The sequence below is a fragment of the Hemicordylus capensis genome, chromosome 3 (genome assembly GCF_027244095.1).
Source record: "Hemicordylus capensis ecotype Gifberg chromosome 3, rHemCap1.1.pri, whole genome shotgun sequence".
Lineage (NCBI taxonomy): Eukaryota > Metazoa > Chordata > Lepidosauria > Squamata > Cordylidae > Hemicordylus > Hemicordylus capensis.
This window is the reverse complement of record NC_069659.1, coordinates 116406226-116457708: the sequence shown is the minus strand read 5'-3', so window position 1 is coordinate 116457708 and position 51483 is coordinate 116406226. Positions and strand designations below refer to the sequence as shown.

Below are 51483 nucleotides of genomic sequence, written 5' to 3'. Positions count from 1 at the left end.
CCATGCCAGTTAAGAGTAGACAATATTCAGCTAGGTAGGCCATTGGTATACTATAAGGTAGTTTCTTATGCTATCAGCTGCTTGAATATGGTGGTTGTCAAACTGCTGTTGAGTAATATATTGCTCGTCTCTACAGTTTTGCAATTACTCAAAACCTGACTTATTCTTCAGAAGACCTTGATAGATGTTTCTTATAAATTGGGGGAAGTGGGGAGGGATAGGCTACTTATTACCTGTGCCTTTGATAAAAACTTTTGCCACCACATTTTAAAATCTATCTCTGCCCCCATGAAAACCAGAGAGTAGGAAGATTCTGACAGCTTGAAGACCAACCATGAGAGCCACCAAAAGTCTTTCATGGGCTGTACATGGGTCCATCCTACTGATACAAGGGCATTGACATTAGCTGGGCTATTTAGTCAGCATTACTATTTGCAACAACAAAAAAATTATTTTGAACTGAAGCTTTTTCTGGTATCTTAGATAATCTTCAGTTGAAGTTGTTAAAAGTAAGAGTATTTAGTGGGCACATAAATTAAAATTTCCATAAGAAATGGCAGGCTAGTAAACAGAACTTTTCCAGAAATATTCCATTGTCTGAATTTTTTAAAGTGACAAATCAATAAAATGCCATTGGAATGAAAAGACATTTTACCAAGAGATAGAAAAGGAAAGATGTCCAAGGCCTAAACTAGATGCAACAGAGATATATGGTGGGGAATGGGGTGGATATGTATTTTTCCAAGTGGGGCAAATAGGAGAGATCTGTGATCAGGGAGGAGGCAATTTTCATTAGGAAAACACCCATTTGTCATTGGGAGTGAAAGGCTGGTGAGTCTGTTTTAGACCCATTTCATTCAAAACAGGTGAATGGCCCTGCCAAACATCAAGTTCTGGCCATGAATTTCACATTTCAGTGTATAAAGACATTTATACACCACAGCAGTGATCTGGCATTCTCGTATGCACAGAAGCTTTCACGTTAATGTGACTGTCCGCATATTAAATGGTTGGCACTAGTATGCGGTGTTCAATAGGGGACATTAATTAGCCAGGGTTTTTTTGTTAAAGAGTTGTTGAGACATTTTCATCCTGTAGAAATGCTGGGTTCTTTTCTCCATAGACCTTAGATGTTGGGTTCTCTTCTTCACACATCTCATACGGGTTATCTTCACACTCGTCATAAGGATTATCTGACTCACTTTCTGGAGCCCTTCGTCTCCTGAACAGAAAAGTAATATATTGACTTAAAAAGTCCTGAGCACATTTACATGTAGCAAGGAAAAGCTCTGCTTTTCTCTAGTAATATTGGCTGACATACTGCACAAGGGGATGCAGGTGGCTTGAGCACTCCCACACCCCTGAGCAAGGCAGCAGCACTCAGTTTTAAGGGCTCCATGCATGGAGTTGTGCAATGTGACACCTACTGGAAATAATAATGGGTGTTGCATCATGCATGTCCATGCACAGAACCCTTACCACTGAGTGCTGCTGTCCTTCAGTATAGCCCCATTGCGGGTGTTTACACGTGTGCAGGGGCATGGGCAGTGCCCAGCCCATCCACGACCCCTTGCGTAGTATGTGAGCCACTGTACTGTACTAAGCTATGTATACATTGACAATACACCAACATTAATTTCTTGGGCTTGCTATCTTCAACAACATTACTCAATGCGCTAGCTGACATCCCACCTAAAGCTACACATGTGCAAGCAAAGAGGGCATACGTGTAGCAGAAGTGTTCTCACTTGCATATGGGGAGGCAATTTTCTTTCCCCTTCTGCCAGAAATGCTCTGTGCCACCAAAAATTATGTCTCTGAGTCACACAGCCCTTAGGGACATAATTTCAGATAGCACAGAGTGCTTCTGAGTGAAGACGTGATCGGTAAAAATTTGCACACACAAACACACAACCACCCAGGCTGCTGAAGCAGGAATGCTCCCACGTTCTTTGTTTGCCTCCATAGGCACAACTTGAGTCAGGATGTTGGCCATCAAATGGTATTACGGATACACATTCATACTGTACATATAATCCAAGAATAGCTAATATCCTCACCATGTACCTGCACAAAGGGAAGAAGCATCCCTGTTGTGGAGAGTCTCTGGAGCTCCACAGCACCCAAAAATATGTCCCTAAGGTTTGCACAGTCCTCAGGGATATATATTTTGGATGGTGCAGGGCACCTCCTGGGGAAGGAGATATTGAAGAAAATTCCTCCCCTGGAGCAATAGCCAGCGAATATGTTAGTTTTCTGTGTAGTGGAATTGAACCAAAACCATGTTGCCTTATATTTTTATACCTCTTACACTGTTCAGAATGACAGAATGGCATACTTGTTGAAGGAATGTTCTGTACATAAAATGTCACTTACTTTCTTCGGTCTCTCAACCCTGAGATGTTCAGGCCAATAGATGCAACCACTATAACACCCATAACAACTCCAAATACGATAAGCCAAACAGTAACTGGAGGTTCTTGAGGTGGCGCCAATGTTGGAGAAATGCCAATAAACTCCAAAGTTTGGTCATCTAGTCTGAAAGCGTCATTGATGCGTCCCCGAAACTTTCTGCCAAGAAAAGAGGAATCCAATTACATAGAAACAAGGATTTCCCTCCCAGATATTTCTCACCTTTCTACTATAAAGTTTAATGGAATTACACCAAGTAATGCTGGCCTGATATAATAAAGCACATCATGAGTCAAAAGAAAACGACAATTGTGATGACTTTATTATTTGTGGACTCCAGTACCATTCTAGCTCCTTTTTACTACTACTACTACTACTACTACTACTATGTTACTTTATTTTATTGCTCATTCAAGTTCCTTTGGTGTCTCTTTTTTATTTCTCAATCCTCTGCTATTTATCATTGACTTTTATACTTTCTAACCAAATATAAATTTTAAAATGATCAACATTAGTACTTATTTCTTCCATTCACATTTTAAAGCCTTATTGCTTATTCTCACTTTGCCTGGTATTTTCTGGCAAAGGAAGCCATTTTCTTATTTTCATTTGCCCTTTTTTTTAACCTTTCCAACATGTGAGAACAACTTCTTGCTTGGAGGTAATTGCTGTTCATTTCATTATGAGTACATGATTTGGACAGCTGCTGGCTGGCTGCCTGATTCTTGCACTCCAAACAAACAACACATGTTTATTAATGATGAATACTTTGCACATGCCATATTGAAGTGGCTTTGCTATTTCATATTCTTTTTATAGGTGTATTTCTACATGTGCTTCTTCTCATGCATTCTTCCAATTATTTTTCAATTGGATTTATTCAATAACATATGTGTGCTTTCCGTTGATATACATCAATTGCAAGTCAATTGCTTTATGAATATTACCAATATGCCAGCAGCTTCACTCCAATAATTCTCCCACTTAACTTGCATACTATCTCTTTGCAATCCAATATTTCACCTGATTGCTTCTTCCACTTCAGATTTAGGAACCAAGTCCGAGATGTTATTGGGCATGCTGACAACAAAATTAAAGGAGATCCTTGATGTCACATCACTTATATGAACATCGTTGGCTCTGATGGGGGAAAAACAAGATTTTATCTTTTCAGGGAGTATTATACTGGGCTTAAAACGATATGGATGAACACTATGAGTAATAGACTAATCAATATATCTCTGTGTGTAATGTTACTAGCCATGCTCGCTATGCCATTCCGGGGTGCTTCAGTGTACCTCTCAGTCTTAGTCTTCCAGCCATTTCCCCTTACTTTAGCCTGTTTGGAAGAGGAATGCTGGCTGCATTCCAGGTGCCAAAAGGTCATTCTGGCAAGGCATTTTCCTAAAATGTGCTTTTGGAAACAAATCCTCACAGATTCTGCACAGCAATAACCTACAGCAAAGATAAGTGAATGTACCCACTTACACAAATGGAACTGCTTCTTTCTTGACCTTCAGAAAGTACTCTCTCATGGTATAGGCGATAGTTGATCTGAATAAATACATTTCATTTTCATTCCATTCATACTGCAAATTCAAATAATACTCCGTCAGATTTATGATTACATCCTTAGATTCATCTGAGCAACCTCCAAGCAACTTTTAAAGGAACAGCATACATAAGGAAGAACACTAAGCCTTATCAGTGTTATGTGTAGTTTGTTTTTAACAAAGATATTTAACACACAGTTGATTGCATGTGCTGTATAAGGAAACGGATATGAGGCAAAATGAAGGACTGGAAGCTGAGTCAGTGGCATAGACATCACCTCAAACCAATCCAGTATACCTCATATATAGAGTAGGCTGGAATCCTTACCCGAGACAACACACCAAGTGACAACACACACACTTCAGAGTTTAGACTTTAGCATGTGGTTAAACGAGGGCTACACAACTTCATACCTCCTAGAGATGTTGGACTACAACTCCCAACATCCCTCACTATTGGCAATTGTGGCTGGCGGTGATCGAACTAGCTGTAGTCCAAAAACAGCTGGAGCACTGAAGTTCTGCAGTGCTGGGTTAGTCTAATAGTAAATAAATGATATGTACTGTAAAATAGGAACTGAGCCAGTAGTATTATGCCATATCTGTTTCTAGGACTGGAAAGTCAGGTTAATAAAAGAGCTAAGAGGTAGAGGTGTTCCTCTTTCTGCACATATACTATACATTGTAAACAAAGCAGGGGTGTAGCAAGTTTGGAGTGAGCCCAGAGACAAGATTTTTAAATGCCCCCACCCCTCACTGAAGCTCAGCTCATGAAGTAAAGAAATCTTAAATGAGGTTGAATAGTGGTAACAAAAAGCATAGTAAAATTTATTTATTTATTTATTTATTTATTTATTTATTTATTTCTGTCTGTCTGTCTGTCTGTCTGTCTATCTACTGTATCTATCTATCTATCTATAAAACCTATGCCACAATAGATCATCCTAAATTATTTTTTTAAAGGTTTTGTAAATTGTGGACGATGCAAGTCATTAAATGGTACCAGAGAAAGACATGCTGTTCTGGTTGCTCCAGGTCTTAATACTCACATCAGTTTTGGAGGATGACTAGAACTGAAGGAAGCCCTGGCAGGTGCGTGGCTGGGGGACTCAGTCATGTGACTTGCCTCTGGGGGTCCCCCCAAGGCAGTGGGCCCCCAGACAACTGTCTCCCCTTGCCCTATTATAGTTACGCCCCTGAAACAAAGTTACTATTATGTCATACTAGCCATATGGAATATTAAATTGGAAAAAGAGATGGACAAAGAATTGTTCTCTCCACTAGCTGGTGCTGCTGACTACCGCACATTGATTTTGGCACGTTTTATTATTTCTCTTCTCCATGTTACACATTCTATTTCTTCAGAATAAATCCATTAAACCAGGGGTTCCCAACCCGTGGTAGTACAGATGCTGCTGAACTACAACTTCCATCATCCCCTGCCACAATTAATTGTAGCTAGGAATGGCAGGAGTTGTAGTTCACCAATATCTGGAGTACCACAGGTTGGGAACCCCTGAATCATACCAATGGAGGGTGAAACCATTTTCCATTTATATGGCTTTTAAAGAATGTTTATTGTTCATAGGGTATCAATATTGTGAACATTTTCAAATCACATTCAACAATCTGTACCTGTGTGTAAAATCTAGTCTTCGCTTGAGCATTCACTAAGCAATTTCCGAATGGCATAGGATACTGATATGATTTGGTGGTCCTTGCTTTAGCTGAGGTCAGACTTTGCTCTCTCTCTGCACCACTTTTCAAAACTAGCAAATTTCGATACAGGTTGCATTTGTACTTTAAACTCTGGCAGTCCTATATATGTGTAGGTATTTACAGAGGGCAAAGGCCAGTCAAAGGTATGCATCTTAAGTTCCACTGATATCAATGGAAGGGGTTTGAGTGTATGCTTAACTCTTATAAAGTGCTTAACTTTGGCTGGGGCATGTGTGTAGGCCTCTCGATCCAGCAGTGCCTAAAGCAAGTAGACCACATTGCTACATATAATTTGCAATCCAATACAGAGTTAAGAGGAGTACCTGAACCCATTGTTTCAATTATAGGGATGTGTGTTTCGTTTTGGATAAAAAAACGTTTTGTGCATTTTGGCTGTTTTTTAGCCAAAACAAAACACCCAATGCTCAAAACAGAAAATTTTGTAGCCAAAACAAAACGTCCCTGTTTCGGATACAAAACATTTTGTCGTTTCAGCTGTTTTGGAACTCCATATTGCAATCGTAAAAAGTCTTTCTCCTTCAGTCTCCATTTTGAGTTTTGACATCTGTTTGAATTTCCAGCCCTTCCAGCCCGCAGATTGGCCAGCAAAAGCATGGGCTGATCTGCTGGCAATTGCCTCCTTATTCCTTTTAAGCAAATTTAAGGGTAAATTTTACCCTCATTGGCTAGTGGGGCAGTGTGCATTTACCCTCATTGGCCAGTGGAGCAGTGTGCATTTCATTGTTGTTTCACACTGTTGTGTGTAGATCAATTGAATTTCGGGCGGGGGGGATGTGGATGTGCATGACCTTTGGAAATCTGCCTGATTTTCTTCCAAAGCTCTGCTGTTGTTAATGTGTGATGTTGATGTTATTTGGGGTGGATTTGGGGCAGAAAGGAGGCTTTGGGGGCAGAAGAGTGGTTCAGGTGGTAGTGCCCCAATGGGTGCCTGCCGCCACCCAGATTCCAAAGGAATTGAGGAAAGGGCTTATTTTTAAAGAATTTTTGAAGTTGACATGTCTTTGGGGCAGATTTGGGGCAGAAAGGGGGCCTGAGGGGAAAAACAGTGGGTTGGATGGCAGTGCCCCAAGGGGTGCCTGCCACAACCCAGATTCCAAAGGAATAGGGCAAAGGGCTGATTTCTTAGGAATTGTTGAAGTTTATGCTTCTTTAAGGTTCCCCCCCCCCAAGGGAATAATGGAGGTTTCAGCAGACCTATAACTCCACCTGGGGGGCACTGGGGTGGCCGGGAGCAAGTGGTGGTGTAGTGCACATAGGGTGCCAACCACCTCCATGGGTTGCTAACCCATGGGGTGCTGGGTTCTGTTGTTTCTGAGGTGTTCTGAGTGTAGATTCTCTGGTAGCATAATAGATTTTCAATGACAAACCATGAATCCACTCTCATATGCTACCAGAGAATCTGAATCTACAATCAAAACATCTCAGAAACAACAGAACCCAGTACCCCATGGGCTAGCAACCCATGTGGGTGGTTGGCACTCTATGTGCTCTACACCACCACTCGCTCTGGGCCAACCTGGTGCCCCCCAAGTGCAGTTATGGGGCAGGTATTATGGAGGTCCATTCTTCCCTATGGGAAAAATCCTATACTTCAAAAATTCTCCAAAAATCAGCCCTTTGCCCAATTCCTCTGAAACTTGGGTGGTAGTTTTCACCCATCGGGCACTACCACCCCCACCTACTAGTTTTTCCTGGAGGCCATTTTTTAAAATCCAAAACATTTCGGATTCGGATTTTGCAATTTCGAGCAAAGAACAAAATTGGGGTATTTCAGATTTGAACCAAAAACAAAACAGAAAAAAATACAAAATGCACAACCCTGTTCAATTATTTGAATGGGTTTAACCATGCCTGTGTTGAATCGGCCATTTATGGACTCACCATACTCCATAAACTCAAAGGTCAATGAGGACTAGATAAGTGGCATACAGACTGTAGCAAACTGATCTAGAAAGTCTTGTTTATGATTTGGGTTTCTTCTTCCTCCTCCTCTTTTTAAAAACACAACATAATGTCATGTCTTTATACTCACTGCATTGATTCCCAGTGCTGCTTTCAGGCTGATCCTCACTTTGATTGATTCATTCATATCTGGATTTCAAGGATGAAAAGAAAATGCATTGTTATCATGGTTGTATGGGTGGTGCTGATCATAAATGCCTAATGGAGGTTTTTGACTAGTGATGTTTTATAAATCTTGCCCGGCTGTGGCCCAGATACAAGCTTTGTGGGCTCATAATACTCACCTGAAAGGAGCAGCAAGCATTATTTGGGCCCTGAATTCTTCTAGAACTTGGATTACAGTCTGAGCTGGAGAATAATTCCTGGCTCACCTGCTTCCTCACCCCTCCCCTCGTCTGTTAAACCACTCTTGGTGGCCATGCTGGGGATGAGAGCAGCAAAAACGTGTGGCATCACTGTAGTGAAAAGGAGGGAAGGAGGCCTCTTCCTCCCTTCTCTGGGTGGCACCTGATCCTGGGACACTGTATAGACCGCATGGGACCTGAGAACTGCCATTTTTTCAAGGGCTGCTGCAGTGTCAGTCGCCCTTGGGGGAAATCACTGGAGCTTATGCAGTGTACTAGGCATTGGCTGGAAAGGGAGGGATAGACCTCTCTCCTTTCCTTTCCTTATGACCAGAATGCCATGCTGCTGGTCTAACGTGAAAGTACAGTTTGGAGGGAAGGGACGGGGCTTGGGAAATAGGGGGTAAGATGGAAAGAAGTTAAGTGCAAGGAAGAAAAGGTGATTGGAGCTTACGGAGGGATTGGGCCAGGCTGAATTCAGGCTGGCTCAGAAACGAGGTGAGCCATTTCTGGACTTTTTGGGAAATGGCTTGGCTTATTTCTGACCTAAGCTGATGGGAGATAGGGATGGGAGATTTGGCACTAGTTTATGCTTCATCTATCAACAGTGACTATATGGCAACTGCTAGCTGTTTAAATCTCTGCTTATTTGTTATAGTAATTATGCTGTGAAATTTCAGGAAGGAAGATGAAGCTGTAAATAATTGGTTGCTAGCAACTCTACTTTCTGTGCATGATGATTTTCCAGCATTTGGAGCAATGGATCTAGCATATTTATTTATTTATTTATTAAAATATGTATACACCCCCCTCCAGTACACTACTGCTCAGGGTGGCTCACAACATCAACAAAACAGATACAATGTAAAGTAAAAGATTAATAAAGTTAAACAAGTAAAAAGACCAGGCTAAAACCGCATTTAACCAATTAAAACAGGAATTAAAACCTTAAAACAATTTAAAACTACAAATCTGGTTAAAAGCTTGGGTGAATAAAAAGAGACTTTTTAACAATTGTCAGTGATGGGGAGGGTCTTATTTCAGCAGGGAGCACACATTCCAGAGTGTCCGAGCAGCAACAGAGAAGGCCTGTCCTTGTGTAGCCCCCAGATGTGTTGGTGACAACTGCAGACAAACCTTTCCTGATGATCTCAATAGCAATGGGGCTCATAGCGAAGAAGATGTTGTCTTACTTACACTGGGCCTAAGCTGTATAGGGCTTAATAGGTTATCACCAGCACATTGTATTTTGCCCAGTCACTTATGTGACCGGGCCAGTGTAGTTCTTTTAATATAGGAGTAATATGATCTCTTTGAGATGACCCAGAGATCAACCTGGCTGTGCATTCTGTACCAATTGCAGTTTTCAGACCACATACAAAGGCAGCCTCACATAGAGTGCGTTGCAGTCATATCTGGAGGAGGTTATCAGCATATGTGGGTTGGAATCCCTGCTGGTATGTTTCCCAGACTATGGTAAACACCTATATCAGGCAGCAGCAATATAGGAAGATGCTGAAAGGCATCATATCATAATGTGTGGGAGGAGGCAATGGTAAACCCCTCCTGTATTCTACCAAACAAAACCAAGGGCTCTGTAGACACCAGGAGCTGAAATCGACTTGATGGCACACTTTACCTTTACCACTGTTCTGAGGTCATTTATCTCAAGAAACAGACACAGGTGGTGTATCAGCCAAAGCTGATAGAAAGCACCTCTGGCCACTGTCTCAACCTGAGACACCAGGGAGAGGTTTGAATCCAGAAGCACTCTCAGACTGTGAACCTGTTCCTTTTGGGTGTGTGACCCCATCCAAAACCAGCAGATCAAAATTGTCTCCGGAGTTCCGACCCCACACAATAAGTATCTCCATCTTATTTGGATTCAGCCTCAGTTTGTTATCCCACATCCAGCCCATTACTGCCTCCAGGCACACATTTAGGGAGATTATTTAGGGAGATTATGCCTTCTCCAGATGATGATGTCATGGAGAAATAGATTTGGGTGTCATCAGCATACTGATAGCACCCTGAACCAGTTCTGCAGGTGATCTCTCCCAGTGGTTAAGTTAGATGTTAAAGAGCACTGGGGACAGTATGGAGACATAGGGGGCGGCATATAAAAGCTCACATTTTGAATAGTCTCCATGCGCAACACCATCTAGAACCTGCACAAGAGGTAGAAGCAGAACCACAGCAAAGCAGTGCCTCCCATTCCCAACCCTCTCAAATGGCCCAGAAGGATACTATGGTTGATAGCATTGAAAGCTGCCAAGAGATCCAAAAGGACCAACAGAGTCACACTCCCTCTGCCAATTCCCCATTGGAGATAATCCATCAGGCTGACAATGGTAGGCTCCACCACATAGCCCACCCAAAAACCAGTTAGAAATAGGTCTAGATAATGAGCTCCCTCCAAGACTGCCTGGAGCTGAGAAGCCACTACCCTCTCAATCAAATCTTTCAAAACCATCTTTATTCTCGAGTCAAGTTTTTACTATAACTAGCTGGGCCAGACGCAGAGTATCTGTGTCTGCTTATCCCACCCCCCCCATGCCCGCTTTCCCCCACCACCACGCTTGGCTCACTTCTCCCCCCCCCACCGCCCCTCCAAGGTTTCTGGCCGGCTTTCTGGCCAGCCCACCACCTCCTCCCACCCGCCAATTCCGGGCAATGAGGCCAGCTCACCACCGCCTGCTGCTCCCGATCGGCTGGCCCACCACCGCCTGCTGATCCCGCTGGCTGGCCACCCGTTGGCAGGAGCAGCCCGCTTCTTTCCCTGCCCACCCACCCGTGGCTTCTGCCTGGCCTGGAAAGCTGGCCCGCCACCTCCTCCCGCCTGCTCGCTCGCCAATTCCTGGCAGCCGGGCTGGCCCACTGCCACCTGCTCCTGCTGGCCGGGCAGCCCACTACCGCCTTCTCCCACTGGCCAGCCGCCCACTGGTGGCCAGCATCCCTATTTTCTTCTCATCCCCCGTAGCTAATTGACAGCTGCTCGTGAACTCTCGTGAGAGCTGCCACACATGGGATTAGCGACAGGTACACCTAGGAGAAATAAATATATAGAAGATTCCTTCCCACCAGTTCTTTGTTTGGGATAGCATCAAAGTAAAAGACACTGAAGGCAAGCTGTAGTTTCACATCTGACCCATAATGCAAATGCAGCTTACTTGGAGTCTCGGCTATATCCCAACCAACAACTCTGTTGGAATTGTTCTTCTGCAGCCATACATATAAAGGTTGAAAGTAGTGAAGCAATGGTGTTGCATTCATTTTCTTCTCTCCTGTCATGCTTTCTAAAGCTTTAGTCCAAGGCTGTGATCTTCCTAAGGCAAGCATGTCCCTGTGATAGATACAGGTAAGCATCAGACATTGTTCACGTATATGTTGAGCTGTTTATACAAGAGCCACTAGGTGGAGCTGTAAAGGAAGCTTCACCAAAGGGGAAAATAAAATCCCGTTTGTTGTTTAATCCAGGCTTTCTGTAACTCTTCATGGCAACAGAGTGAAGAATTCATGGTATGCATTGCATAGCACAGAAAGTCAGACATGAAAAAGCAGACGCCTTGCTGACTACCTGATGCAGCCAAATCTGCTACCACTGAACTTTTGTAGCTGAATGTTAACAGGGCCAAATATCCCTGATGTACAGCTGAAGACTCAAATAATTACCTTTTACAGGTGATTGCATTATCCATTATTTTATTTTTTTAACATGTGTTCATTTGTTCGCATCACCTTCCTCCACAGAAAGAATGATGTGATGCCAGCTGTATAAGTGCAGCAGCCACTAGGTGGCTCTGTGGAAGGAGGTTTTAATTGAGCTGGAAACTAAAGTGTACACTAGGGATGTTTCTGGGTGGAGAAATATTCCATTTTAAAATGGAAGTTTTTACCACTTTACTTCTTGGGTCTAGATGGCGTTCTAGGCTGAGCAGATGGCACTGAGAAATTGCATGACCGCCATATATAAAAAGCTAGTAGGAAAGCAGCAAAAACTCCTATTTTTAAAATGTGGCATTCACACTTTTTGTTAACTCTATACATGCAGCCCAATGAAGCTCCCACAAGTGACTCTATGCCAACAGTGAAACTTCTGGACCAGTAAGGATTCAGCTTGGTTGTACCAGACCATTCCGTAACTCCTTTTTCTGTGGAAACCAGTCATGGTGATCCATGGTAAATTATGAGAACTGGTATTTGACCAAGCAAAATGAGGTCTCATTTGGCATTCTAGGTTTTCTTGGTTTTTTAAAAGTTTATTCATAGTGCAATAAATAAATCAAAAACTGGGGTATTGGAATGAAATTTGGTATACACATTAATACAGAAGTATACCTCTCAAGTTTGAATAGAAGCACAATCCCTAAACCCATTTTTACATGAGGAGGAGCATGCAAAGTATATTCTAATGGAAAATCTACCTTAAGATATTAGAATGAATGTTGGTGTGCATGTTCAGGACACCATTCTACATTTCACATTTGAACCCCAGCTCAATCCCCACAGCTATGTTAAAGGGGACCAGGTAAGAAGTAACACATGCAGTTATGCATGAGGTTTGAGGGGTGGGGAGAAGAGAATAAGAAGAGATGTTGCAATTCTCCGTTGCTGCCTCTGGACTTTGGAATGTGCTCCCTGTTGAAATAAGAGCCTCCCCATCTCTGGCAGCATTTAAAAAGGTGCTGAAGACACATTTATTCACCCAGACTTTTAATTGGATTCATTGTTTAAATTTTAATGCTGGTTTTAAATGATTTTAATGTTGTGTTTTTAATGTTTAAATGATTTTAATTGTTTGATTTGGTTTTGATTTTAACTGTTACTTGATTTTAATTGTTTTTATTTGTTGTAAACTGCTCTGAGTCATTTTTGGCAGGGTGGCATATAAATAAAATAAAATAAAATAAAATAAAATAAAATAAAATATTGAAATGCCTGAAGCAAGGCCTGCCTGTGCTTTACAAGTAGTATATCAGTCTACAAGGTTTGGAAACCTAGAGACAGAGGTGCTCTTATCCCTGGACTTCGGGGCCAAAGTCCGGGGCCTCCTCAGCCTCTGGGGGCCCCCAACTCCTTTTTCGTCTGTCCTGGGTGGTGTGGTTGCCCAGCAGAGAATGATGGTGCTTAATTTGCAGTGGGAGGAGAGGCCTCCAAAGGCCTTTAAGTCCAGGCTCCAAAATTATCTAGGTGCACCTCTGCCTAGAGGGAATTGCCCTGCAGGAAACTGGTGCATCTAATGACTCAATTGAGGACCATGAATTTAGTATACTGAAACTAACCCATTGTTGGTACAATACTATTTATTGAAATTACTTAAAGTGAAGCGACATAGACTACTACCTCCAGTGCATGCTTTAAAAGGTCAACCATTCTCCTCCTTTGCAAAATAGAGTTGGGAGTGCTTAATTTCCAGCGGAGAAGCAGCAGGCAACAGAAATATGATTAAACCTCCCCTTGCCTACCATTTCCTCCTTCAATTCTCCTTGCTAGCTGCATTCCCCCCAGCTCAGGTTCCTCTTGGCCCATATTTGCACTGTAAACATGAATCTGGAATCAGGACAGGAAGAAAAGCGAGTGGCCAGGGGCAGGCTTCAAGGAGAAAAGAGTAGACTGCACCCTGCATATATGAGGCTGCACCAAGGATGAATTTTACAATAGTTATTCCAATGTTGCGGGGCAGAGAGTATTTCATTACCCCAACATTTGACCAGCTGCTGTGGAATTAGTAATGTCACATCTGTAAAGATGATCTGTGTGGTTAGCAGCTTTGCAAAGTGCCTCTTGAAACTGGAATTGATAAATGGTCCTTGTATAATATCTGGAAAGAGAAAACAATAATAATAAAAGAAGAAAACCAGATTACCAGTTACAGTAAGGAGAAAGTCTAGTAATTCAATACTGTTTTTTCATGAAAGGGAGATGACATCAGGAGTGCAGACAGAGGGGAAACTTGAGGAACAGTTCTCACCAAATATTTTTTGTGTAGAGGGAAGACAAAGACACTTTTGGGAGGTGAAAAATATGTTTTGGGAGGAGTTTAGTAAAAATATATTGGGGGGGGAGTTTTGGAGGGGATTTGAACCCCTGGGTGGCATCTGACTGTTCTGGAAGCAGTATGAGAATACTGATGCTATCCAGTTGCTTCACTGTCATTTTGTTACTGGCACAGAATGCATTTATAGATATAAGACAATCAGATAGCTAAATCCAATAGGTCTGATCCATTGAAATCAATAATTTTGTTGCCAATATTCAGAATAAGTTATCCAGGTCCACTACTGTGGCTTTTTGCAAGTTATCCAGGTCCATTACTGTGATTCGTTTAATCAGTCCTGATTAAAACAAATTGGTGACTTTCCTGCAGACCATAATACTTTCAGTAGATCCATGCACATGCCATGCTTCTATAAATGAGCATAATATATTATCACAAAAACATGCAGATGATTTTGTGTAAAATGCTGAAATATCAGAATACAGATAGTGTGAGGTTTCAGCATTCCCCACCCCCACCCTCCAGCAACTTGTCTGCATTTGTATGCTATTGTAACTTTTTTTACACTACAGTATCTGAAGCTTGGCATATTTTAACCCTTTCATGAAAAACTGTATTCATTCTCTCAAGCAAAACATTCATTGTTGAACTTTATTATGTATTTAAAGGTAATGCCATCGAGTCAGTGTCAACTCCTGGTGACAATGGAGGGAAGTAAGAAGTGGGGTCCCCCAGGGATCTGTACTGGGACCGGTGCTTTTTAATTTATTCATAAATGATCTAGAAGCAGGGGTAAGCAGCGAGGTAGCCAAATTTGCAGATGACACCAAACTCTTCCAGTAGTGAAATCCAAAACGGATTGTGAGCAGCTCCAAAAGGATCTTTCAAAACTGGGGAAGTGGGTGACAAAATGGCAAATGAGGTTCAGTGTTAGCAAGTGTAAAGTGATGCACATTGGGACGAAAAACCCCAACTTCAAGTATATGCTGATGGGATCCGAGCTGTCAGTGACGGACCAGTAGAGGGATCTTGGGGTCGTGGTTGACAGCTCGTTGAAAGTGTCGACTCAGTGTGCGGCAGCTGTGAAAAAGGCCAATTCCATGCTAGGGATCATTAGGAAGGGGATTGAAAATAAAACAGCTAACATTATAATGCCCTTATACAAAACTATGGTGCGACCACACTTGGAGTACTGCGTACAATTCTGGTCACCACATCTTAAAAAGGACATTGTTGAACTGGAGAAGGTACAGAAGAGGGCAACCAAGATGATCAGGGGCCTAGAGCACCTTTCTTATGAGGCAAGACTACAACACCTGGGGCTTTTTAGTTAAGAAAAAAGACGACTGCAGGGTGACATGATAGAGGTCTATAAAATCATGCATGAGGTGGAGAAAGTGGAGAGAGAGAAATTCTTTTCCCTCTCACACAACACTAGAACTAGGGGTCACTCCATGAAATGGATTGCCAGGAGGTCTAGGACCAACAAACGGAAGTACTTTTTCACACAATGCATGATCCACTTGTGGAACTCTCTGCCACAGGATGTGGTGACAGCCAACAACCTGGATGGCTTTAAGAGGGGTTTGGATGACTTCATGGAGGAGAGGTCTATCAATGGCTACTAGTCGGAGGGGTATGGGCCACCTCCAGCCTCAAAGGCAGGATGCCTCTGAGTACCAGTTGCAGGGGAGTAATGGCAGGAGAGAGGGCACGCCCTCAACTCCTGTCTGTGGCTTCCAGCGGCATCTGGTGGGCCATTGAGCGAAACAGGATGCTGGACTAGATAGGCCTTGGGCCTGATCCAGCAGGGCTATTCTTATGTTCTTATGACCACAGAGGCATGTGGTTGTCTTTGGTAGAATCCAGGAGGGGTTTACCATTGCCATCTCCCACGCAGTATGAGATGATGCCTTTCTGCATCTTCCTATATCGCTGCTGCCCGATATAGGTGTTTCCTGGGAAACATACCATCAGGGATTCAAACCAGCAACCTCTTGCTCCCTAGACAAGTTACTTCCCTGCTGTGCCATTAGGTGGCTACTTATTATGTATTTACTACATTTATATTCTGGCTTTCTGCAGATCACGCCAAGCAGTTTAGATATGTTTAATGGTTACAGTTTAAGAGATATAATATGAAGGCAGGGGGGAATAGGGAGGGAAGAGAAAGGGAAACATATTCAGGTACCAACTTTTTCACACTGTTCTACAGTGTGGAAATGATTGTACAGTGACCATTCCACCGATCATTATGCAACTGTGCTGCATGATGATCAGTGGAATGGTCACTGTAGGAAAAAATTTGGGTAGGGGATGAAACAAATGGCACTTGGACCCAACCAAACCCATGGAGGGGACCTCATTTAGATGTAGCCAGGTGCAATGGTGAATGGCTGCTGGTAGATACCATTCTGGGAGGGGAGGAGCCAAAATAGCAGTTGGTTCCAGCTGAGGATGCCTCGTCACTCTCCCTTTCCTGTGCTGCAGCCAGGTGGGAATTGTGACCTTGGAGGGGAGATTTCTTTATCTACTCCAGCTGCTGCAGAAGTGCACAGTTAAGGAGAGCACTGCTAATTAATATTGTCTGGAGACATGCCAGCGCTGTGTGGGGGCAGCTGGGGGAGAGCGCCACCAGCATGCACAGATAACTGGGGAGAGTGCTGCCAGTACAGCAATAGCGGGAAGCAGAGGAGGAGCAGGGATGGACCTGCTCTCCTCCATGTTAAAGGGGCTAGGTAAGCCCTTGATTTTAAAGGGATTGGGCCGTGTTTCAGCTTCCTAATCACATTTTGAGCACATCCCTACCATACTGTTGTGCAGTTCCATTTGTACAATCTTTGCACCTGTGCAAGAGCACCCTTGTGCAACTGCGTGAATGTTATGTTGCAATGCACATGTAATTGTAGATGCACAATATGTCAGACAGTATCAACGGTTTCACTCATTTTAGTATCAGCATTGGTAACAGGTTTAGTATAAGCACTGAAGTAAGGGGGGGGGGAAACAGGATTCTGATAAGACATCGGTATAAGAACAGGAGGTTCTTTGCAATCTTTCTTTCTGTCTCTAATGATAAAGAAGTAAGAGTTAGAATAAGTGTCAAATAGGAGTTAAAGTAAATGATGGGGACCATTTGACATACCGTATAAAAGAATAATCGTTGGCTACATGGAAGAGAGCTGCAGGATCACAATATTCTTCATTATGTGGCACTGGTTCAAAAACACCTACTATCTCTCGCCTGTAAGAAGAGAAATGTCAGAGTTTCAATTAGCACTTGAGTAGGAAATTGAAAATATTTATTACAGTTATTTTCATTTGTGCCTCACTTTTATTTTAAAAATTGTCTTACAAAAATGAAATAAAAACAGCATCCAAACAGGTATTATTCATTGGCCTCCTTCTTATGTAACATGAAACTGGGCCAGAAGTTGCCAAACCTGAACGTCTGAATGCATGGATCTTCAGTCCCATTCAGAGAACAACTTGAGATTTTGCTCACCAAACTCCAATTTGAAACCTCAGGTTGTACTGAGTTTCGTTGTTCATACCTGAGGTTTCCAGCCGCATGCAGTACGGCCAAATGTGGAAATGCAGGCTGGGCTGGCTGAAACTGGAGGAAGCTCCTCCCTCTCTCTGGCCGCAATTGGCTGTGTGGGCTGTCCTTCATACAAGAAGGGAGCCTGCACAGCAAGTTCTCTACTGCAGAGAGCCTCCTGTCTGTTTCATCCAAATGAGGATGGAGGTGGGGGTGGCAATGCAATCTCAGGTCCATTGGACCCGCGGTCCCATATTACATGTGAATGAAGCCATTGTTTTTCATTGTTCCTGACGTTTTACAATGAATAATTTGTTTATAAAATTCCAGACTGATGTGATGTCCAGCATGTTCTTTTGAAAAACATTTTCAAACACTGTTGAACCAATCTAGCAAAAAAAAAGATGCGATTTCAGATTTTGGGTGCGGGAGGACAAGGAGATTTCAATACACGTGAGCAAGATTAAGGGCACAGTCTTGAATGTCTTTATTATGCAAAAAAGAAAAAGGTAAAAAATCTGTGGCTGACATCCAGACTAAGTTACTCCAGACTAAGTTACTATTCAGGAGGTACTCTAAATGAGTAATTGATTTCAATAGGACTTCAGTTCAATAAATAAATAAATCAGGATGCCAGCATGCATGCCCTACCCAAAACTTATGTCTCTGTTGTCATCATAGGAACATAAGAACAGCCCTGCTGGATCATGCCCAAGGCCCAGCTAGTCCAGCAACCTGTTTCACACAGTGGCCCACCACATGCCACAGGAAGCCACAGGCAGGAGTTGAGGGCATGCCCTCCCTCCTGCTGTCACTCCCCTGCAACTGGTACTCAGAGACATCCTGCCTTTGAGGCTGGAGGTGGCCCACAGCCCTCCGACTAGTAGTCGATGATAGACATCTCCTCCATGAAGTTACCCAAACCCTTCTTAAAGCCATCCAGGTTGTTGGCTGTCACCACATCTTCTGGCAGAGAATTCCACAAGTTGATTATGCATTGTGTGAAAAAGTACCTGCATTTGTTGGTCCTAGATTTCCTGGCAATCAATTTCATGGGATGACCCCTGGTTCTACTGTAGTTATGGTTCTGGTTATGGCAGAGGGAGAAGAATTTCTCTCTATCCACTTTCTCCACACCATGCATGATTTTATAGACCTCTATCATGTCTCCCTGCAGTCTAAAAGCCCCAGGTGTTGTAGTCTTGCCTCATAAGAAAGGTGCTCTAGGCCTCTGATCATCTTGGTTGTCCTCTTCTGTACCTTTTCCAGTTCTACAATGTCCTTTTTTAGATGTGGTGACAGAATTGTACGCAGTACTCCAAGTGTGGTCACACCATAGTTTTGTATAAGGGCATTATAATATTAGCAGTTTTATTTTCAATCCCCTTCCTAATGATCCCTAGCATGGAATTGGCCTTTTTCACAGCTGCTGCACATTGAGTCGACACTTTCAACAAGCTGTCCACCACAACCTTGGGTTGATCCATCTTCAGCCTTAGGTTGATCCATCTTCCACTCTCCTGGTCAGTCACCGACAGCTCAGATCCCATCAGCGTATAATTTAAGTTGTGGGTTTTCATCCCAATGTGCATCACTTGACACTTGCCAACACTGAACCGCATTTGTCACTTTGTCACCCACTCACCCAGTTTGGAGAGATCCTTTTGGAGCTCCTCACAATCCGTTTTGGATTTCACTACCCGAAAGAGTTTGGTATCATCTGCAAATCTGGCCACCTCGCTGCTTACTCCTGCTTCTAGATCATTTATGAATAAATTAAAAAGCAAAGGTCCCAGTATAGATCCCTGGGGGACCCCACTTCTTACTTCCCTCCATTGTGAAAACTCTCCATTTATATCTACCCTCTATTGCCTGTCTTTGAACCAGTTAGCAATCCACACATGTACTTGTCCCCTTATCCCATGACCACTAAGTTTCCTCAGGAGTCTTTGATGAGGAACTTTGTCAAAAGCTTTTTGGAAGTCCAGATATACTATGTCAACTGGATCACCTTGATCCACACACTTGTTGACACCCTCAAAGAACTCCAAAGGTTGGTGAGGCAAGATTCACCTTTGCAGAAGCCATGCTGGTTCACTCCCAGCGGGGCCTGTTCTTCTAGGTGCTTTACAATTTTATCCTTGAGGATGCTTTCCATCAATTTGCCTAGAACGGACATTAAGCTATCCGGCCTGTAATTTCCTGGATCCTCCTGGATCCCTTTTTGAAAATTGGTGTTACATTTGCTACTCTCCAGTTCTCTGGTACGGAGCCTGATTGCAGGGATAAGTTATATATTTTAGCAAGGAGGCCGGCAATTTCACATTTGAGTTCTTTGAAGACTCTTGAATGGATGCCATCTGGCCCTGGTGATTTGTTAGTTTACAGTTTTTCCAGACAGTTTAGTATGTCATCTCTTGTCACTTCTATCTGACTCAGTTCTTTAGCCTCCATCCCCGATAAGCCTGGTTCAGGAACAGGTATATGCTCAGTATCCTCTGCCGTGAGGACAGATGCAAAGAACTCATTTAGCTTCTCTGCAACCTTTCTATTCTCCTTAATAATCCCTTTCACTCCCTCATTGTCTAATGGTCCAACTGCCTCCCTGGCAGGTTTTCTGCTTCTGATGTATTTAAAGAAGTTGTTGTTATTCCATCAAGACAATTTACTCAGCTTTTTCAAGGAAATGAATATGTGCCTTTTGACATGCATGCCTAGAATCCAGGCCCATTTAATCAGGTATAATAACTGAATGAATGAATCTATATTTCAATCACCGACCAGAAGCAAAAAATATAGAAATACTAACAGGTATAAAAATACTCATCATCCAGTAACAATAACATTAACAATAGATGAACATTGACAACAAAATTAAAAACTTGTCCTTATATATATTATCAGTTCTGGTATCCATCTATCTATTCTGGTATCTATTCAGTATAATAATTACTCTCTCTAGTCTTGGAGAGCTGTCTAGAAATATGGATACTCTGAGGAATAGTCTTATGTGATCTCAAACAAGGGAAATAACTCCCCCCGCCCCCGCCAATGCCCTGTGCCATGGCATAGCAAAAACTCTAGCCACAGAAAATTTCCTGGCAATTAGATATTAAATACCAATGAGAAATTGCTACCTTCTACAGATTAAACTATCAGAAATCCTCTTTTCCCACTCCCACATCACTGATCAGAAATCAGTACTTTAGATATATATAAAAAGAAAAAGACCCTTCCTTTAACCATCCACTTTACTCACTTCATTTCCCACCATTTCTTCATCCACTGTTCTTTTGGAATCTGACCAGCAAACACCATCCACCGCCATTTCTCTAGCATGTAAGTAAAGGGCATCGTTCCAACAATAGTCAAAGCTTGTTTGAGCAGGAAATTGATATCTGTTTCTGTAAAAGAGCAAAGTGAACTGATAGGATCACGTAAACAATTAGAATCCTGCAGTTCTACAATCTCAAGAAATCTGATAAAGAAGGCCCATTTTGGTTCGTAAATAGTAGCAGATTTTGAGGACAGGTTCAAGCTTTGCCCATGCAATCAGGGACGTGCACAAGGCTGTCTCTTTCTACCTCCCAGCACACCATTCCATTTATCACATGGTGCTCTCTTACACATGCTGCTCTCTTACACATCATCTGTAATGTTTAGACTATGTGTGAGAGGGTGGTTCAGATGAACCAACTCTCACATGTTTAAGAGACAAGGGCGGAAGGCTGGAAGAAAAAGCAAGACATGCTCATGCACATTCCTAATCAAGGTGGGGGCATGACATATCATCCAAATCGGATTAGAATAATGAGAGCAAGAAATGCTAGAATTGAATGCCTCTGCCTCAGTCTAGTGACTAGCCAGCCCTCCCACTAAAGAGTAAACCGGAAGCGAACCCTGTCCTGACTGACAGGCTAGTGAACTTCAGGGCTCAGCCAATCAGCACACCAGGCGGGTGGAACCTAGAAAGCCATGAGGAGGAAGAGAAGGTTCCTTTGTTAGAAGAAGCAGGCTGGGGGTGAGAGCAGGATATGTGGCCATGGAGTCTGGCTGCAGAAGGATGGCTGCGGATCTTGGAAGACAGGAGTGCAGGGGCTTGATTCTCAACCAGCGTTTTAGTGAGTTGAAGACAAAGGAAGACGGCTTTGGCTTCGGGAAGTTTAGTCTAGGGAAAGTTTATTTAGTCAGACTTTGCGTCAGATTTTCAGTTTACTTTGTGTGTGTTTTGCATGTTCCTGATACTGGTATTGTTGCTTACCTGTAACATGACTAAACTAAGAAACACTAGCCTTCGCCCATCCAGCGAGGGCGTTTAAAAAACTCTTAAGTTTTAATTGTGCTTTTGTATTTTCCTCCATAGCTGTTCCTTGCAACTGGGTAACCACGATTTTTAAAGCGTGCCAATCCAACTTCATCTGGGATGCTTTCTGAAGTATTCTTGTAACCTACAGAATATTTTTACTTGTAAAAAAGGCTGGGAAAGCCTCAGACGGAAGCAGTTTTTCTTTTCGTTCTTTGCATTTACAAACCTCTCCAAGTGCATTTTAACTCAGGAAAGGGGAAGGGGGTCTCATTCTGGTGCACAAACGCCTCAGTCATTCAGGAATCTACCAGTTTTCTCACCATGTGCAGGCTTGCATGTGGAGGATTTTTGAGTATTTTTCCCATAGCAAAAGAATGAGAGTTTCCCTGAGATTTCCACCCCAAGCCCAGGGAGGGACAAACTCTGTGATAAAGAGGGTGGTAGCAGCAGCCATTTTTTAAACTACCAGAGATACACTAAGGTTTAGGGGAAAGCCTTGGTAGAGAAGTGCAGAGGGGATGATTCAGCATTTTTCTTCTCCTCATGTGCGCTTGCTCTGAGACAAAGGCTCTTAATCTGCTACACTCAGTATTCGGCACATAGTTACCACCAGACTCTGGGCTAGACACGGTGATTTGCAGGGCCATGTGGATTTTGAGATTTGAAATCTGATTAGAAAGATAATATGGTGTAATAGCTAGCAGATTGGAGTAGGACTGGAGAGATCTGGGTTCAAATCCCATTAAGGCTATTGTCCAGCCATTCTCTTTCAGCCTAACCTATCCACAGCATTTTTGTGGAGAGGTGGCTGGGGAGGACATACAATCACGTACACCATCCTGAACTCCTTGGAGAAAGAGTGGGAAAGAAAATAACACTAATTATTTATCATAATGTTGTTTACAGACAATTGGAGTTAACTAATATAATCTCTATAAATTATAATTTTATAAACAAAAGATTTTCCTTATCTTATTTAATTTAAAAGCAGCTAGCTACAATACTGTAGTCCTTTCAGGCTTTCTTTAACTAGGGTCATTCCTTAGCCACACTTATCAACATCTCCAGAGACTTTTACACACATGGCTTTTAGTTCACATCTCTGGAATGGAGGGTGCGAGTCCACATATCAGCTGGATTTACACCGAAATCGCAGCAGGCTAAAAGGGACCAGTTCACACATGATTCTGCTTTTGACCGAATTACTGCTGCACATTCTAGCTTTGCCCAAATTATGTATGGGTTAAAAAATATCCTCTATTTGTGGTGGCTTTTAATGAAAAAACTGAGGGGCCATTGCCAATAATTTGGCTTTTTCCAAAACTCGCACTTTTGTCAGTTGGTTTTTTTTTAACTTCAAGCAGCGCCGATCAACTTCAGATAGAGCCTGCAGCTCAGGAGCAGCTTTCGCTGGGGATCAGAAGAGGAGGCGTTAAGCCTGCCCCCAAACCCAGCCTCACTCCATTTTCAGTTCATAACACTTCAGCAGCACAAATCCTGTCACAAGTGTTCAAATTCAGGTAACAAAACTGTCCTTGGTTACTGTTTGGTTAGCAGTAAACCTTTATTGTGTTGGAGAGGGGGAGATTCTGCTCTCTGTGTCGCTCATCTCAGTGAAAATTCCATGGGCACGGATGCAAGGGAAAGCCAACCTGGATCTGCATGCCTGTTTCTTGATGTAATAAATGTTTGTTACCTTTTTGAAACATTCACTCCCCTTTACCAGCATGAAACATTCACTCCCCTTTACATATGCAGATGTTGTTGGAGGATGCCTGGAAGTTTAACAATGGAGACTTCAGGTTCGATGTAACCTGAGCCCTTTGTGTCTGAGCTGCTTCCATGAGGCTTCATTTTTCTTCATCACAGAAAGAAAGCAATAATTTCTAATTTAAACTTCCATGGCCTCTTAAATGGGGGTGGGGCAAGAGGTAATGAAGGCAGTCACAAAGGCAAGCTCATTATAAAAATCAGCAAAGATTTGGGGCAGATTTGGTCGGTTCGGGTTAAGCATTCTCTTGTTTTGACTAGTCAATCTTACGGAACGCCAGCTGTCAAAGTAAAATAATAATAATAATTATTATTATTATTATACTGAAGGTTGCATTTGTTCTCAGTGCCTGTTCTTGTGCAGCCAGTATTAAACCCTCTGTTTCTTTCTTCAAGTTGCCATCACCAAGACCTGACAGTGGCTTTAATACTGGCTGCTCAAGAACAGGCACTATTATTATTATTATTAGTAGTAGTAGTAGTAGTAGTAGTAGCAGCAGCAGTAGTAGTATTTTTACATTTATATCCTGCTCTTCCTCCAAGGAGCCCAGAGCGGTGTACTGCATACATGAGTTTCTCTTTCACAACAACCCTGTGAAGTAGGTTAGGCTGAGAGCGAAGTGACTGGCCCAGAGTCACCCAGCTAGTTTCATGGCTGAATGGGGATTTGAACTCGGGTCTCCCCGGTCCTAGTCCAGCACTCTAACCGCTACACCATACTGGCTCTCTAAGAACAAATGCAGTAAGAGCAGTAAGAGCAAAAGTAGAAAAACCAACAGCAAAGAGCAAGTGCCACCTTTGTAAAGAAGCAGATGAAACCGTGGACCACCTAATCAGCTGTTGTAAAAAGATCGCACAGACTGACTACAAACAAAGGCATGACAAGGTAGCAGGGATGATACACTGGAACATCTGCAAAAAATACAAGCTACCTGTAGCCAAAAATTGGTGGGACCATAAAATTGAAAAAAGTTGTAGAAAATGAAGATGTAAAAATATTATGGGACTTTTGACTACAAACAGACAAACATTTGCCACACAATACACCATATAACTGTAGTCGAGAAGAAAGAAAAACAAGTTAAAATAATTGACATAGCAATACCAGGGGATAGCAGAATAGAAGAAAAAGAAATAGAAAAATTAACAAAATACATAGATCTACAAACTGAAATTGAAAGGCTGTGGCAGAAAAAGACCAAAATAATCCCAGTAGTAACTGGCACCTAGGTGATATTCCAAAACAACTTGAAGAGCACTTCAACACCATAGGGGCCACAGAAATCACCATCAGCCAACTACAAAAAATAATTTTACTGAACAGCCTATATTTTGCAATGATATCTATAATAATAACAACAATATTGATAATAAAATTCTGGCATCCCAGGTCCTTGGGAAGGACTCGATGTCTGGATAAAACAAACCAGTCAATAACACCTGTCTGACTGTGTAAACAATAAATCATACTGAAAGTAGACTTCTCTCGCCTCCTCCTGGGATGTGATTGGTTGGAGAAAAAACCCATAGCAAGCTGTGGGAACACACACAGGAAAAAGAATGTGGAGAGGAACTGACCCTATGTGAACATCTAATCACCCAAATTAAACAGCTGTGAATCTGCTGTGAAGCAGATTCGCTCTTTGGATACCCTCAGCGTGAAGCCATGTCTGGATCACTACCTGGACAGCCAGATGTCTAAACTGTGTGGGGGAAGGGTTATGCAGACCCAGGCTTTTTTGAGAATGTGTAAGCCTAGTAGAGTCACCCAATTAAATAAATCTTACCTCATTAAATGTATGGGTTTTAATAAATTGAGCAATGTATTAATTAAAATGGCACAAATTTTTATACGAGAAAAAACTACAGATCCTTTCAAGAGGGTTTTAACTGACTAAACATTGAAACCTTGGGCAACCACCACCCCATTCGTGACAAAATTCATAAGACCACCTCCTTTGAAAGTATATTCTATATATTTTAAATCATTAAGAGTCTCACCATCATCTTCTTGAAAATTAGGATCCAGAAGGCCAAGGGATTTCAAATGCTTTGGAGTGGCTGCAGATAGTGACATGATCTCTCCTACAGCTTCATGGAATCCTTCATTGGCACCACTTCTAAGCAGATACGGAAGATCAGAATAGGCCATATCATACTCAATGTGCCCCATCTCATGGTGTGCTGTCAGGAAGTCATCCATAGTCACTTTTGTGCACATCTTGATCCTACAGACAAATGCAGTTAAGCAAAGGTGATGGTAGATTTCCATCATTTCTTTTGTATGCTTTACTTATGGTAAAGATTTGGTACCCTGTTTTACAGACATGCTCTAATTTTGGCTCCTGATTTGATGTCCAGGAATGACCTTTTCTAGTGGTAGTTTGTTTGTTTATGAGAAAGTCCTCACTTTATCTCAAGAATTCAGTGCAGACCGAAATATATATTTGGCTCATTTATACTACCAACTAACTTTTCAGATAGTTTATGCTGACGTGCAATGTTTTTAATCACTCATTAAGCTATTGAGCCAATAGATCTGAATCTGGATAGCCACATGCAGAACACTTGTCTTCTCACTATACTAGTTCTTCATCTTATACATGAAAAGCAACTGAAGAGCAACCTTCAAACCAGCAATTAGCATTCCCCTTGGAGAGACTCTAGCTCCATAATTTTGGGAGACTCTAGCTGCTAGAGTGCTAATTCCCAATCTGAAAGTTTATCTTCATACTCTACCTGCAGAGAGTATACAGAGGTTTTAAGGGAATGAGTAGAGAAACCATCCTAGGGCCAGTTTAGACAATGCTTTGCCTGGCCAGCACACCTAATATTGAACATGCCATGAGTGTGCAAGTCTCCTCCCTAGAACACCATTCCTTAATCATGTGGAGATATGGCTCATTCAAAACACAACTCTAGGCATGCTTCAAATGCTAAAGCATGTGAAGAGGGAATGGTGTGTTGGAGAAAGATGTATGCACGCATGGTGCTCTCACATCTTAATCACATGGGGCAGGCCAGTCAGGTAAGCATAGTATTAGAAGCCCCTAGTATTTTCACTACCTGTAGTCCTTTTTCCCCAAATCCCAAGCCGTGGGGTGACAGACAACTTTCCTGCCATCATTTGGTTCCACAAGCATAGAATTTTTCCAGAAGCCTTCAGTCATGTTAAAGAGGCCAACTGAGACAAAAAAATCCTCAGCAGCTTTAAATATGGCAGTTACAGTCCAATTCTGGAAAAAAGACAGTATTTCAATATTAACTGGTCATTTTATTGTCCTAAAAACTATATCATGAACTCTGAGCTGCCTTCATTGTATCTTTTGTTGCTTTTTATTGACTCCTTCTCTCTGACCTTTGAAGTGGCTTTCTTGGCTGAGTGAATCTGGTGAGGTGGAAGACAGTTAGTCCCAGCTGGAAAGTCAGCTATTTTTAGTGGCTGACATCCTGACTAAGAAAGCACTTACGTAACAAGCACAGTTGTGCTACTGCAAGAAGATCACATACTGTAGTTGCGCAGAAACACCAGGAATCTGTGCAATTGCACAAAAGTTCCATTGAAAAGTTCCAAATGAGAGGTGCCACAGTTAGGCAGTGTTGTACAAGCATGCTTGTGCTAGCGAAACACTAGTTTGAAATGCAAGCTTCAGTCTAAGTAGCTAGAGCAAGAGCTTTGTGCTAGCATAAAGACTTTCTGCAATGCTTCATTAGTCAGGATGTCAGCTGTTATAACAACAACTACAACTACAACTAGCTGAACCAGGGACAGAGCATCTGCACCTCTATCAGCCATCCCCAGCCATCCCGTCCCCCCACCGTCATCAATGTCTTCTTTCGCCTCCGCTTGCCTCCCTCACTCCTGCCTCCAATGCTGCTCCCCACGGTGCTTCCCTCACCCACCCCTGCCCTCCCGCCCACTGCTGCCTTCTTCCCCCGCCAGCCTGATGTCCACCGCCTTTCTCTTTCTCCCCCTCCCCCCGCCGCCCCTGCTGCTTTCTGGCCAGCCAGCTGGCTGCCGGCTTCTTGTTCTCTCCACTTGCCCACCCCTGCTGCTTTCTGGCTGGCCAGCCGGCAGCTTCTTCTCCCACCCGCCTCTGCCGCTTTCTGGCCAGCTGGCCCACCACCAGATTCTTGTTCTCCCCACCCACCCACTGCTTTCTGTCCAGCCAGCCACCAGCTTATTTTCCTGCCCACCCCCACTGCTTTCTGGCTGACTGGCCAGCCACCAGCTTTTTCTCCAGGCCACCGTCCAGCCGCTGTTTTGTTTGTTTGTTTGTTTGTTTGTTTGTTTGTTTGTTTGTTTGTTTGTTTGTTTTGCCTGGCTGACTGGCTGCCACCACCACCACCTCCACTTTTTTCCCCTGGCCATCCCCATCGCTATCAGCAGCTCCTTGCGAACTTTCGCGAGAGCTGCCACACATGAGATTAGCGACAGGTACATCTAACCATGTCAAAGTGGTTAGAGCGTTGGACTAGGACTGGAAAGACCTAAGTTCAAATTCACATTCACCCATGAAACTCACTGGGTGATTCTGGGCCAGTCATGTATCTCTCAGCCTAACCTATCCTCACAGTGTTGTGAGGATAAAAATAAGCATGTACTCCTCAGAGGAAGAGCAGGATATAAATGTAAAAAATAAAATAAAATAAAATAAAATAAAATAAAATAAAATAAATAAGAGAACTATATATAAAGATGATTGTTTTTCCATTTGGTTTGCTAAATACACATAACGTTGGTTTTGGGGAAAATATGTCCACAGAATTGTACAGCAGCTTATAAATAAAACAGGAATCACTACAGGGATTAATTGGTCACATAAGGAGGGGAAAGGGAAGGAGAGGAGAGCAGGAACACAACTGGAAGGCATTAACTATACATCACTCACTTAGCCATATATATTTGTTTTTTCATACAATATTAGCTGCTGTGCATAGCCCTAAAGGAAAACTAATCCACTATGTGCAACAGAAGGCTATTCAATTCTAATGAAGTAATCATGAGATGAAGAACTACGACCAAATGGTTTTAAAGCATTTGATTGATATCTGGTACCCAAACAAATGTCCTACCTTTTCCTCCATTGCAGAAGATACATCAATGTTTGGTTTATCTGGGTAAGGAACCACTAAGGGGTATAAATTTGTCCAAAATCTACCCCACATGTCACCTTCAATAGAAATGGTAAAATTACAAATAAATGAATAATATGTGATGTTTTCAAATGCCAAAGATGGCTGGTTTGTGCCATCACAATACCAAAGATTATTTCTACATTTGAGCTATGAGTATGATCAGTGATACACTCTGAAATTCCTTGTTTTTGAGGCAAAAGGTTATCTCAGGATCTTTCGAAAAATCCTGAAAGATGCTTTGTTGAGATACCTTTTGGATCTCCCTGCTCCTCACTGCTGTTGCAATGTTCCTCATTCCTGGTAAGTATAAACTGAAAAGTACACTTCAGGTATTAATTCACAAAGCAAATTTCCCTGCTCAGTTTCAGCAGTGAAAGAGCATATAATATGGGACAGTGATGTCAATTAAAAATTAGCAATCATCTTATCATTATATAGCCTTTCTGCTCACAGATGACTGCCTTCCTCTCAGTGCAACACATAACAGGCACAGGTACTGAAGTTGCATTATCATACCAAGTAAATGAGCAGGAAGACATCCATTTGGGTCAATGTGATCTGAACCATAGACTCTCCGAAGATGATGCCTCACATAAGCATGCAGCTCCAGATACAAAGGTTTGATCTTGGGGAAAGAAGAAAATAATTCATTTTATTTTCCACATTGGGGAAAAAAATTAATGACTTAAGGACCATGATTTATTATCACATTTGTATCCCACCCTTCCTTGCAACAACTCAGAAAGTCGATTTCTTTCCAGGGCCAGCTTCAGACCCTTTTTGCCCAGGAATTTTAGACCCTGCCTTTTAAACTGATTTCTTAAGCTGCTCCACTGCATATTTGTGTTTGTGTTCAATTTGATTGTATTTTTATTTATATTTGCAACTTCAGGTTTTTGTGAGCCAAACTGACAGTGGAGTGTAGAGGAGTGAATATTTTTCACTCTGCAGAGAAGGAAATATTTTTTTCCAAATAAATGGATGAATAGCCCATTCAACATCCATGTGAAAATCATCAAGGAATAACATGCGGTGGTTGACCATATTCCTTTGAATATAAATGAATGCCTCCTCAGTCTTGCCTAATAATGGACACTGCCAATTGACAGCTATCACTTGGGAACTACAGGGGCCAACATTCAAACTAATAAAAATGAGAGTGCTATGTGAAAAGTAGTAGTTCTTTTATTGCAGCCGTAGGCCAAACATGTGAAAAGTAAGATGTGAAAAGTTCCATCAGTCTGCTGATGGTTTTGATTAATGCAGTATCGACACACGGACGGGTGTGTGAATTTTGACGACCACCCCTTCCCCCAGAAATGCTCTGTGCCACCCAAAAATATGTCTCTAAGGGTCACACAGCCCTCAGGAACATGTTTTCAAGTAGCACAGAGTGCTCTTGGTAGAAGGAGAGGTAACTGAAAAACTCTCCCTTGTGCATGTGCAGTGCAAGCGCAATGCTGTGTTAGTCAGGAACTAACTGTGTTAGTCAGCAGCAACACCAGTGCTTCTCATGTAACACCTCCCTTTATTAGTCTAGATGTCAGCCCCTGTAATTCCTAAGTGATAAATATCAATTTTTAAAAAAACAAATTTATTCATGCCTATAAAAGTAACTTTCTAACCAATCTTTGTTGAACCAAAGTCTTTGTGGTCCAAGTCTAGACTATAAGCATATTTACAACAAATATTTATATACCGCTTTTCAACAAGAGTTTCCAAAGTGGTTTACATAGAGAAATAATATATAAATAAATAAGATGGATTCATTCCAACATTTAGGTAAACATGAGTAACTTAATGGTATGTTGGAATGAATCCTGTTCAGATCAAGCTACATTTCCATTGTGAACCATTCCCTAGCCAAGAGGAGTGGCTGAACCAAGGCCAGGGATGGATCATCATAAGAACAGAAGAAGATCTCTGGTAGAGCAGATTAAAGGCTCATCTATCCTAGCATGCTGTTTCAGTCAGTGGCCAGGAGCATCCCCACACTTCAAGCTCTCGGAGTATCCAATGAGGGAAACCACTGAATGAAACTCGCAGCATTAGGGAAGCATCCCCTCTCCTCTCTACTGCTAGTTTTCTTTTGTGTAGATTCACACACAGCTCACTTCCATGTTTTCTTTGTGGCTAATGGCTTCCTAGAGGAAGTAGGATGCCATGCCTCCCGTTTCCCCAAGGATTTAGTAATTAAAGCACTCTCTGTGATCTGGCTCTGTTGAAGTCCACACACACATCTGCTTAATTGGTTTGTGGATCAGACTGCCTGTTAACCATGGCTTTCTATGCCCCTCCCAACACACACACACACACACACACACACACACACACACACACACGTCCCCAGCTTTGTCAGCCCTCCATCAGCATCACCTACTTTTGCAGCCCAGTTTGGATGGTATGCAAGGGAATGTTCATTTCTGCAGAATAGTGCAAATCCTCCTCCCAGATCTAACTTCCCCACCACCAAAAAAACACAACACCTTTCAAAGAGCAAAAAGTCTGAAAACTAGGTTTTCAGCTTTTTGCCTCAGGGCGAAGGCAAGGCAGCTTTGTTTTTGCATTCTATAGGTGTGTCACTCGCTCTTATCTTGTAAATGTAAAGTCTGATGTCTGTGCTTTGCAGTGGATTTTCTAGGAAACTGAAAACCTGCATTTTAAAAACTCATAAACCGGGATGAGGTAAGATCCAGTAGGAAAAGCCCAATTTGTGTGTGGGATGCTTCCAAAGACATCGAACTGACCTCAGTGGGAATCTGACTGTAGTGAGAACACACAGCCTCCCTTCTGGAGGAGATTTGGGATAAAGCCCCTGTGTGAGAAACCTCCAGCCAAATGCTTCTGAGAGCACCCTTGCATTAAGTTTCATAGCTATTTATTTATTTATTTATTTATTTATTCGATTTCTATACCGCCCTTCCAAAAATGGCTCAGGGCGGTCTACACAGAGAAATAATAAATAAATAAGATGGATCCCTGTCTCACAAGGCCTCACAATCTAAAAAGAAACACAAGATAGACACCAGCAAGAGCCACTGGAGGAAATGTGCTGGGGGTGGACAGAGCCAGTTACTCTCCCCCTGCCTAACAAGGAGAATCACCACGTTAAAAGGTGCCTCTTTGCCCAGTTAGCAGGGGTTGATGATGAACTTACATATGGCAAAATACCATTCCCCCTCAACACCCCCCCCCACAACAACCCACCCTTTACACTAGCTAGAATTAATTTGTTTCCCTCTCAGGTTCTTTGGGCAAGATATACTATAAGCCCCTTTCGTCTCAGGGTTTGCCCAGCTAATAAGATATTATGGTTTTGCTGTTTCAATCAAGATATTCCAAAGCAATTGATTGGTCTGCTACTAGTTTCTCTGCCTGATAGATCAGCTGAGTTTTATGTCAGTTATTTTGCAGGCAGGTAAATCCTCGAAAATTCCTTTAGCAGTAGCAAACATTTTCCGTAGCAATCAAAACCAGCAGAGGTGGTTAATTAGGATTGAGTAATATGTTTCATTTCAGTTGACAGTTTTACCTTTTGTGTTCTATAATATTGTTTTAAAATGTATACTATGAGTTTTGTGTTCCTTTGTATTGATCTGTAAAAAGGTAAAGTTGTGCCGTTGAGTCAGTGTCGACTTCTGGCGACCACAGAGCCCTGTGGTTGTCTTTGGTAGAGTACAGGCTGTCTTTGGTAGAGTACAGGTTGTCAAAGACAAAGAGATTGTCTTTGGTAGAGTACATTGCCATCTCCTGCGCAATATGAGATGATGTCTTTCAGCATCTTCCTATATTGCTGCTGCCCGATATAGGTGTTTCCCATTGTCTGGGAAACATACCATCGGGGATTCGAACCAGCAACCTCTTGCTCCCTATGCAAGTTATTTCCACGCTGTGCCATTAAGTAGCTATCGTAAATTTTGGCTGACTGCAAGCAGCAGTCATTTCATGTGGTTTATTCCCAGCATCTGATATTCAGAGGTGCACAGCTTCTCTGGACATGCAGGCTCCACATAGCCATCACAGCTAATAGAAGCTACCAGGGATAAACTGTTGCCACAAGGTACCATGATTCCAGTTGTGTTGCCTTCTTGACAACCAATATTGGTCATAGGCCAGCACCTGTCACTGAGAACAGCATGCATGATTTGGGGCAAATGACTCTCCACTTGTTTATTTGTGTTGTTATCTTGGCCTACTAGCTTGAAAAGCTCTTAGAAGCACTCCCAGGGCATAGCTGTAAACCCATATTGAAGGAAGCTGCTCCCCGGAAATCAATAGTACTTAAATTTAAATAGTCTTAGAAATGGGATGACAGTGAACTTATTTCAAAAAACATTTCCTCACATCAAGTATTTCCTCTTAAGCCACCTCAAGTACAACTTAATACAACTACACCTGCTTTAGTTAGTTCATTTAAAATATTTATACCCCACCCGTCCAGCACACTACTGCTTGGGGCAGCTCACAACATCAATAAAATAGATACAATGTAAAATAAAAGATTAATAAAGTTAAACAAGTTAAAAGACCAAGCTAAAAACACATTTAAAATTACATTTTTTGGAAGTTGCAAATTAAAAGGTATTAATAAAAAGCTAAAAACTGAAGACTATTAAAACTAAATAACCTACCAGCTATCAGCAGCAGATAAACCATTAAAAAGCCTCTTTTGAAAGATGTGTTTTAATCGTTTTTTTAAAAAAACACTGAAGGGAGGGAGCATGGTGAAGCTCTTTGGGGAGGTGTTCCAAAGCCAACAAGTAGGTAAGGAAGTATGTGTGTAAAAGGAAATACTAGCTACTTCCTGTTCCTGACATGGTTTCGAGTGACAGGGACCCGCAAGTGAAACTATACACAAGTCATCAATTTGGGACTCTTCCTGCTCTGACAGCCATGCCATAATAATTGGCATTTGGCTAGTTAGATGCAGCATGCTCAAAACAGGATTTTTAATTACTCCTGATAAAGAAGATTTTGAGATATGGTGTTGGACACATGAAGGCATTATCAGTTATGTTACACAAATGCATTTGGAAATCCAGACAAACAGAAATTTATACAGCGATTTCACCAAATTATATACTTGCCAGTTTAAGGATGAGGGGAAGATGCTTCTAATTTTCTGCTCCTCTCCACAGAATGGCAACAGATTGTCTTACACTTCTGCTGCTACTAATACTTCTATTCATAGCAGTCATGCAGCCCATTTTACAAATGGAGGAACTGAGACAGAGATTCTGCAGGGTAGTTTGAACACACATTTGGTACTTTCCAAAACATTTTGCTTTCAGGAAAGAGAATATATGCTCAAAAAACTTCTTCTGCCACACTTCTGCCACAAGTGTTGGTTTTCTCACTGACAGACAGTCATTTGCCAGAAGTCCATAGTAAAGGCAGAATTTGAAGCCAGGGTTCTCAGTTTCAAGTCCAGCTCTTAATTCATTAGCCTACACTAGCTCTTCCCTAAGATTACAATCCCTAACTACGTTACTAAAGAATAAGCTCCACTGACCTCAATATACTTCTGAGTAAACATGCATAGGATTAGGCTGCTCATTGCATTGCCATAAGAGGCCCATTGAGCTAAGCTGCTTACAAATGGAGTATTCTGCTTTGTGAACCACTTCCCCTTAAGAAGAGTCTTTACTCAAAACGTGTCAGGATCTGACATGTTTTTAATAAACTTCTACTGAACTCATTCCTGCTTCCTTCCTATTTGTGAGTGTGGTGCTTTTCCCTTCTGTGTGCTGCCATTAGTTTATTGCATATACAGGATTTATTCTAGAGCCTGCTATGCCAAATGGTATGTTGAATGAACTGGTAAAATATGACTCCACAGATTCCACATCTTATAATTATATATTTTGAAACATGGAATTACTGTATGTAGTTTTGTCAAGAGTCAGATCTATGTATTACTATTTCAGATAATTCTTTTTCTCTTTTGCGCTGACACGGGAATAACTTCAAAAAGTAATACCTTCAATAGATTTTAGCACAATAATGGGAAATATGTCACTTTCTGAAATTGAGCTTACTTGTTCAAATGTCTTCTCCACATCAGTGATCAGCTGATTGCGACTGTAGCGATAATCGTCTGGAAAATCTACTTCATAATTTCCTCTCCAGTAATCCCCATAGTCATCATATCCTAAAAGCAAAGCCTATCAGACTATATTAGACTACAGTAAAGCATATTTCAAAAAGCTCTGAGATAATGTAGCTTCAAGTAACAGTGGCCAAGCTAAAATGTTTGAGGAGGACTTCTTTGGGCATGCAAAGAAGGCTATAGAACATAGTTGTCATGGAAGGCCTGTGACTCCCCACTGGAAATATTATGGATTCTGAGAGGGAGGGGCATAAAGAATGATCATGTTTTAGCAGCCATGATTTAAGAATGGTGTTGAAAATAAGGGAATAATGGATAATGGGTTAGGCAGCGTGCTAAACAAGTGTAGATTGGGCAAGCCAAGTCATTTTGCTGCCTGAGGTGAAGAACAATCTGTCCGCCTTCGCCCATAACTGCAAGTTGATGAATCTGAAGTTAACTCTTGAGCCTGGGAATCGTCCCACAGACGATCTTCCAACTCGGGTTAGGCAACCTTTAGTTTCAGTACAGAAGAGCCCCTCCCTCTCCATGGTCTGCCGAGGCCACATCCCAGCAAGTTCTGTAGAGCTTGCGTCACCAGACTGTGGGCAAGGTGTCAGAGCATTAGCAGGGCAGCAGCCATTGGCCATCATCTTCAAGGGGGGATACATAGCATGATTCTGCTTTTTCTCATGGACCACTTGCCCTTGTCAGGGAAAGGACATTTAAACCATTTTAAATGGCATTTAAACCCATTTTTTACAACCCTTGCACCAGTGTTCCCCTTAACATGGATTCCCAGATGTTCTTGATTATAACTTCCATAATCCTGAGCCAAAAGCCATTGCATCTGGGGATGCTGGGAGTTGTAGTGAACAACATCTGGAAAACCCTGTTAGAGGGAACAGTGACTTGCACCGCCACCCTCACAAAAGCCCCGTGGCCAAACATCTCACACAAGCACGATCGCTGGTAACAGGGGGCATAGAAATAGGGAGCATTATTTTTTTGTTACTCCAGGAAGGGATCATGGATGACCTCCTAGGACAGAATATGCATATGAGGGCAGGCAAAGGATCCTGGGGTCTGGTCCACTGTGATAAAGGAAGCTCTTGTGATGGCAGACCTGGTAAAAGCAGTCCAGGAACCCCCAACACACTTCTCTCATTAGCCCCCTCATGAAAGGGCCAGGCCATTGGGGAAGAACAGAGGCTCCTGAAGCTTTGGGTCCCCATCGGACTGCACCCTCATGAGTTACGCAATCCAACTATAGGAGCCCCCACTGATGTGGGGCCCCTGGTATACCTGTTTAAAAATAGAACACATACTCCTCACCTTCCTCTCTACACGTAACCCCTATGTGGTATACAGGTGAAACTCGGAAAATTAGAATATCGTGCAAAAGTCCATTAATTTCAGTAATGCAAATTAAAAGGTGAAACTGATATATGAGACAGACACATTACATGCAAAGCGAGATAAGTCAAGCCTTAATTTCTTATAATTGTGATGATCATGGCGTACAGCTCATGAAAACCCCAAATCCACAATCCCAGAAAATTAGAATATTACATGGAACCAAGAAGACAAGGATTGTAGAATAGAACAATATCAGACCTCTGAAAAGTATACAGTGTACTGTGCTTGATTGGCCAGCAAACTCGCCTGACCTGACCCTATAGAGAATCTATGGGGCATTGCCAAGAGAAGGATGAGAGACATGAGACCAAACAATGCAGAAGAGCTGAAGGCCGCTAATGAAGCATCCTGGTCTTCCATAACACCTCATCAGTGCCACAGGCTGATAGCATCCATGCCACGCCGCATTGAGGCAGTAATTGCTGCAAAAGGGGCCCAAACCAAGTACTGAATACATATGCATGCTTATACTTTTCAGAGGTCCGATATTGTTCTATTCTACAATCCTTGTCTTCTTGGTTCCATGTAATATTCTAATTTTCTGGGATTGTGGATTTGGGGTTTTCATGAGCTGTACGCCATGATCATCACAATTATAACAAATTAAGGCTTGACTTATCTCGCTTTGCATGTAATGCATCTGTCTCATATATCAGTTTCACCTTTTAATTTGCATTACTGAAATTAATGGACTTTTGCACTATATTCTAATTTTCCGAGTTTCACCTGTATATCCCAAGGAGTCCAGGCCGCTCCATGTGTCCGTCTGTTTCACTGTTGACTCAGTCTGGCAAGAGCAGGGATAGCTAATTCCTGGGCTTAGACCACCATTGTGGCATATGCAGATATGCCACTTTGGGGAATTGCAGGTGAGGGGAGCCTATGTTTTCAGCTTTCCCTGGCAAGCCGAATGGCTCTTCTTGGCAAATATCAGCATGCATATGTTCCAAGGGATGACCAGACTGTCAGAGTGTGCACTTTCACTCCAGCTGTCTGCCAGTTGCCACAGCCTGGAAAGGTGTTGGTGTGGTACCCTTCCTCGGGGCTTGCGTGCATCTAGCAATGGGGCTGTACAGCAACAGCCCTCCAGCCCACATGTCTGTCTTTATGACCTGCCACTCAGAGAGAGTGGTCCCTGGGAGAAGGCTGTTGTCACACATTATTAGTGATCCAGCCCAGAGTACCCCAAGAAGTTTCTTCTCATGAGTAATGCCAGAGAATTCATGGCTGCACCCAAGGGGGAAGTGCTGGCCCCCACTTCCCCTACCAATTTGTTTTTGTTTTTTTAAATATAGGGCAGAGCCACTCAAAAGTTCCAGAATATATATTTGGGAAAGAGCCACTCAAGGATATACAGTATATTCCATATATATTGAAAAGTCCCAAAGGGGGTGCTGCAACAGATGTCCTAAGCGTCAAGGGACTAAAGCTTCTGTTTCTGAGGTATGGAATAAACTATTCCACAAGTATCTTGTACTCCTATGGGTAGTGCAGTGCAAGGAGGTACTTTAGCAGTCTGATGTCCTGAGCCAGATGTGTTTTGACCGATGCACAGTCTTTATCAGTGGCATTAACTTTGATGAACTATGCTTTTTGTTTTCCCATGTGATTGTTTAAAAATTCAGCACGTAATCTACTTCAAAACAGCTTTATTGCAGTGAATATCCTCTCTCAGTGGTGAATATCCTCACAAATATATTGTGTGAGAATATTGTGGATCTAGGTTGTTACTACATTTATACTCTGGTTTAAACTAATGTAGATAAAGATATAGAATATATTTATTTGTTTGTTTGTTTGTTTGTTTGTTTGTTTGTTTGTTTGTTTGTTTTCAGGGCAACCCTTAAGTTCAGAAATCTATGAAAACAAACCATAAAGAAGATATTTGACAATCTTGAAGAATTGGAGTAGTACCATCTTTTCTCATGCAATGCTATACTTCCACTCTGCATCACCACATTTTGAAGAGGAGGAGTAGATATATTTTCAATTTCCTGTTGTTCATCAGGGGAATGAGATGAATGTCATTCAAGTTCCACTATTTGCTGTCTTCTGATATCTAACTGATTACGCCTATCTGGCATTCATTTGATATTTTGGTTTTTTTCTTGAGTAAACTTATGAATGAATAAGGACAGCATTTTCTGATTTAGCAGTGTTTTATATTGTCAGCAACACATGTCCCAAAAGGTGTTGCTCTTGATAATTGTTGGAGATGAACTTCCAGTGCATCGACCTTTTGCACCAACTGTCCTAATGACCACTAGGGGCATTGGGAGCAGAGACAGTGAGTCAGGGTCTCCCTATCTGTCCCTACTCTATGACCCCTGAACTGACTCTGCAGCACTTCCTGTGCTGAGTCACAATCCTTCCTTTCCTCCTAGATAGCAGATGGAAACCTCTCTCTCGCTCTCCTTACCTATCCACTATGTAGTCCTTTAGATTAGATATAGGTCTTTCCTGTCTAAGTGTATTTAACCAATAAATGTTCAGTGTTTAGTCACACAAGCATCTCCATGTGTTTTCTCTAAATAGCTGCAATATCCAAACCATCCTCTGCTACCTACTCTGTAACTGGAGTGTGTGCTCATTCCTTAGTGCTCTGCTGTTTTACCTATTGTGGGTAAAAATCAACAACCTCTAACAATAATAAGAACAGGGAAGAAGATTGTGCTGCCTGAAATATATTTTTTAAAGTGTGATTGTAACTCACCGTTTGCTCTTGCAGCCTCATTCTTCAACTCAACATAACCTTCATATAAAGGCCTCATCTGCTTGCCAACATTAGCTCTCCAACCTTGCCATGCCCACAGCCTCTCTGAGTAATCCGTGCTGCTGGCCATTATCATGTCCAGGCCTGTCGACATAAATACAGAATCATGCCCATTGAACACTGGGATCTGACCAGCACATGATAGCATCTCAGCCATGCATTATTTAGTGTGCCATTTCAAATGCCCCCTCCCCGCCCTCTTAAGCAGATGTAATGATCTGCTTTGTAGGAGCAGCAGCAGAGCTCTCAGATAATCCCTTTCTCCACATTCATCCAGACTGACCAAAGTGATCATGGATAGCAATCATGTCCTCCAAGAGACAGAGTTGATGGTTAACCTCTGCTAACTAAGAAACGAGGCACCTTTTAAAGTGTTCTCTTATATTTAGCAGGGGAAGAGCAACAGGCCCTATCCAACCCCAGCACAGCATCCCACTATATTCATACTATATCCATAGTAGTAGTAGTGTGGCAGTTATTCAATTAATGCAAGGCAGCCAGCCTTGCATTAACCTCTAGCCGTTGTGGACAATTGCAGCTTGGGATGATGGGAGTGGCAGTCCAACAACAGCTGGAAAGTCTCAAGTTGGCCACCCTGCATTAATGTGGAAAGATCAACTCAAAATCCTACTATTTTAACTTATTTTATAAAAATTAGTCATAATCAACTAAAAGTGCCTGGAGTGATAAGAACAGTAATAAAAACTTAATAAAAACAGTAATAAAAAAGACACAGGGCTTTTTCAGATTGTGGTAAAAAGTGCTCTGAAAATAGTTTGCGAATAAATGTGTGGCAAGAGCTTACAGAGCATCCAGACAGCCCTGCAGGTTCTCATTATCTTTTCTTCCAGGATCTGATGGGGACATCGCATGGGAAACAGCCCGCTGGTGTGATTTCCTATTTCCACTGCACCACTTTTCAAACTACTTTCCGGTGAGTGCGAGTTAGTCGTCTCTTCATTCCTTTTACTACATAAATCCCTTCGTGAACCTTTTGTTGTTGTTAAATGAGAAAAACAGGAACGGCACCAGACAAGCAGAGATGAAGATGGGGAAGCTCCTCAAAGTGCCTTGAGCAACTTCTATTCATGCCCAACATGTTCCAGATAACAATTGTTTCATTTATAGAGCCCTTGATAAAGGAATGTTATTCAAAATGTGTTGGGTGTAATAAAGGTTTTTTAGAGGCACTTTGATTAACTTTTGAGGGAGTGGGAAAGTAGTACAGTCTATACTAAACCAGACGTTCTCAAACCTGTGCCCTCGCTGCTGTTGAATGGCAGCTTCCATCATCCCTAGCCACAATGACTGAAGTCCAACAACATCTGCGGACCCAAGTTTGAGATCCCCTGTTCTAAACAATGATACAGATTTTCTAAACGAAGCTGAAGGTTGCAGAAGATGCTTATTGTTTCGATTGTGGGAATTGCTTTGCTGGCTTGATCATATCAAAGCCATTTTGTTGGCTCGATGCTAGAGCTGTTTGAGCAGAAAGGCTTTGCAAGGAGAAAAACAAGACAATGGGCTCAGTGCTACAGGCAGAAAAGGGCTGGCTTGAGGGTTGGGGCTTGAAATAGATTTCGGGGGAAAGGTCCTTGGAGGTTTGAATAATGCTTTAGCAGACCGTGATGGCAGCTGCTCTTTGCAAAACCATGTCTAGAGCATTCTATCATGCAGAGTTGTGATGATCTGTTGATGTAACTTCCTTGTTTTAATATACATGTGTAACTGTCCAGCTGATTGAAATGTTTGAGCAAACTAAGACAAATGATGTAACTTCCTCTTTTGACCTCTTTTAAAACTGTGTGATGTATTTTGCAAGTTGTCTTTGGGGTCTGATCAGGTTTGTAACCTGCATGGGCTCTCTCTGACCCAATTGCTGCTGAAACTGTCTTTGTATCAATGAAGCAATTTCTTCTGTTATAATAACCACAGTGTGAAGACCCCCGTTTTCTTCCATAATATTGTACCTGGTTCCAGGGGAATACATGTATCAGGATCATCTGGTTTGCACACAGTCCCAGTGCTGTAGTTGGTACTCATTTCATTTAAAATAGTATTTAGCTGCAATTTAAACAGGAAGAACAGTATTAAAAAGTATATAACATTCTCTTATTTATCTAAAAGGCAGAGGAGCAATACTGTAATTGGATGTGCGGATGTTGAAATAATATCCTTTCAGATAAATACATTGGCTGGCATATCGCACAATGTTATGCATGTGGTGGAACATAACAGCCGTGTGGTTGTGCCAGAGCACTGTTGCGCAAGTACAAACATTTCACAAATGGAGCTGCACAATAGCTCCATTTGTGCAACTTTTGTGCTTGTGCAACTGTGTGAACATTCCATTGCATTGCATGTGTAATGTCACACAGTGTGTCAGCGACTAATATTACAAAAACAAAACTACAAAAATGTACATGAATATCAGCAGCTTGAAACAAAAGAACTAACTCTATTCCAGTAATGACTTCTAATTTCAGATTTAAAATGTGTTATTTTAATCGTGGGTTTCGCCTGCTGTTTTAACTTTTTAACCTTATTAAAATTTTATCCTATATGGTATCTATTTTATTAATGTTGTAAGCAGCCCAAGGAGTAGGTGGTTTACAGCAGGGATTCTCAACGTTGGGTCCCCAGATGTTATTGGACTTCAACTCCCATAATCCCCAGCCCCAGTGACCTTTGGTTGGGGATTATGGGAACTGAAGTTCAATAACATCTGGGGATCCAACGTTGAGAATCCCTGGTTTACAGCATATTAGAAGAGTATCAATAAAATATTGAAGTTAAAGGAAGCTGACTCCTGAGCAAGTGTCTGCAAAGCTCACATGCTTAGAATGTACAGTAGTTCTTCAAACACTTCCTTGGCAGGAAACCACATTATCAATAGGAATAATTAAACATGCCAAGAACTGAGCAGCACAACATTAACCATTTTTTAAAAAATGATGGACAACAACAGAAAATGTCATTTTGCAGAATAAGTGGCTTGTGGTTTCTGGACATGACTTACCATGATATATAGGAATATGTATGAGCTCATATAATTTTATGATCCAAGTTTACATTCACAGCAAGGAAAAAATGTCAGGCTTTCATATGTTTTACCAGGATGAATCAAGAAAAGGAATTATTTGGAACTGAAATTGATTGATTTCAACATAGAGATGGCCTACAGATATTTGACAACATACTTGGCTGTATTTTTCTGGCGGCAACACCGATGATCCTTTGTCCTGAAGAGACTGAAGCTGGAGTTTGATAGTATCATTTGAAATGTTAGACAAATTGAAATTACTGGCATTTTGGGAGGCTTTTCCATAAAATTCTGACCATTTGGAACCCGCTTCATTCTGAAAAAGATGTGTTTGAATTCTAGATTATTCATTTGCAAAGAAACAAAGTGTGCATAGAATGCTGAATGGGATGCTTTGGTCTGATCCAGCAGAGCTTTTCTTATGAAGCTTAATTTCTTGCATTCACTATCACAAGGTGGATTTCACTACTAAAGAGGTGGCCATGTTTGCACTTTGCAGATGACACCAAATTATTTATTATTTAACATTTTATTGAACATAAGAACAGCCCTGCTGGATCAGGCCCAAGGCCCATCTAGTCCAGAATCCTCTTTCGCACAGTGGCCCACCAGATGCCGCTGGAAGCCAAAGACAGAAGTTGAGGGCGTGCCCTCTCACCTGCCATTACTCCCATGCAACTGGTACTCAGAGGCATCCTGCCTTTGAGGCTGGAGGTGGCCCACAGCCCTCCAACTAGTAGCCATTGATAGACCTCTCCTCCATGAAGTCATCCAAACCCCTCTTAAAGCCATCCAGGTTGTTGGCTGTCACCACATCCTGTGGCAGAGAGTTCCACAAGTGGATCACACGTTGTGTGAAAAAGTACTTCAGGGTTGACTCAGCCTTCCATCCTTCCGAGGTCGGTAAAATGAGTACCCAGAATGTTGGGGGGCAATATGCTAAATCATTGTAAACCGCTTAGAGAGCTTCCAGCTATAGAGCGGTATATAAATGTAAGTGCTATTGCTATTGCTATTGCTAAGTGCTACTTCCGTTTGTTGGTCCTAGACCTCCTGGCAATCAATTTCATGGAGTGACCCCTGGTTCTAGTGTTGTGTGAGAGGGAAAAGAATTTCTCTCTCTCCACTTTCTCCACACCATGCATGATTTTATAGACCTCTATCATGTCTCCCCGCAGTCGTCTTTTTTCTAAACTAAAAAGCCCCAGGTGTTGTAGTCTTGCCTCATAAGAAAGGTGCTCTAGGCCCCTGATCATCTTGCTTGCCCTCTTCTGTACCTTCTCCAGTTCAACAATGTCCTTTTTAAGATGTGGTGACCAGAATTGTACGCAGTACTCCAAGTGTGGTCGCACCATAGTTTTGTATAAGGGCATTATAATGTTAGCCATTTTATTTTCAGTCCCCTTTCTAATGATCCCTAGCATGGAATTGGCCTTTTTCACAGCTGCCGCACATTGAGTTGACACTTTCAACGAGCTGTCCACCACAACCCCAAGATCCCTCTCCTGGTCCGTCAGCGACAACTCGGATCCCATCAGCATATACTTGAAGTTGGGGTTTTTCGTCCCAATGTGCATCACTTTACACTTGCTAACACTGAACCGCATTTGCCATTTTGTCACCCACTCCCCCAGTTTTGAGAGATCCTTTTGGAGCTGCTCACAATCCGTTTTTGATTTCACTACCCAGAAGAGTTTGGTATCATCTGCAAATTTGGCCACATTGCTACTTACCCCTGCTTCTAGATCATTTATGAATAAATTAAAAAGCACCGGACCCAGTACAGATCCCTGGGGGACCCCACTTCTTACTTCCCTCCATTGTGAAAACTCTCCATTTATACCTACCCTTTGTTTCCTGTCTTTCAACCAGTTAGCAATCCACACATGTACTTGTCCCCTTATCCCATGACCGCTAAGTTTCCTCAGGAGTCTTTGATGAGGAACTTTGTCAAAAGCTTTCTGGAAGTCCAGGTAGACTATGTCAACTGGATCACCTTGATCCACACACTCGTTGACACTCTCAAAGAAGTCCAAAAGGTTGGTGAGGGAAAATTTACCTTTGAGGAAGCCATGCTGGCTCACTCCCAGCAGGGCCTGTTCTTCCAGGTGCTTTACAATTTTATCCTTGAGGATGCTTTCCATCAATTTGCCAGGAACGGACGTTAGGCTAACCGGCCTGTAGTTTCCCGGATCGCCCCTGGATCACTTCTTGAAAATCGGTGTTACATTTGCTACTCTCCAGTCCTCTGGTACAGAGCCCGATTTCAGGGATAAGTTAAATATTTTAGCAAGGAGGTTGGCAATTTCACATTTGAGTTCTTTGAGGACTCTTGGATGGATGCCATCCCGCCCTGGTGATTTGTTAGCTTTCAGTTTTTCCAGACAGTTTAGAACATCATCCCTTGTCACTTCTATCTGACTCAGCTCTCTAGCTTCCATCCCTAAAAAGCCTGTTTCAGGAACAGGTATATGCTCAGTATCCTCTGCCGTGAAGACAGACGCAAATAACTCATTCAGCGTCTCTGCAACCTCCTTAATAATCCCTTTCACTCCCTCATTGTCTAATGGTCCAACTGCCTCCCTGACAGGTTTCCTGCTTCTGGTGTACTTAAAGAAGTTTTTGTTATTCCCCTTGATACTTTTGGCTAAATGTTCCTCAAACTCTCTTTTTGCCTCCCTTATTGTCACCTTGCATTTCTTTTCCCAGAGTTTGTGTTCCTTTCTGTTCTCTTCATTTGGACAGGCCTTCCAATTTTGGAAGGAAGTCTTCTTCCCTTTTATGGCTTCCTTGACAGTACCCATTAGCCATGCTGGCATCCTCCTGGACTTAGTGGTACCTTTCCTCCTTTTGGGTATACAATCTAACTGGGCTTCTAGCATTGTGGTTTTGAGTAAACTCCATGCACTCTGGAGCGAAGTGACTCTCCTGATTTCCCCCCTCAGCTTTCTTTTCACCATACTCCTCATTTTGGAGAAGTTTCCTCTTCTGAAATTCAAAATGTCTGTGTTAGACATCCTTGGTGATTCTCTCCCCGCATGTATGCTGAATTTGATGGCACTGTGGTCACTGTTCCCTAAAAGGTAGATGACACTGACGTCACTTACCAGGTCCTGGGTGTCACTCAGAATTAGATCCAAGGTCGCCTTCTCTCTGGTTGGTTCCATGACCAACTGTTCTAGGGCACAGTCATTTAGCGTATCTAGAAATTTGACCTCTTTGTCATGACTTGAATGTGAATTTACCCAGTCTATGTGTGGGTAATTGAAATCACACATAATTACAGCCCTGCCTCTCCTTGATGCCTCCCTGATTTCCTCCTACAACTCCCAGTCAATGTCGGCATTATGATCCGGAGGGCGATAGCACGTCCCCAGTAGCACGTTCCTTTTCCGGCCTTGTATAGTCACCCACAGGGTTTCTGTGGAGGACTCCAGTCCACTTAGGTTTTCTAGCTTGTTAGATTCTATCCCTTTTTTAACATACAGTGCTACCCCTCCTCCAAGGTGTCCCTCCCTGTCCTTTCTATAGAGTTTATACCCAGGGATAACAGTGTCCCACTGGTTCTCACTGTTCCACCATGTTTCTGTTATGCCCACTATATCTATTTCTGCGTTAGCAACCAAGCACTCCATCTTGGCTCAGAGGCTTCTGGCATTGGCATATAAGCACCTATATGCTGAATCTCTCCCTGATGTGTGCTATTCTTTTTACTCTTTGACCTGCTGGCACAGGCTCCCGTCTGCTCTTTATGCAGTTCTGCTCTTTCCCCTTCTGTTTTATCTGAATTCTTTGCAGCCTCACACTTTAAAGGATGGCTTTTGCCAAACGGGATACTGCCCAGCTCCCATCGGCTCCCAGGTGTCATTTTAAAAGCTGCTCTGCAACCTTTTTTATTTTAAGCGCCAGCAGTCTGGTTCCATCTTGGTTCAAGTGCAGCCTGTCCCTTTTGTACAGGCCTTGCTTGCCCCAAAATGTGTCCCAGTGCCTAACAAATCTAAACCCCTCCTCCCGGCACATATTGTATATCTCCCACTACCAAAGTCTCTAGGTGGTTATTATTAAAGACTGTAAAAATCTAAGAGGAATGTGAAGAGCCCCCAAAGGATCTCTGCAACTCGGGTGAAAGGTCAACAAAACTTCATCCAATACATGGCTGATGTTGGCCTACAACCCCCATAATCCCTGGCTATCGGCCACTGTGGCTGGGGGTTATGGGATATGTAGTCCAAAACAGCTGGAGGGGCAATATTGAGCAGGCCTGATCCCATGTGTGGTGGTTTTGGCTAATGGATTCCTCGATCCAGGCCAGCTTTTGAATGAACATAAGAACAACTCTGCTAGATCAGGCCCAAGGCCTATCTGGTCCAGCACCCTGTTTTACACAGTGGCCCACCAGATGCCTCTGGGAGCCCACAAGCAAAAGTTGAGGGCACGCCCTCTCTCTTGCTGTTGCTCACCAGCAATTGGTATTTAGCTGCATTATGCCTGAGGCTGAAGGTGGCCTATAGCCACCAGACTAGTAGTCATTGTTAGACCTGTCCTCCTTGAATTTGTCTAAGCCCTTTTTAAAGCCATCCAAGCTGGTGGCCATCAGGACATCACGTGGCAGAGAACTCCATAGATTATTTGTGCACTGTGTGGGAAAGTACTTACTTTTGTCAGTCTTTAATTTCCTGACCTTCAATTCCATGGGATGACCCCTGGTTCTAGTGTTGTGAGAGAGGGAAAAAAAATTCTCTTTGTCCACTCTCTCCACTTTATACACCTCTGTCATGTCTCCCCATAGTCACCTCTTTTCCAAACTAAAGAGCCCCAGATGCTTTTGCCTTGCCTCATACGGAAGGTGCTCCAGGCCTCTGATCATCTTGGTTGTCCGCTTCAGCACCTTTTCCAGTTCTACAATGTCCTTCTTAAGATACGGTGACCAGAACTGTACTCAGTACTCCAAATATCGCCGTGCCATAGATTTGTATAAGGGCATTATAATAGCATTCTTATTTTCAACCATCTTCCAAATGATCACTAGAAGGGAATTTGCCTTTTGAAAAGCTGCTGCTGCGCAGAGAGTCAACAGTTTGAATGTGCTGTCCACTATGACCACAAGATCTCTCTTCTGGTCAGTCATTGACAACTCAGATTCCATCAAAGAATATGTGTATTTGGTGTTTTTATTTTTGCCCCAATATGCACCACTTTACACTTGCTTATGCTGAACCACATTTGCCATTTTGTCGCCCACTCCTGCAGTTCAGAGAGATCCTTTTGGAGATCCTCACAATCTGTTTAGGATTTCACAACCCTGAATGGTTTAATGTCATCTGCAAATCTGGCCACTTCACTGGTTACCCCAATTTCTAGATCCTTTATGAACAACTTAAAGAGCACTGGACCCAGTACAGATCCTTGGTGGGGGCGGGCCCATTTCTTACTTCTCTCCATTTTGAAAACTGTCCATTTATTCCTACCCTCCTAGGACAGGGAAGAGTATTGCCTTCATGCTCTGTTTTTAAGCTTTCCAGAGACATCTGGCTGGTAAATTTTGAAAACAAAATACTGGATTAGGTGGTAATTCTGTTCCATTTTGATCTAATGTTCTTTTTAAAAAGATGTTCTAATGCATTATAAGATTTTGCCCCCCACTCCCAAAATAAACATTTTTACAGTCATTAAAAAAACCACTTTCTAGTAATAAAGCAAATATATTGGTCAGCTTGTAGATTGCAAATATATAGCAAATATATTGGTCAGCTTGTAGATTGCAAATATATAGCAAATATATTGGTCGGCTTGTAGATTGGTCCTAGCTTGTGTGATCCAATGACCGTTTTACTGAGCACTTTCCAGTTTATGCGCTACAGCATTGTAGCACTATAACACAAGATAAAATCCAAAAGAAGGCATCAGAAATGTGAACTGCACTTTGCTATCAGCACAGGGACTGTGGTGTCACAACACAGGAAGTACAGAAGCAAATTTAGCAGATTTGTAGTTACCCTGTTGTAGGTTTTAATCTGGAAAGCACCCTCATGAAATCCCCAGGGCTAAATTTAAATATATATTGAACAGGTTCCGTCTCCAAACTTGTTTCATTGCCAGACTCGGCCTTGAAAACAGAGAAGTAAGAGAGTGCCCCTAAGCATGGACTGAGTGCAGTTTTGCAATCCTTGTACGGCAATAGCCATCCTACCAGCTGATGTTTGTGACTGGGAGGCAGGTCTTCCTATTCCAAAGGATGTGGCTTCCACACAGGTTGAAGCTCTAGTTGTTTTCTTGTCAAGTGTTAATTATTGATATTCCTATGTAAGAGCTTAGATCTAGAATAACTTGCTTGCAAATGAATTGCTCAAACAGTTAAACATTCTGAAGAGAACTGTTAAAATGAATCATAGGTACACACTGTCATAAAGATGCCTATGCTATGTATAAATTTGGTAACTGGTTTGACTCTAAAAGTTGCATAAGTTCAAAAGATTGTGCTTCCCAGGGTATGTTAGCTTTCCTAAATGTTTATTGTATTACTGTCTTATGCAACTTTCTTTAGCTTCCTTTGAAGTCATTCTGCACATTTATTTCAGTCCCATTAAGGATGAAAAAAAGCTAATTATAATAATATTTTAATGTTGAGGGCTTCCCTACCTCCTGTGGCCAAGATGTGTGAACCAAAAGCTTCTTTGCTACAAGAATTCAGTACTGATGATAGCTGAGGTTACCACAGCTGCACATTAAAATATTATTATAATTAGCTTTTTTTCATCCTTAATGGGACTGAAATAAAAGTGCAGAATGACTTCAAAGGAAAAACTAACTAACTTCAAAACTAACTTTTGCTGGGTTGTGTCCACCATCTTTTATTCTTGGAATTTTCTGAAGATGGGTTAGGAAACCATCAATGAAATACTTCTTGTAGACTAGGTAATACAGTAAGTGCTTCTTCCATCTCAAGGAATTTAGAAGCCACACTATTCTGGAAAACTATAGAAAGGTTCTCTCAATGTACCTAGTGCATTACTGAATATTTAGGCAACATTATGAGAATACTAATTTTTGTTGTCCATCTTGAGTAGGGTGGAGGACAAAAAAATCTCATCTCAGATAAGTAAGTCACAAAAATGAGCATCATGTCAATAAATACTGGACCAGTATCTAATTTTCAGAGCTACTCCTTGAAGATGCTTAAAGTTTCATCTTACTCACTACTCCAAATCATTTCTAGTACTTTCTTTGACATTGACAAATCATATATTTATTTTCTAAGATTATATAGCAAAGCATTGTCAAAGGTACCCACCATCTTCTTGGTATTCTCTTCTGTGATGTTGGTGTTATAATCCCATGAAGCGAGTGAACTTTCATATGATAATGTTTCTGCTTGTATATCAAATTGCACCAAAAATTCTGCAGCTTGTTGGGTCACATCCTGTGCCAGAGCCAGAAGAGCCAAGCTCCAGATAAACCCCAGATGGACCAACATACTTCCTCCCAGACCAAGAGATGCCAGATGAATGAGGTTCCTTCAAGAAGGATTCCTTATCAGCACTTGTCTCATCAGCCTTTGTACACAGGGCAGCCATGGAAAAAGAGGCAGAATTCAATTCATTGGACATTATATAGTCTTGATCCAGCAAAAGGGCAAAAATAGAATTTTTTAAAAAAAGTCAAATGAGCAAGAGTAAATCATTAACTTTCAAGCAGCATAATTACCTGTACTATTTTATGGCTTTCTTTTGAAAGGCGTTTACTTGTAGTTAATATTTCCCCAGCATCCTGTCAATGATACAGCTCATTATTATCTGTTGTGTCAGATTTTCTGAGTTTAGATGTGATTTTTAACAGATTTATGAGAATACAGTAATACTTGAGGCTGCTGCTGAAGTTCTGATGGGCTGCTTCAAACCAATGTGTGAAATTCAGCATTCCTTATAACTGCACTCTTGGCTGTGTGAGTTTTTCCCCCCAGTGGCTCCTCTCAGATCGCACCCTCTGTTTTTCTCACCCCCTTTCCATTCCTCTGGAATTCTCCTCAACCATCCTTGCTTCTCTCAACCTGCTGCATGCTGAGATGCCAGAGTTTGACTCCTTCCTTCATAGGCCATCAGTCTTCTACTCCTCTGTCCTTAGACGTTTCTGCTTACTCTGCCCCTTTCCAGGATCAGAAGAGCTTAGCCAATGGCAGCCCTTCTGCCTGTTCAACTTCCTTGTGGCATGAGGGCCACTCAGCTAATCCCTGCTAATGTTTCATCATCATTACCAATGCAAAATCCCTTAGTGCATGGGTGGCCAACCTGGGGCTCTCCAGTTCTTGTCAGAATACAACTCCCTTCACCTCCTGTCACAACTGCAGCTGGGGATTATGGGAGCTGTAGTCCAACATTAACTGGAGAGCCCTAAGTTGTTCACCCCTTGTCTTCTTAGTGCATTATTAGTATATATGTACAGTTGCAATTCTTCCCTACTAAAAATGGTTAGTTAAACTTCCTTGACCAGGACAAAGAGCACTTCACTCAAGACAACAACATAAATTCCATTATCACATAAGAAAAATAAGTTGTGTTTAGCAGTGGTGTGACATATTTCTTAGATCACTTTCCCCATAAACTTTCTGATCCTGTACATTCCTGCCATATCAATGTACAAAAATCTTCCAGTATTTTTCTTTTTATAAAAAGAATTTGATTCGCTACATCCAAGGAAATACTCCTCCTCTTCCAAATATTGATATACAGCCTATCAACAAAAGTTCTCAAAGTGGTTTACATAGAAAGATAAATAAATAATAGGATGGTTTCCTGTCCCCAAAAGGCTCAAAATCTAAAAGAAATACAAGGTAGAAACCAGCCACAGCCACTGGTGGGATTCTGTGCTGGGGGTGAATTGGGCCAGTTGAATGCCAAATGAATTAAGGTGCATCCTTTTCCTGGGCATTACTTAAGTGAGCCTAGTATTATATCCCAGGTCACTATGACAAGCCATGATCTGTACATGAGCAGGCACAAGCTTTGGGTCCTCCTTCCTCTCTTTCCCTCCTTCTTTACATACCAGGAAAGGAAGGTTAACAATATGAAGCTTCTGTTTACAGTTTATAACAAACCACAATGTTCCTTTTAATCTGCATACAGGAAATTGTAGTTGACCAAATCATAGCTCATTACGAAACCAGGATATCAGATTCTGGTTTATTATTCTAATAACAACAACAATAATCTCATTAACTAATTGTACAAACTACAGTTTCCCATATTCAGATGAAATGAAGATGGGAAACTGTGGGTTGTTGAAAGTGATTAATGGAAATTTTAAACAACTTCCCTTATGTTCAAATGAGATGGGGAGGAGAGAGGCAAGAGCCTGAGGCCCGCATCTGCTCATACCAAACCATGGTTTCTTGTTACTTA

The 51483-nt window shown here is 42.1% G+C and overlaps 1 protein-coding gene across 1 annotated transcript; it reads right to left on the bottom strand.

Moving 5' to 3' along the window:
• Window positions 1-2372: 2372 nt before the first annotated feature.
• ACE2 (angiotensin converting enzyme 2) lies at window positions 2373-49583 on the bottom strand. The gene is made up of 17 exons (XM_053310670.1): window positions 49380-49583; window positions 42246-42404; window positions 41016-41109; window positions 38986-39129; window positions 34804-34916; window positions 29282-29390; window positions 28703-28800; window positions 26693-26862; window positions 25628-25854; window positions 20810-20954; window positions 17155-17253; window positions 13710-13832; window positions 11182-11354; window positions 7738-7796; window positions 3901-4001; window positions 3436-3552; window positions 2373-2571 (listed from the first exon to the last, which is right to left on the bottom strand). Exons 1-17 carry the CDS (start codon window positions 49560-49562, stop codon window positions 2373-2375), a joined length of 2313 nt encoding a protein of 770 aa, XP_053166645.1. The 5' UTR covers window positions 49563-49583.
• Between the last annotated feature and the right edge of the window lie 1900 nt (window positions 49584-51483).

Excerpts from the sequence above, each read along its gene's own strand:
- ACE2 (XM_053310670.1), bottom strand. The coding sequence starts at position 49,562 with ATGTTGGTCCATCTGGGGTTTATCTGGAGCTTGGCTCTTCTGGCTCTG. Across the intron at positions 28,801-29,281 it reads TCTTCCTGCTCATTTACTTG|GTGACATGTGGGGTAGATTT; the intron begins GTATGATAATGC and ends TTTCTATTGAAG. Across the intron at positions 3,553-3,900 it reads AAAGAAGCAGTTCCATTTGT|AGCCAACGATGTTCATATAA; the intron begins GTAAGTGGGTAC and ends TTCCCCCATCAG.